At 47.1% G+C, this 71,074-nt stretch overlaps 1 protein-coding gene and 1 long non-coding RNA gene across 6 annotated transcripts; both read right to left on the bottom strand.

Moving 5' to 3' along the window:
- Nucleotides 1-9,856: 9,856 nt before the first annotated feature.
- On the bottom strand, nt 9,857-25,010 carry LOC139036018 (uncharacterized). Its single transcript, XR_011488701.1, has 3 exons — nt 24,923-25,010; nt 15,005-15,183; nt 9,857-14,556 (listed from the first exon to the last, which is right to left on the bottom strand). It is a non-coding gene; the product is annotated as an uncharacterized lncRNA (long non-coding RNA).
- A 2,992-nt stretch (nt 25,011-28,002) lies between these two features.
- Nucleotides 28,003-56,074, bottom strand: CXCL12 (C-X-C motif chemokine ligand 12). 5 transcript variants are annotated; one of them, XM_020898824.2, is made up of 4 exons: nt 55,931-56,073; nt 51,821-51,938; nt 49,654-49,740; nt 28,003-28,335 (listed from the first exon to the last, which is right to left on the bottom strand). In XM_020898824.2, the coding sequence occupies exons 1-4, from the start codon at nt 55,989-55,991 to the stop codon at nt 28,251-28,253; spliced, it is 351 nt and encodes a 116-aa protein (XP_020754483.1). In that variant the 5' UTR covers nt 55,992-56,073; the 3' UTR covers nt 28,003-28,250. The 5 variants fall into 5 exon arrangements, with proteins under 5 accessions (XP_020754483.1, XP_020754485.1, XP_020754482.1 ...); XM_020898826.2 differs by lacking the exon at nt 28,003-28,335 and adding an exon at nt 41,152-44,390 and having other exon boundaries at nt 55,931-56,071; XM_020898823.2 differs by lacking the exon at nt 28,003-28,335 and adding an exon at nt 44,397-47,032 and having other exon boundaries at nt 55,931-56,074.
- Between the last annotated feature and the right edge of the window lie 15,000 nt (nt 56,075-71,074).

Raw genomic sequence — 71,074 nt, 5'->3', positions numbered from 1 at the left:
ACTTAGCCCCTCTCACCACCCTCAGCTTCTCCAGGTATCCCTCAGCAATCTTTGCTTCTGGTGACTGCAGTCCTCTTCAGGAGAGCTGAAGACCTCTCCTTTGGACACTGATTCCTGGAATGATGGCCCCTAAAAAAAGGTGGAAATCTCTCTTCCTTTGCTGCTAATATCCATGTTCCCCAGACCACCACCTCAAAGGGAGTAGGTGTTTAGCTGATCCTTAAAGGTTTGAGAAGCTATGGGGATGTGAAATGCCAGTAGCATGTAATAAAAATAAATAAATAAAAGTAGCCTATGCCAGTCCTGTGTTTCAAAGTATTCAGTCCTCTGTACCTCTGAGGATTTGTCACTGAATATATCTCCTAAGTGGGCCATGTGGCTCTCCCCTCCTTTATTCTCCCCTCCTCTAAGATGTGTCCACTCTCCTCTGTGGTCTCCCCATCCTCCAACCTGCCTCCTGCATTCCCTCTGATTTCATAGACAGTGTCTTTTAACTGTCTCTTCCATTGTCTCTTTGCAAATAACATCACATTACAAGGTATTTTGCTAAACAAAAACCACCTACTCTATTGAAATTGCTGCACTAATTCAGGTTCAGAGGCCCACAGAATGAATTTGGAGTTTGTTTTGTTTGTTATGTGCTGCACACTCACAGATACAAAGCAATGATTTACTTTGGACTGGATCTGAGAATGTTCAGGGTGATAACACCATTCATGGGTCCCATCATACATCCTCGTGGTGCCTTCATCTCCAGTGCTGACACAAGGAACATTACTAGCTGAGTCCTGATGCCCCAAGAACAGCCAGTAAGAGGGTGTAAACCTTCATTCTCTGAGGTTGTTGGCTGTTACTGTGTCAAGACCCTCAGATATTTTGCTTTGGGTCATTGTTTTAAGAAGTCTCCTGGCTCTATTTTTTAAATGAGGCAGCTGTGAAGGTTGTGGCTGCAGTGACATGCCCCTGACAACTTCCAGACTGCCTCTTAAAATTTTATTTTTTTCACTTATAATTGGTTTATAATTTCATCATCAAATCACTTAGTAGCAAATCCTACATTTGGGTCTCATCATGGGTAATCACCCCAAAGAAAGGGTTTTATTTTCCAGGAAAGACTGAGGTCAAGAAAGCTTTCGGCAGACCCAAGGCTCTGTGAAGTCAACCCCTTAGACAGGCTGAGTAACGTTTAGTCCCCTAAGACAGCCTGGCTGGGAGGAACAAGGCACTTCTCAGCACCCTGAGTCAGGTGCCCTGCATGATCCTGTGGCAAAGAAGTGTTTCCACCTCCCATTCCTTCTGGCCGTGGCCCCACCACACACTGCAGAGGAAGCGGCGAGGTGAAGGGGTCACAGGCCCTTACGGACTGCCGTGAATGTTTCCTTCCTTCCTGCAGGCGTGCCAGGAAGCAGACCTCCACCCTTTCTTACTATTGCCTCATTGTCTTCTTATCCTCTCCTATGCCCCAAGGAGCACTGTTTGCTCTAGGTATCCTTCTTCTTCCTTGATGTCCTATTTCACTTTGTGGAGGTGTTGGTCACTTGCATTTTACACCCAAAACGTGATCCTGTGTTGAGGAATGGTTCTAGCTTGTTTGGTCACGAGACAGAGACTGGAGCTCTCTATGTTCTACCTGACCAGTCTTCATCGACATCATCACCCTCTGGTGTGCACATTACTCTTAAGGTTACCATATATTTTCACATCCATTCTATCATTGGATAGCTACATATTTGGTTAGAGAATAAAAGCAGAGGCAGTTTGCCCCATGTAAGGGTTTCATAAGTAAATCCTTACATTTACTGTCAATAGATGGGCATCAAGACCAGTCAGTGGGAGAAAGAATAATTTTCTCCACAAATAGTGCTGGGACCACCGAATGGCCTCACACAAAAGAACAAAGTTGGACCCTTATCTCATATGTTAGAGAAAAATTAACTGAAAATATATCAAAAATACAAATCTAAGAGCTGAAGTTATAAAATTCTTAGAAGGAAACCTAGGGTAAGTCTGAATAACTGAATTTGTCAATGAATTTTTATTTATATAAGTGTCTTTTTCATGAACATAGTACTTCTCTCCATTTATTTACATCTTTTATTTCTTTCATCTGTATTTAAAAATTTTCCACATACCAATCTCTTACATGGTTTTCTTAGATTCATACCTAGGTGTGGATATTTTTTGGTAGTGATTTTACTTATCTTTCGTCTGCTGTGAAGGTTTAATTTTCTTTTTCTTTTTAAAAAAATTGTATTTGGAGTATAGTTTATTTACAATGTTGTGTTAGTTTCAGGTGGACAGCGGAGTGAATCAGTCGTGTATGTGCATATATCCACTCTTTTTAAAGGTTTTTTTTTCATATTGGCCATTTCAAAGTATTGAGTAGAGTTCTCTGTGCTGTACAATAGGTCTTTATTAGTTAACTATTTTATATATATAGTAGTGTGTATAATTCCAGATATGATACCAAAAGTACATGCAAGACATTTTTTAAAAAAATGTTAAATAATGCTTTTTCAAAATTGAAACCTTGTGCATCAAGGGACACTTTAAAGAACCTGAAAAGACAGCCGATACAGGAGAAAATATCTGTAAATCTTAGATAAGGGTCTAGTATTCAGACAAATAACCCAATTAAAAAATGGGCAAAGTATTTAAATACACATTTCTCCAAAGAAGATAAACAAATTACCAATGAGTACATGAAAGGACGCTCAATATCATTAGGGAAATGCAAATCAAAATCATTTTATACCCACTAGGACGACCATAATAAAAAAGACAATAACAAGAGCTGACAAGGATGTGGAGAAATTGAAACTTTTATACACTGTTGGTAGAAGTATAAAATGGTGCAGTCACTTTGGAAAACAGTTTGGCAATCTCTGAAAAAGTTAAAAATAAAATATCATATGATCCAGGAATTCTACTCCTGAGTAGATGCCTGAGAAAATTTAAAACACATGTATACATAAAAACTTACCCTTGAATGATCATGGTGTTTACTAGCTAAGTCATGTGCGACTCTGGTGACCCCATGGACTGTACTCTGCCAGGCTCTCTGTCAGTGGGATTCTCCAGCTGAGAATACTGGAGTGGGTTGCCATTTCCTTCTCCAAAGGATCTTCCCAACCCAGGAATCAAACCCGGGTCTCACATTGCAGGCAGATTCTTTACCCACTGAGCTATAGCCAGAAAGTGCAACCAACCCAAGGGCCCATCGATTGATGAATGGATAAACAAAATACTTTTTAACAAAAGTTAAAAAAATGAAGTACTGAAACATGCTATACATAATGAACTCTGAAAACATGCTGAATGAAAGGTCAGACACAAAAGACAACATGTATATGATTCCTTTTAGATGAAATGTCCAGAACAGGCAAATCCATAGGGCCAGAAAATAGATTGTCCTTGCCAAGGGTAGTAGCAGTTGGGAATGGGGATGAGGAGTGACCACTAGTAGTATGGGTTTTCTTTTGAGGGTGATAAAATGTTCTGGAATTAGATGGTGGTGGTGTTTGCAGAACCTTGTGAATACACTAAAAATCATTCAATTGCATACTTTAAAAGGGTAATCTTAATTTTCCTTTTAATCATTTATTGCTCCTTTTAGGTCTAGTTCTAATTCCTCCTTAAATTTTGGAAAAAATGAAGTAAAAGAGTGAATGTCAATTGTGGATTTATCCAAAACCAGGTGCATCTTGGTGGGGTCATCATTCTTTTCAAAGCAGCCGCTCCTTTTAGGATGACAGTCTGGAGATATCTGACTGGCCATGTGCGGTGACTTTGCATGGCTGTAGGCATAATTTCAGGTGTGCACCCAGGTAATGGTTAGTCATCACCATTCTAGCTCCTGGCTGCTCCTGGGATTTCTACAAAATTCCTGTCATTTACATCAGCCCAAGTACATAAGTTCCACATACTGCCCTGGCCTCCTCCTTCTAAACAGTTGATTAAGATTTCCTCTCTGTAGTATCCTGGAAGGTAATATCACAGGAACCTCTGATGCTGGAGTTGGATAGAGGGTACGAGTGTGGAACAATAGGAATGAGAGAGAGCCTAGGCTTCTGGGTCCAGCCCACCTTTCCCATCAGCATGCTGTGATGCTAGGTAAGCCAATGAGTCCATCTGCCTGTAAATTCGGACTATTATTACTATTAACAATACCTACCTTGGAAGAATGGTCTGAGCTTTAAAAAAAAAAAAAAAAATGCAGAAAGAGCCCAGAACTGTTCCCAGAACAAAATCCTCATTAATGTTAATGAGATAAGATTTTAAAAGTGCTTTCTTCTCCAGATGCCCAAAATTCTTGTGAAAAGAGTATCCATGGAAGGATTCTGCCCAGTTGTTTGCTTTAAAAAAAATGTATTGAGGGAAAAACAAGACATCATTCCCATTTTTATGAACGACTTTTGTAAATAACATCGGCAATCCCATCAAACCAATCCCTTTCACATCCTCTGAAACTGCCTAGATTTTAGTACTAAATATTTACAGTATTTACTAAAATGCTTATTTTGCAGATCAAATACATGAGATCTAATTGAAAGTGTTTACAAAGCAATTCCCACATAATTTTAAAAGAATTTGAAATAGTTTACAGTATAAGCCCCTTTTACAATTCCAATTAATGTTACAAGGCTGGATTTTAACATGTCATTAATGTTTTTAAAAGTGCATGCAGTCCTCTTATACAATTAATACATATATAAAGCATTCATAATTACCATTTTAGTGAGCTGCAGTGTAAAAAAGGATTTTCCTGCAAGACAGTAAACTAGATCTAGTTTTCTCTGTGCTTTTAAGTAACTGTGTGATTTCAGGCAAGCCTTAATGTTCTGATCTTAACCATCATTGTAAATCTAGGTATATGAAAGAGTTCTGTGATGCCAATTAGGCTCCAAAATACTATAAAAATAAAAATCACCTGTACACATTATTTCAAGGATTTCAAGTTGCTGTACTCGCTATCTTCTTGTCTTGAGACTTATTATTTTTCATCTCTATGATATATACATACACATAAGTGTCCATGTATAATTTTGTGAAATAATTTGATCAGGAGTACAATTCCAGGGTACCCCGGTGCACAGATCTCTCGATTTCCTTTATCAAAAAGTCTTATTCTCCATTACTGGTTACATGACAGTGAGCAAACGATTTCGCCTTCCTGAGTCCATAATGCAAATAGTCTGTCTCCACCCTTCTGCATACCTCTGCTCCATTCCAGACTTTCTGTTTCTCTAAGACCAGGGAAACAAAGATTGTTCATTTTGATCTTTGTCATAGTTGAACAAGGCCAGCACAAGTCATGCTCATTTTTTGGTGAAGTAGAATTTCACTTTCCTCTTTTGTGGGGAGGGGCAATATTTTTCCCAGCAATTGGTGTGCTCATATATGGCTTTGCTTCTTCATCCCAATGACAGGACAGATCACACTGATGACTTTTTACTGTTAAGCCAGCCTTGCATATCTGGAATAAATCCCACTTAGTGGTGGTTTGTAACTTATTTTATGCATTGCTGGATTTGCTTTGCTAATGTTTTGTTGAGGGTTTTGTATCAAAATTCATGAGAGATGTGAATTTGTAGTTTCCTAATTATTTTGTACTCTCCTTGGTTTTGTTTTGAGGTAAGAAAATGAGTTCTATTTTCTGGAAGATGTTGTGTAAAACTGATGTTAGTTACTCTTTAAATGTTTGATAGAATTCTCCAGGGAATCTTTCTGAGTCTGGAGATTTCTTTGTTGGGAGCTTTTATGAATTCGATTTTTCCCACAAGTTATAGGACTGTTTGGGTTGTATATTTTTTCCTCATTAAGTTTTGCTAGCTTGTGGTTTTTGAGGACTAGACCCATTTCTTCTAAGTTGTTGAATTTATGATAATAAAATTGTTCAAAGTATTTCTCTCTTACCCTTTTAAAGGTTTCAAAGTCTGTAGTGACATCCTCTGTTTCATAACCAATGTTGATGACTTGTGTATTTTTTCCTCTGTTAGCCTTGTGAGAGGTTTAGCAATTTTTAATTTTTTGAAGAACCAGTTGTGATTATCTTTAATATATTTTCCTATTTTAAACTCTGTAAATTTCTGTTCTTCTTTATTTTCTTTTTTCTGTTTGTTTGAAGTTTATTTTGCTTCACCCTCCCCCCCACCAGTTATTTGAGGTAGGAGTATAAAATATTGATTTGAGAACTTTTCTCTTTTATAAGCAAAAATTTAGGACTATAAGCTTCTCTCTAAGCACTGCAATAACTCCACCTCACATAGTTAAATGTGTTATATTTTTGTTTTGATGTTCTATGTACTTTTTATATCTTTTGAGATTTTTCTTTGACCCATGAGTTACTTACAACTGTGCTAATTTCTAAGTTGGAGATTTTCTGTTGTCTTTTTTTTTTTATTGATTTCTAGTTGGATTTCCATGATAGTCAGAAAATATACTTTGTATGATTCCAATTCTTTTAAATTTATTGAAATTTGTTTATGACTCAGGATTCGGATTTGTCTTAGTGAATGTTCCATAGGTGCTTGAAAAGAATGTGTATTCTACTGTTATTGAGTACAGTACTTGTCAGTCAAATCTTGCTTGTTGATAGTTATTTTTCAGTAGTTCTAAGTCTTTGCTTATTTTCTGTCTTATAGTTCTATCAATTGCTGAGAATGAGGTGTTAAGGTCTCCAGCTGTAATTGTGGACTTGCCTATTCACCTTTCAGCTTTATCAGCCTTTGCTTCACTTATTTGATGCTCTGTTGTTTGGTGCGAACACATTTAAGGTCATTGTTGTCTTAGTGGTATATATATATTTTTTATCATTATGTAATGTCCCTTTTTGTTTGTATTTTTTCCTCTGCAGTCTACTTTATCTGATATTAATAGTAACCACTCCTGATTTTTTTTTAAAGTAATGTTTTCATGGTATATCTTTAGCCATCTTTTTACTTCAGCCTATCTAGGTCATTGTATTTGATGTTTGTTTGTCTTTGTATTTGTGTATGTCTTGTAGACAGTGTATCTTTGATTATATTGTTAAATCCACTCTGTCCATTTCTGACTTTTGACTGGCGTTTAGATCACTTTCACTTAAAGCAATTATTGTTACTATGGGCCTTTAGGCTGCCATTTTGTTGTTTTTTACTGTTTCCTTCTATTTCTCATTCCTTTGTTTCCCTCTTCTTGTCTTCCTTTGAGTCACTTGAACACTATTTTAGGATCCCATCTTGATTTACTTGCAGTGACTCTTTTTGACTTTGAGTAGCTGCCATCTAGATGTCATGAGCTTTTTCTGCGGGAAAAGCTTATTTCAGGCACTGCATGGGACTAAGGCAAAAGCCACAGCACCCGTGGCACAGGTCTCTTTGGGGTGGAGCACCCGTGACTGAGTGCAGGGCTTTTCTTCCCCTTCAGCTTGAGGGATCTTTGACAGAACTTGGTGTCTGCAACAATGGAGCCTCTGGATGACAATAATCACCAAGGTTGATCTTCCAGAGCTGAGAATAGATTTCTCAGATTTATGATGGGAGGGAGATGCCAGAGTGGGCAGAGAGACTTTCCCACAGCTTGCAGGATGGGTGCTCCAAATTTAATCCTATAAAGCTGTATTGGCCTCAGTTTGTACCCTGAGCCAATGAAAACTATTCCAGAAATGCCAATGCTATCTCTTCCTTCTCCAGAAATAGCATCTAACTGCAACCTTCCATGTAGTAACATTTGAAATCCAGATTGTCTGCCTTAGATGGTAGAGAAGAGAGGAAACGACTTCTGCCACCCTACACAGCCCACATGAGGTGAGAGTTCATGGTCACCGCCCGGTGGCAAGCATTTTCCCTCAAGATGCTCAGAGCACTCACATAACCTCATTAGTCCTTGAGTTAAAGATCAAAGTCTCTATCTCTCCTGTATTAGTGAGAAGATTAAAGAAGAACTGATACTTGCTGGAAGTCACATGCTAAGCCAGTAGTCAACTAAGAGTTAAACTCCTTCCTTGGATATATGAGATAATTGGCTACACCAGCTGATGTCTGCAATGCTAATTATTTCTGATGCTTAATTTATAAACCAAACTGAGAACTCTGCTTTCACAGAAAGCAGCAGGTAGTCAGATTCAGGGAGAACTGACTGGGTCATGGTTTATTCAGCATGCTACATAATAATGTGTAGGATGTATAATGATTAGAGTTCAACTCATCCCTAAGGTTTGGAGACTTTTGCTTAGACTTTCCTTGGATTTATACATTCATCATGCCCTGCATTCATTAAACAATCCCTGTCAGATGCCACTAGAGCCTCAGAATACTCTTGAGTAAAGGAGCTATAAAGGTGAAAGATGAGGCAGGCAGCCAGGTAACAAATTAGAGACATAAGGACATACACTATCAAAAACAGAGCTATAAAAAGCTGGGAGATAGAACAGAGAGATGAAGAAAACTTTGCAGATGTGGCTCCCCTTTATTCAGAAATGTGGCAGGCAGCCAAGAGGGCTGAAGCTATTCTAAGCAGTGTGTGTTCCAGATCGAAGGGACAGCAAGTGCAAAGACATCGACTTGAGATGTGCGTCCATGAAAGGCGAGGAATTCAGTGTGACTGGAGACCAGGAAGGCAAGTGTAGATTTATGGAAGACTAGACCAAGGGGCGGAGAAGGCAATGGCACCCCACTCCAGTACTCTTGTCTGGAAAATCCCATGGACAGAGGAGCCTGGTAGGCTGCAGTCCATGGGGTGGCTAAGAGTCGGACACAACTGAGCGACTTCACTTTCACTTCTCACTCTCATGCATTGGAGAAGGAAATGGCACCCCACTCCAGTATTCTTGCCTGGAGAATCCCAGGGATGGGGGAGCCTGGTGGGCTGCTGTCTATGGGGTCACACAGAGTCGGACACGACTGAAGCGACTTAGCAGCAGCAGCAGCAGACCAAGGGGAGAAGCTGAGGCCGGGTGGCGGGCGGCCTTAAGTCTCTGCTTCTTCCCAAGCAGTGCACTGGGTGGAAAGATCACAGGCAGGGAAGTCACAACTAGTTTTAAAACCAATCTTGCCTTGTTTATGGGATTCTTTGCCTCCCCTCCTCCCAGCCACCCAAAGAGTTGTCCAAGGTGTCTAAGGCATTAGACAAAGAACGGATTTACAAAGTCATAAAAATACCAATGCAATGTCATCTAATAGTTTGTGTGTGTGTGTCTGGATTTAAAATCAGCCAAGTGGGGCTTGAAGCCACTTTGCTCTGGTTATAGGATCTGGTGAAGCTTAAGAAATTGGCTGGGGACCAGGTTGTGCAGAGGAATTGTTTGCCAGCATCTGCTTCAAAGGTACCTGGAGGCCCTGTCTTCAGTGGTCAGATTTTCCCCCACTCCCTCACATCCCTCTTATCTTGGGAGTGTGTTCCCCACTGCACAGTTCCATATTAGCAGTGCTGACATACAGATCCAGGACAGGTTAATTGTGTCCAGTGATGGCACTTGCATTCACACACTCTTCCTAAACTCTTCCCTAGGAGACAAGCTCTGGGGATCATTATCAGTCAAGATTGATGCCTTTTCTCTTTTCCTTCTTCTTTTTTATTCCTTTGTAATTCCTCCAGAGAAGATGATTTATTGAGTACAGTAGCCAAAAGTGGAAAACATCTACTACTGTGTATATTAAAGCAAAACCAATGGACTTACCATTCCGTTTAGAAAGCTGTCTACACCTACGCTGCGTAACAGCTGTGTTGACAGTCCTGGGATGAATGAGGAAAACGTTAACAGAGATTTAAAATGTGTGACTAAGTGACTCAATTATTTGATGCTCCACTCTCAGAGGAGGGCTTCTTGGAAAACTTGGATTTTTCTAGAGCTGAATTCAGCAACAGTCAAGGGTGGTCACAGTTTTTCAGGTTTATTTAAGAATAGCCATTTGATGGACACACACTACTTTGTACACATCTCACACCTAAGAATACACATAACACATAGACACCATAAAATGTGTACATGCATCTTCCAAATTCAAAGGGCCATTACAAGTATTACCATTAGGCACCTCTCACTTGAGAAGAGTAGGTGGATCAACACTTTAACCCTTGTGACCACATATATGATAGGCTTTAGTGTGCATGCTCAGACATGTCCTATTCTTTGTGGCCCATCAGGTTCCTCTGTCCATGGAATTTTCCAGGCAAGAATTTTGGAGTGGTTGCCATTTCTTACTACAGGGGATCTTTCCAGCCCAGGGATCAAACTCATGTCCCTTTTGTCTCTGGCATTGACAGATGGATTCTTTATCATTACTGCCACCAGGGAAGCCCTATGATAGGCTAGGCACTCATATGACTAATCCTTTCAGCAACCCTCTGAGGCAGGCATTGTCATCTTTACTCACAGATAAGGAAAGAAAGGCTCAGTGAGGCTAAGTTATTGGCTCAGAGTCACATAGAAAGTGACTCTAAGTTTGATTTCAAGCCCATTCTCTACCACTTCAGCAAACCAGGCCATCCTCTACAGATGACTGAATCAAAGAAAAATATGAAGAAGCCTGACTTCCACAAAGAAGTAGAATAATTTCTTCTACCTCTAATAGCCATCACTCATAAATTAATCCCTCCATTCGCAAATATGAATAGTAGAGTCTACTGCATGCCAGACACTGCTCATCTTGAGAACCCTATCCCTGCCAGAACCAAACATACTGAGAAGCAACTTCAGACCTAGGATTTGCTTCATTTGCATTTCACATGCCAAGAAGCAGAGATAATTCCTCACATCTGGTCATCAAATGAATAAGAAGTTGGAGGTCTCTGGAAATGTCACCTCAACTGTTTCAACAGGGATATCCCTTCTCACTCCTGAGTAGGTGTATTAGTGCCCTAGGGCTATCATCACAAATTACCACAAATCAGGCAGCTTAATACACCAGAGATTTCTTTTCTCACAGTTCAGAAAGACAGAATCAAAGATCAAGGTGTCAGCAGAGCCATACTCCCTCCAAAGGGAAGAGCCTTGCTTTTCTGTCAGCTTCTATTGGTTGTAGTTGACCCTTGTGTCCCTCGATCCTTGGTGCCCTTTGGCTCGTGGCAGCATCTTCTCTGCCTCTGGCTTCACATGGCCTTCTTACCTACATGTCTTTCTGCGTGCCTGCTCCTATTCTTACAAGGGCACCAGTCAAATATGGGGCTCACCCTAATCCAGGATGCAAATATCTCATCTCTAAATAAGGCCATAGCCTGAGGTTCTGGGTGGACATAAATTTGGGACCAGGAGGAACACTGATAAACCCACTATAGTAGGAAAGAAAGCAGAGAAAACCTAGCTTGGCTTCTTCTCTACTCCCTTGCTACCAACATAGACATCGATCGCTTCCCCAAATTTGCAACTTGATGCCCCCTTTTCTGACCCTGTACCTCTTGACCTAAGAAAAATCTTTGCTAGGGAGTCTTTGGAATCACTTTATTGCCACATGAATCTAAGCCCTTGGGCAAGTAATCTTCCTTCAGACCTGGACACCCAGGACAATGGACCCAGTGCTCCAAGACTCTTAGCTGGGGAGAGTATAAACCAGCAGACAAGGTGAGATCTAGACTAGACTAGCATCAATAAATTGTCAACTCTATCACCAACTAATGAGGTTTTAGGAAAGTCATCTGTTTCCTCATCTGTGAAAGGGGAAATGTATAACTCACAGGGTAACTGAAAGGAATAGATTAGGCAATAGAATGTTACTAAATAGTAGCTTTTAATAGCAGCAGTAAAGAGAAAGAAGCATAAGACAAAAGACAAGGCTACAGTGAGTCTGCTACTTGGTTCACTGGGATGAGTACATCTGGTATGAAAGGAAGGCAGAACTCCCGCCCACGTTCAGATGTCTTCAGAAGTAGTAGGGCCTTCTACCTACTGAACCAGAAGGACTTATTTTGCCTGAAGCAAGAGCTTGATTGAGAGAGAAGTGGAATTGGGGAGAGAGATCTGAAGAGATCAAAATGTTTAACTCTATACTTGGGGCTTCTCTGGTGGCTCAGGGGTAAAGAATCCACCTGCAATGCAGGAGCTGCAGGAGACATGAGTTCAAAGATCCCCTGGAGGAGGAAATGGCAGCCCCCTTCAGTATTCTTGCCTGGAGAATCCCAGGGGCGGCAAAGAGGAGGACACAACTGAAGTGACTTAGTACATGCATGCTTGGCAGAGAACCACGAACACTGCTTCTTTGGAACTTAATGGGGATTTTGCTTCCAACTCCAGGTCTACTCATGTTGCTGCAAATGGCATGTATATCTATATCTATGTCTATATTTATATCTATATATGTATCCATTCATCTGTTAGTGGACTTTTAGTTTGTTTCCATGTCTTGGCTAGTGTAAATAGTGCTTCTATGAACACAGGGGTACATTATCATTTTAAATTATATAATACTTGTAATATAAATTTGTGAGTTTATAAATAGGATCTTTATAAACCTGCATATATGCCTAGGAATAGGATTACTGTGATCTGCCAATTCTTGACACATCAGGGGCCTCAAGTGAGACTCTTAAAACCAGATTCTTGAATAAATCCCAGGTTTTGAGAAATCAGCTTTTCTACAAGAGGTGAAAGGAACCATGAGAGGAAAAGACTTTCTAAGGGCAGAGATCTGTCCCAGCAAGTCAGGCAGGAGAAATTTGATGGGGTGGTGGGTGGCATGGTTGGATCACAGAGAGATTTCTCTCTTCGTTGGAGTCTGAAATTTGGGCAAGTGGATAGAGTGGAAAACAAGACCTGAAAGATAAGCCAGCCTTTTTTTGGAGGTCTGAGAAACTGGCACTTCTATCTGTTGAGAACACAAACCATAATCCTTTTCCGAGCCAAGTAGAAGAATCACTGGGACTTATTTTAATGTCAATGTTTATTGAGTTGCCCAGGCTACAAGGAAATAGGCACCCTTCTACTACCTTACAGAGCCACTTGAGCATAGGAAAGTGACATGCGCCTCTATGGGAAGATCCGCTAGTCCAACCTTGGGAAGACCTAGATGCCGACAAGGAGTTCACTGTCCGTAAGCCAGACTTCTGATGTGTGCACTTTTCCTCTCTCCTCTCTCACGTCCCGTATCTTTACTTCACCTTCCTTTATTTATTTGTATTTGTAATGACTCACAGGAGCAGATTGCCAAGTACCCGTGGAGTCTGACACTCCTGAAGTGTTTTCAAGCTCCAGAGAAGTGAGCAAGTCACAGGGACCCACCTACACCGTCCTCAGGGCAGCCTGGAGTATGCGTGCACAGGGCCCTAAAGCCACTCACTGCCTTTCTAGGAATGATACTAAAGAAACCCCCTGAGGACACACAATGGTTTGTGCAAGGTGTTGTTCATGGAAGCAGTATTTACAGGAAGAGATGGGTTAGATAAATTATGGCCCATCATATGATGAAATGATGAGCATGCTCTAAGATGCCTTTTTTTTTTTTAAGGAACTTGAATAATTTAGAGGAAAAAGGGACTTCCCTGGTTGTCCAGTGGTTAGGATTCCATGCTTCCAGTATAGGAGGCATGGGTTGCATTCCTAGTTAGGGAACTAAGACCTCACATGCTGTGATGTGGCAAACAAACAAAAAAAAAAGCCACAAAAAACTGTGGGAAATTTGTTTCTGTTGAAATAATAAGTGAAAATCAAATATACACATACATATATATAATTATATATAAATAATAAATTATATTTATTTATATATAAAACTTTATATAAATGATGATCCCAGATTTTTTAACTATATATGTAAATACGTGCATCTATAAAAGACCAGAAGAAGATACATTTAGATGCTAACATGTATTTATCCAAGTTGTAGGAATTTAGAGTTTTTATTTTCCCCTTTACACTTATCTGTACTTTCAAGGGCTCCTACAGTTGAATTCGTATTAATTCCATAACCAAACACAAAAGGTGTTATTTAAAAAGAAGACTAAAGTACTCTACATAACAGTTGTTTCTTGAATACTTATGTGCCTGGCTTGGTCTGTTCTCTGTGAAGAAATAGAGAAAGAGAAAGGGGGAGAAAAGGAAAACAAACAAAGCCTGATGTTTTTCAGAAATGGGGAAAAAGACGTTCTCTCACGCCCTGCACTGTGCAGGAGGATCACAGAATGGGCCGGAGAGAAAGACATGCCTCCTGTGGCAGAAGCTGAGCTCAGATGCTCGAAGCCGGGGAGCATTTCAAAGTGAGGGGCCCTTCTGATCTGCAGGGTCCTGGCAGGCACTCACCGGCTGGGAGGCTGGCTTCTGGTCCCAGGCTCAGCCCTGCTCCTGCATCTGGGTGTCAGGGAGCCTTTTCCTAATTCTCCAAGACCTCTCTCTCCCTTCCAGTCCCCACTAAAGGAGACACTGAGAGGCTCTCTCGCTGTCTCCAGCTGTGAGATTCTCCTGGATAACAGAGGCTTGCATCCGTCCTTGACACAGGCATGCCTTTCTCCCAGATCCAGCTGTCAAGTCCAGATGTCCCCACAGCCCGGTTTACAGTCCAGGTCCGGACGTCATGGAAGCAAGGAGGCCAAAGTTCAGGAAAGGTGGATTTGCTTTATTCTTCTTGCTCAGCTGTAAACAATGCTGTTCTGAATAATAAACCAGGAATAATTACTTTCAAACTCCCTTAGATCCCCAGCATCACCACCTGCTTGATTTCCCAGGGGTGTAAGGTGATTCCCCCTACTGCTCCAATCACTTCCACGTGCCCGCTGAGCAAGACCGCCTCCTTTCTGCACTTTTTTTCTTTTTTTCTTCTTCCTCTTGGTCTCTTTATGGATTCTTTTGCATAGACCACGTTCTGCGCCTCGTGCAGTGACGCATATTGGGACCCAAGTGTCTGTCCCTAATTTTTAGTGTGGTCCCACACTTTTAGTGTGGTCTCTAAAAGTGCAGTCAGCTGCAATCTCAGATTCCACAGGCTCCACCCCACCCTGAAGCCAGCATCAGGTTTCAAGCACAGGGTAAAGAAGCCACTCCCTCTGTCCCTTTCCTGGGCCTCTGGGTAACCTAGAAGAGGAGAGTCAGCACTGCCACCTGCTTTCCTGATGAAGCCTTGAGAAGGATCCACTGGACTGTCCCAGGGTGAAAGAGCTCTGAGATGTGCCAGGTCTTGTGCAGGAGCAGTCGAAGTTATTATTAGCTGGTAGATGATTGTGATTCACAGGATACAATTAAGGACGGACTGCCCATGAAATCCGTGGCCCTGACCACTGCTGTGGTTAAAAAAAATAAAATTAAACAGGCTACAGTGAGGCCACTGTGGCCATGGAGTAGAGGGACAATGCAGGGAGGAGAGGAGGGTGGACGGGGAGGGAAGGCCAAGGGGAAGGATGAAGGTGGCCCGTGCCCAGCAGCTCCCAGCCTGGCCCACACAGCGCCTACCGATGCTGCACAGGCCCAGGGTGATCCGTCCTGTAGGTGTGTGTGTGTGTGTGTGTGTGTGTGTGTGTGTGTGTAAACTCCCAGTTCGTGCATTTCTGTTTAAATTTCAGTTGAGAGTGGAGCCCAAACTTTAGGAGTGAAACTGTGGTTGTGAGAGGGCTGGTGGATGTGAATTTCAGGGGGTCATGCCTGCCCTATGTCCTCGAGGAGCTCACCTCCCTCCCGGTACCTCGGTCTGCTCATCTGCAGTAGACCAGCATTGGTGGGTTCTAGTTCAGAAATTGTCCTCAAGAGCAAGGGGTTGCTGGGAGGCAAGGTGGGCCCTGAGACATCCAATCGGTTTGGAGTTTTTGCCAATTTCTCTGCTGGGTAGCATGGGAGGTGAGCAGGCTCAGAGCCCCAGCAGAGAGACCCGGTGCAGCTGATGGAGCTGCTCAGAATCTGGCTGTTCAGTTTTACCTTCATCTCTTACTGACACGTGTCTTCACCGTGTTCCTCCTGACCTACAGCCCTCAGTTTCCCCAAAAGTAAACAGTAGCGGAAACCATAGGGTGTCACGTTCACTGCCCACCACCCTGGTAGGGTCCTCCCAGGGAGTTCACTGTATGGAATTTGAAGACAGGCCTCAGGAGTCATCTTTTCTATCAGACACTCCTTCTTCTTCTCCTCCTCCTAAAGAGATGCTGGGGAGGGTGGAGTGGTTCCAGTCCCAGCTCCACTCTGGGAGCCTCACCTTATTCCAGATGAGAGATGGTACAGCCATCACACACACATACACTGGGTGGAACCACAGCTGATGGATCACACAGGCAGGCACAGGCCCCTGGCCGGGCCGACACAATCACAGATGCAGACGGAAAGGGAGGTGGAGGTCAGCTCTCCAGCTGCTCTGGGCCCTGCCTGGAAGCTGAGTGTACTCAGAGGACACTTGCTAATGGAGAAAGTTCTCTGACCTTCATTCTTGACTTGAAATAGAAATCTTGTTGAAACAGGTGGGAAAAATGATAGCTTTAGGAAGGTTCAGACAGAGGAAGAGCAGAGATGTTACCTAAGATATTTCCAGGCCAGAATTTTCCAGGTGGTGCTAAATCCCACCCTGGTGTGGGGGGCTGGAGACCAGTTCCCCTGACTTTGCTTCTGTGGCCTCTGCTGAGACACCGGTCAGTGCTCAGGGCTGTGGGCTCAAGTCAGAATCCGGTGACTGTCGGAGACAAGGCTGATCACAGGGTGTTGAGGACCAGGCTCGGCTCCATGTGCTCATGAGTGGCTGAAAGTCTACTTGGCAGGATCTTTCTGGGCCTCAACAAGTCCTCAAAAACCAGTTGACCACTCACTGATTGCTGACTGGACCATTCAGCACTGGAGGGCTAATTCAGTGTATTAAATTTAAAACATTTAATATTTCAGATCTGCAAACTTGGCAGATTTACCAAAATACTTATTAAAGTCTCCAATAACTTATATTTGATGGATTATCAGGACTAAGAGAGCTGTTAGAGGAGTTGAGGCTCTGGGGCCTTCATATTCCATATTCCATATTCTCCGACTATCCCCATCTCCTTCCTCTCATTCAGGCAGTCAAGGCAGGGGCGGGGGGCGGTGGGGGGGTGGGGGCGGGGTGGTCTGTGTGCTGACTACCTTTGCTTGTCCTCCATCAGAGAATTCCTCTTGGTCCTGGTGCCCTCCAGGACTCTGAGAGCAGCACAAATGAAACGTCCCTTAAAACATTCATGAGCTGATAAAATCATCACATCCAGCAAGATTGCCAAATTCTCAATAAAGAATCAAAAGGAACAAGTTGTTGGCAAATCTGTTTGATAGAGTCACTGAATTAGTCATTTGACCAAATAATTTGTGACTTAATTGACTTTCATTGAATTGGAAGGAAGGCTGGGGGCAGCCCAGAGGAAGAGACAATGAAATCTGTACCACTCAGTGGGGAACATAAGAGAGAGGGAGGCACCAAGAATGGATGCTATTGGGGAGTGGGGGGGTGGTGGGGATGGGGAAGGAAGGAGTGAGAAGCGTTGGTTCTGCAGCACCTCTCTGAGGGTTCATGGCCTTGACTATGATCAAATAGTAAAGAACCATCTTCCCATCTTTTTTCTCATTTTATCCTTACACAGACATGTGAAACAGGCAAGTCTTTTAATTTCATTTGCAGATGAATAGAGGCCTAGAGCTGTGGATTTCCAAGATTAAAGTTAAGACTTTCTAAAACTTAGAGCTCAAATCCAATGCTTTAGCATTTAAGATCCACCTTCTTGTCCGTCTTACCAATGAGCTCTCAGCAAAGGATAGACAGACCCAGAGAATGGACCACTACATTCTCAGTGCTTTGCACACTATGGCCGCACAGCAAGTATATCTTTGATAAACGAATAAAGAAGATGACAACAAGAAAATGATAATTAAAATATCTAATATATATTGAGTTTGCTAGAATTACTTAATTTTGAACTGTGTGTGGTAGGTCATATTATTAAGCCCATTCTGCAACAGCGTGGTGGAGCCAACAGACATTGTAATGAAGCATGAAGAAGAAAACGCTGGACCAAGCAATGCTTTCCCTCAGGCAACCTGCAGAGAGTAGCTTGACTGTGTAACAGGAAACCGCGTCTGTAACCCAACCCCTGGGTCCTCAGTTTATATCCAAATTCCTGGGCCATGTGATTCAAACATGTAAAGAAATTCTTAATAGCCCAGCAAGGCCTTTTGTCCTTAGAGGGGATGCTGTGAAGAAGGGCTCAGTCTCACCGATTTCCAAGTAGTTTTGCCTGCCCCAGTGCCTCTCCCATCTCTTCTGCCCCATCCTCCCCTCCTCTTGCACTTGTCCGATTGTGCATGATCTCTTTCACAGAGACATGTGTCTCACGGAGACATGTGTCTGCTCTCTCGTTTCGGACTGCCCAACACACGACAACCAGGGTCCTCTGCTTTAAGACGATCTCAGCTCACAGCACTCTCTGAGGGATCCCCCAACACCTGGGAGCAGAGGGTCTCTAGCTAGAACCTGCTTTTGAGGCTGCTGGTCCCCCTCCCCAGGGTTTCTCATTTATTAAGTCTGGGGTGGGACTGAGAACTTGCATTTCTCAAGTCTTGCCCATGCTTCTGATTCAGAGATCACGCTTTGAGAAACACGGCTTTAAATAAAAGCCAAAGCTTTCAACCCAGTGTTTAAGCTGTTTTCATCATCAGGTGGCATTTCTCGTATCCTGCATCCTCCTCCATGAAATGTCTTACGTTCATTCAGCTGTTAATAGTTAGAGCTGCCATATGTGCTCCTGCCTGCGCATATCTGCTCAGTCTGTGTCTCAGCCAGGAAAGTCTATGGCCCTCCACCTTCCCCACCCTCCCCCAGCTTCTCTGCACATTGGTATCTTACACAGATCTTTCCCCTCTGCTCCAAGCCACCTGCTTCAGGAAGCCTTTCCTTACCTCTGTGAGCAGAACACTTCATTCCTTCTTTGCTCTTAGAATAATTTATCAGTTCCTTTCCTCTAGTGCTTATCAGTTTCTGGTCCTATACATCTGTGTTTTGTGTGCCCTGCTGAAACATGGGCCACACAAAGATAGCAGGCAAGAAAGACAACGCGGAAAGGCAAGGCCTTTGTGCTGTGGTCAGTAGTCACAGTGGAGCCTAACCAGCAGACCATCTAGCCTGGGTGCCCGATATTCAGAGAAGGCACCTCCAGATGACCCCAGTTCAGCCCTCAGCTGTAAGCATCACTCCTGGCCATTCAATTTTTTTTCTAGCTGAGGCCCTCAAATACATGGAGCAGAGATAAATCACCCCTTTCTTTCCTGTTCAAACTCATGATCCACAGACTCTCTGGGCACAGTCAAATGGTGGTGAAGTGGCTTTATGTCACTGTGTTTGGCTTGGTTTGATAGACAGCAATATTGGGTTGGCCAAAACATTCGTTCATGTTTTTCCATAACATTTTACAGAAAAACCCAATCTAACATTTTTGCCAACTGAATGCATAACTGAACTACTGACATCTTTAGCAGAAATATTCCTACATAACCATCTCATGTTGCTGAGGGAGATTTTTGCTGGCCTGGCTGAAAACCTATAACTCCCCAAACAGTGCTCATTGTACAAAATCCTAAGATTTCTCACCTCTTCCTGTCTCATCTTTCTTTATTTTCCTTCCCCAGAAATACAGCCTTCTCTGAACCAACCTAGGAAGTCTCAGTTTTAAAGTGTTAACTCCCCAGTCCCCCTCATTTCATCTTCTCATGTTCCACTGAACCCTCAACAAACCAGGTCTTATAGGATAGATCCATTTAAAGCTTAAGAAGGAATCCAATTATGTATAGGCTCTGGAATTTATATTTGATAAATTACTTAGCTGAGGATACGTTGGAGGCTTAATCTATTAATAAAAAGAAAAAACATAATTACTAGAGTTAGTGAGTGATTCTTTCCATTTACAAGGGCTCTCTTGTGAATTTCACAGTTTGCCTTGAGCTGGCTGCCAGCCACCTGTAATGAAGGACACTGGGAACATACACAAATTATAAGATTGCTTTGGAGGGAAATGCATTTTTTTAGGAAGGGAAGAGAAAGGAACAGGCTGTTTGTTTCCTGGTCTCCACCACCCAGACTGGTGTGAAGAGCCATGAATACTTGTGTGGAGGGGAGGGAACAAGGGGATGGAAAATCTGACTCTCCATATCTCGACTTCAGGAAGACTCTAGGCCATCCCTTCTCTTTTAATTTTTTCTGAGAAAGAATGTTTGGAAAAGTGTCATTATAACCCTTTGCTGTTGTTTAGTAGCTCAGTCATGTCAGACTCTTTACAACCCTTGAACTGCAGCACGCCAGGCTTCCCTGTCCTTCACCATCTCCCTGAGTTTGCTTAAACTCATGTCCATTGAATTGATGATGCCATGCAACTATCTCATTTTCTGTTGCACCCTTCACCTCCTGCCCTCAGTCTTTCCCAGCATCAGGGTCTTGTCCAATGAGTTGGCTCTTTGCATCAGGTAGCCAAATTATTGGAGCTTCAGCTTCAACATTAGTCCTTCTAATGAATATTCAGGACTGATTCCTTTAGGATGGACTGGTTGGATCTCCCTGCAGTCCAAGGGACTCTCAAGAGTCTTCTCCAACACCACAGTTCAAAAGCATCAATTCTTCGGCACTCAGCCTTCATTATGGTCCAAATCTCACATCTGTATATGACCACTGGAAAAACCATAGCTTTGACTATATGGACCTTTATCAGCAAAGTTATATCTCTGCTTTTTAATATGCTGTCTAGATTTGTCATCACTTTTCTTCCAAGGAGCAAGCATCTTTTAATTTCATGACCGCAGTCACCACCCTCAGTGATTTTGAAGCCCAAGAAAATAAAGTCTGCCATCTTGGTGTATCTCTAACAAATGAAAATGGGGTTGCAGTGGGCACCATGGGGCATCCTTTCCACACTGAGTGTAAATGAGCTACAGGCCAGCTGAAAGAGCCGAGAATGACTGTCAAATGGATTAGACAAAGGAGAACTCCTGAGTGTACCTTTTCCCCTGGAGGGGAGGGAAGCATCATAGTCCTGCTTTCCAGTCCAAACTCAATTCTGGTGCCATTTTTTAAAAGGCACCTAGAAATGTGTACAGCATGGAAGAAATCCATGGTAATTGCCAAGGAATTATAAGACAGGTCCTAAAGTCAGTGATGCCCTCCAACCATGGCACACTCTTCATGACTCAATAGACATGAGTTTGATTTGGACACAACTTAGTGACTAAACCACAACAATAAAAGAAAAGAAGGATTCAAAATGCAGTTAGTCCTCAACAAGACCTGTTTCCCAGGTCTCTCTCATCACCTGCAGACTAGGGGAAGAAGGGCAAGCTGCCAGAAGGGCATTTAAGACGTTGGTCCATGGTAGAAGCTCTGATCAAGACTTTGTATATAGCTTGGAGGAATTTCAGGTGCCTTGGATGAGAGAACCAAGACCCAAAGTTAACTTACCAACCCAGAGATATGTATACAACTTAGCAGAATGAAAGTTCAAAAGGAGAATCTTTGGTTTTGAGCATGCCTCCCAGACCCTACTGCAGAGAAGACCGGTGAGAACTTGAAAGCCATTTGACATACAGCAATCATGCCTCTTAGGGCTGCGTTGAAGGTTACTAAGACCTTGGGGCGTGTAGTTCAGCTGCAGCCCTCAGAATGCATGCATGTTTTTCCTCTGCACGGTTCAGGGACCAGCCCTTTCACCCCATATTTTGCTGAAAGGGCAGAGACCCAGGGGCAGAGAACAGGGCAGCCCTGGGTGCATGAGCTGGTAAGAGTGTCTCCAGGTAGAGTGCCAACCACACATGCAGCTGGGAGTTGAAGCCTCCCAGATCTAGCTTCTCAACCCAAACTGCCACCTCTCGTTTCTTAGTTAAACTAGCATAGCTTCAGGTCCTAAATTTTCTTGCATTTAAGTTTCTGTACTTTCCTCCAAGGTGGGGCTTAGGAGCATTAGACTGACACAGATTCCTCTGGATTTCCTGCAGATTATTAAGTTGTCTCTAGGGCTCTTTTTCCTGAGGGGGTGGCGGCACTCTCAAAGGTTAAAAACTTACATGTCCAATACTTTTAAATTTTTATCAATTTGTTCTAACAGATTTCATACCAACTACTTATCTCATCTAAAAACTTTTTTTTTTTTTTAAACAGTGTCACCTGGAACTTGACTAAACACAGGATGTATGTTTGAATTTTAATAAACTGGCGAAAGAGAGAACTTGGATTTCAGGAATTAAAGGAAATGATAGGAATCAGCCAGTGAACTCTTAATTAGTGTATTGCATGTTGAAACTCACAGTTATTTTTAATGACCTGGAGTAATGAATCCAAAGTCTAAAAACCCGCAAATTACTTAACTGGCAATAAAGTAAGAGTGGGTATTTGAAGAGCAATTATGTATTTCTACTCTTGAATCATGAAGGCTTTGGACATACTGACCTCCCTGGGTGCAGGCTGGTGAGATAGAGTTCTCCAGAGACAATATCTTTTTAAGGAATGCTCATAGTGAGCTCTGAGGAACAACTTCCTTCTTAGTCCGGATGCTGGGGAGAAGACAGCAGGGATAGTTGGGAGATATCCTGCAGTTTGACCACTAGAGGGTGGGCATTCCTTCGGCCCCCCGGGGCCTGGGAGAGGCACCATGGTGCTGCCAGGACATCTTCGGGAGGTTGGGGTCGCGAAAGGGGGCTAGATACTGGGTACACAGGAAAGTCACATGGAAATACCTCCAAAAGGAGATATCTTGTATTTATATGATCTTGGCCCTCAACAAGGGATAGGGTTTGAATATGTTGAAAAATGACCCTTCAGGCCAGGGAAACAGCAAAGGTAGACATGTTGGGGAGGAGCTCACAGGAGCCAAACTGGAAGATCTCCAGGGGACGGCATCCTGGAAGGGGGCAAGGCACAGACTGGAAAATTCCTGGAATGTCCGAGGGAAGGACTTACTATTATGTTCTCCAGTTTTGAGGAGCAGTGTTTAAGTAAGAGACCGAGAGAGCAATGCAGTGATCAACTGTGAAGTCACCGCACGCTTCCTGCTTCACCCTGGTGAGCTGTACCACCTCTAAGCTCAATTTTCCTCTGACTTACTTGCTATTAAATTTTTTAAGTTTAGATAAAGTAGATGTACAATATTTTCAATATTTTATTGGTTTCAGGTGTACTACACAATAATTTGACATTTGCATACATTATGAATTGACCCCCAACATAAGTCTAGTTATCATCTGTCCCCATAAGAAGTTACAATATCAAAAAAAATAAGTTACAATATCATTGACCTTATTTCTTATGCTATGTATTACATCCCAGTGATGTATTTGTTATATGATTGAAGGTTTGTACCTCTTAATCCCCTTCCCCTATTTTATCACCGCCTCCCCTCTGACAACCATGCCTTGGCCCTCTGTATCTATGAATCTGTTCTTGTTTTTTCCCATTTGTTAGTTTTGTTTTTCAGATTCCACGTATAAGCGAAATCCTGTGGATTTCTTTGTCTTTCTCTATTTGATATATTTCATTTAGCTTAATATCTCCTAGGTCCATCCATGTTGCCACAAATGGCAATATTTCATTTCTCATGAGTGAATAATAATGCAAGGTGTGTGTATGTATATACTACATCTTCTGTATCCATTTGCCTATTGATGGACAGTTAGGTTGCTTCCATATCTTGGCTATTGTAAGTAATGCTACAAAGAACCCTGGAGTTCATATATCTTTTCAAATTAGTGCCTTTGTTTTCTTTGGGTAAATACATAGAAGCAAAATTGTTGGATCATACGGCAGTTCTATTTTTAGTATTTTGAGGAATCTCTGTACTGTTTTCCATGGCTGTACCAATGGCAAGCCCGCTAGTATTGCACAAGGGTTTCAGTTTTCCTCTTGTACGTAGGGATGGGGGAGAGACAGCTGCACCTGCCTAACATGGTGACTTTGATGAGACTGTTCGCCCATGCATGTGAGATGTTTAGCACAGAGCTAGGCACACAGTAGGACATGTGCATACATGTCAAATATTAAAGCTTCACTTGAGAAAGATTTAGCCAGCAAAATGTATTGGAGTGGAAAAGTTGAAGAGGGGGACGAATAAAGATGCTACATGGCACAGTTCAAAGAAGAAGACTTGAATGGGGGTAGCAGAGGAGGAACAGGGAGGGTGGCGGGGGTGGGGCTCACTGGGCTTCACCATGGAGTGATTTCCATTTAGGTGGGTGGTGATGCCTTTTATCAATTCATTCACACCATGAACAGCCACTTATCTCCAATTGCATTGAAGAACCTAGCAATGTGTGGGGAGGTGGAGGAATACTTCAGAATTACAAAATTGCTCCTCCAAAGCAATTCTATTTCTTATTTTAGATGTATTCTGTCTCTGTACATTACCTGATGCTCAGAGGCCAGATTTCGGTGAGTTTGAGGTAAATCCACAGGGCACCAGGCTGGAGATGATAATAAATAAGTTGAGACTGACTTTTGGAAGTGAAATGATGACAGAATGGAGATTTGGGAGCGATTTACCTGGAACAGTTGGGCCAGAGGAGACCTGTGATGGAGACAGTGTAGGAAGCAGGGAAAAGAGGGCTGGAGAGACCCGTCAAGGATGGTGCTAAACTGCATTATCTCTTCCCCACAGATAGCACACACTAAAAACCGAATTTCTGAAGAGACCTGTTTCTCGAAGAACAGTGCTTCTGACTCGATGTTTGCAAGCAAGTCATCCACAGAAGTTCTAAACTATGAAATTTCATACATTGATCCCTTCAAAATACCTCTAGCTTTTAAAGGTTCCATTTTGTTTAGCTGATTTTACTTTAGAGAAATTATATGATCACTCAGTTCTTCCCTTGCTTCTTCCTCTGTGTCTCACCCTCCCCTTCATTTCTCTCCTTATTTTCTTCCCCCTTTCACCCTTTTTCTCATGTATTGCTTGTCCCTCCCTCCCCTCTCCTCTTTTCAGTCGTTCTCTCTCCAAGCCCCCTGCCCGCCCCCATCCCTCCCATAGGGATTGAGTCAGGACGGAGGAAAGCATCTACACTTACCATTCGTTTTCCTGCACCGGGGCTGTGACTTCAAACTGATAGAGAAACTGTTTGGGAGAAAGAGACCTCCGAGGACTTGAGGACTCGACACTTATCAAAGCACATCAGCATCTGGGCAGCGGCAGCGACTTCCTGTTTATACAGCTCTCCTCCTCCAGGGAGGCTCAGCTGAGCCTGGCCAGCTGTGGCCTGGGCAAGCCGCCTAGCGCAGAAGCCCAGCATCCCACCAGTTGGTGTCGGGCCCAGGAGCACTGGAAACCCAAGGTGTCCACACCTGCAGCCTGGTGCCCCGCACACTTGAACGTTCTCGGTTTCTCAACACCCTCCGTCTCCTCCCGTATCCTCAGCCTCTCTCTATCAGGTGCATGGTGGGGAGGGTGAACTCTTCACGAACCAGGCTAGGGCATCTCCTGCCTCCATTTCCCTGTAGTACAGCCCATCCACAGCTGGCAAGGCTGCATGGGCTTCTCCTGGGCCCTCTGGCCTGGAGCCAGGATCAGGCTCTAAACCGGAAGGCACCTGGGAAATCATTATCCATCCTCACATATTTATTAAATCCCTACTATGTCTCTGCAAGAAGGAAATGGCAACCCACTCCAGTATTCTTGCCTGGAAAATCCCATGGACTGAGGAGCCTTGTAGGCTATAGTCCATGGGGTCACAAAGAGTTGGATATGACTGAGCGACTTCACTTTCACTTTTTCACTTTTTCATGGTCTCTGCAGTGTTCTAGGGCCCTGGTGACAGATGGAAATAGATAAGGCTCTCTGCTTTTATGGGGCTTCCCAGGTGGTTCAGTGGTACAGAATTCACCTGCTAATGCAGGTGACATGGGTTTGATCCCTGGATTAGGAAGATCCCCTGGAGGAGGAAATGGCAACCTGCTTCTGTGTTCTTGCCTGGGAGATCCCATGGACAGAGAAGCCCGGCAGGCTATAGTCCATGGGGTCACAGAAGAATCAGACATAATGTAGTGATTGAGCACAAGCCCAAGCTCTGCCTTTACACACTTACTTTCACAGAAAGATGATGAGGGAGAAAATGTCAAATGATAAGTGGGGTGGGGTGCAGAGGCAAGACTGAGGAGGAGAGGATGGTCTGCTTGGGAGATCAGAGAGGCCCAGAGATGGAGGAATTTCTTTAAGTATGGGAAGCGGGGACAGTGTGGAAAGATATAAGGACCAGGCAAGGGGACCCTCTGTGCAAACATCCTGGTCCTGAAAATGGAGCAAGGGGGGCTTGGTCGAGGGACAGGAAGAGGTGGGGAGAATGGATCACAGGAAACAGGTGACAGGGTGTTTTCTGATGAACAATGGATGGTAACCAAAAGCTGAGCTTCTTGGGCCTGTGGGTTCTAGGGAGATGCTTGAATTTTATTATAACAGCACAGAAAAAAAAAAAAAAAAAAAAGTATTTTACTCCTGGAGAAGGATGTGAATAATTTACATTTTAAAGATCAATTTGGCAGCTGCGAGTCTTTGGGTACCCAGTGGAGGGTCTGGTCTCATAGGGAACCCACTGGTAGACACATGTTCTATAACTGGAGCTGGTAACTGCATACTGGACACCAGGAACTAAGGCCCAAGCCACAAGGATGCTACACCTGTGATCTCCATGATTCTCTTGCAGACCTGGGCTATAGATGAACAGAGGGAGAGTGGCCAGGGAGGGACTACAGTAAGAGTGTGGCACAGTCCATGGAGACCAACGGTCCTTCCCATGCCACCCTGAAAGCCTCCGTTGCTAGCCTTTTCTCCCAGTCCATGAAGCTGGACAAGGAACTGGCTTTGCTCCTTCAGACCTGGAGACATATAGCTTTAGAGTGACTCTCCTACCTTCACATAAGATGGCCCCCTGATGAACAGCATCAAACGCTTTGTGCTTTTTATGCAAAGGTGTGGATGGGCCCTCTGGCTGTGGCAGAGTGGTTGGATGGTCAGGAAGGATGGGGTGCCTTTAGAGGGGAATTGTTCCATGCCTCTTGCAGGCACTGTATTTAAATCCTATTTAGGAAAAGATTCTTACTGAATAGCAAACATTTAAGATGGTGGCCCCAACACTGTAGTGAGTCAATTGCAAAGCCCTCAGTGATGGACAGCAAGATGCTTGTCCCAGCTGACCACCCAAGCTGGTGGCCAGAGTCCTAGGAAACTGGTTGGAGGGAAGTTTTCTTCCTCAGGCACCAGGTGGTAACACATCTGTGCATGAAGTGACCTTCTAATGTTTGCAGACCTTCTGCCAACTAGGAGGAGGCTTGCTACCCCAAAGCAGAGCCAATTGGGCCACAGGTAATTTGGAACCCACAACTTAGAAAGGACAGACTAGGGGTTGAAGACCTTGAAGGAGCTCAGGCCAGACTGGGACCAAAATTACCTTGTTTCTATACATGTCTTATAGAAAACTAGAAGCAGGTAGGTCATTGTCCACCTTACTGTACTCACGATTGCTAAGTTATGAATACATTTATAATAATTATATGAGAGTTATCTGTGTGTTTTGAGGACTCACTGGGTGTTTATTGTGCTAAATGTTGAAAATATATTATCTCAGTTACCCCCACAGAGAACTGACAAGTTTCTGCCAATGACAAGGTTGTTTTTCAGAGAGGTTAAGTGACTTCTCTGAGATCACACAGACCTGGACTAGAGTCCAGGTCTGCCTAAACCCAAAGAGATCTGTAGCCTCTGAACTTCATGCAGACCATGAAATTAGTATAGAATGAAGTTATAATACTCTGTTTCCAGAGTGTGAATTGAGTCATTACTGGCAAATCCTTTTGCACCATCATAATCTGCTAAATTAAAATCGCTTGCATAGATGCAGGGACCTGGGTCAGCTCTGTGACCCCTTGGGGATGGAAACCTGGGCCCAGAGTGAGCCAGGTCAGGGAGCAGTTCCCTGCCCCTGCAGCATGCTGAATGCTGCCTTTCCTGATTATTCTCTTGGCTGTTCACTTTCACTATAGGAGTAACACAGGCTTGTTATAAGAAATGCAAACATCATGGGAAAAAATAATCTGAAAATATGAAAGTAAATGTAGCAGTCAGGGTCCCAGCAGAGAAAGAGACGGCACACTCCAGTTAGCATCAGCTCAGAAGAGTTTATTAAAGGAACTAGTTACAAAAGTGCAGGCAGGACACAGAGTCACCTCTCAGGAGAGGGGGGAGGGAGGGAGCAGTCAGTCACCAGATACAAAGTCAGGGAGTGACCCTGGACAGAGGGTCAGAGTTCCAAACTTCCATTAGCAGAAGCAGGAACGGGGCAGGGGCAGGGGGTGTGCGTGGAATGACTTGGCTCAAAGTTCCAGGGAATAAACATCCCGTCGTCCTCAGCTCCCGCTGGTGATGCCGACAGTAGTGCTGGCCAGGTTGGTTCCCAGGGCAGAGGTCAGGCCCGAGAGAGTGGGACTGGGTCTGGAAGGTGACAGAAGATATTCCAAACAGTTCCCCCAAAATCCCATCCTATAAGGTAACCTCTATTGGCAATGGAGTCTGTGAAGACCATTTTAGAAACAGTCCTCAAGACAATCACTGAACCTGGATTGTTCCTCCCGCATCTTGCTTAGTCCTTAAGCTCTGCAGGGCACTGGGTGAGTGAGGAGCAGTCTGCCTTATGCACTCCGAGAATCCTACTAACAGAGTGCGAGCCACAGAAATTAATGAGGAGTAAGAGAAGCAGCCACACGGAGGCTGGGTCCATGGTGACAGGCTGACATGTGGAGGAGGAGGATGTACAGGGCTTAAGGCAGCAAATGGGCAGGGCACCTGCTTCAGTGAGACTCCTGGACTGGCTCTGCCTCCGCCTCCTGACACCACTCCCATCTCCATGTGCACTGACATCTTCCTGTGCATCCTGGAAGCAGGTGTAACGAGCCTGGGGATCCCAGGGGCTGCGGGATTCTATTAGAGAGTCTGATTTAGCTTTCAAACAATCCCTGCAGCTTTGTCTTTTCTCCAAGGCTAAGTATCCCAAGTCCAGAGTCCGGGCTCACTGTTGTCTTGTGTCCTGGGCCTGCAGCATCACAGCTTCTGGAACCTGTTAGAGATGCACCTGTTTAGGTGCCACCCAGGCCTGCTGAGTCAGAAGCTCTGCGCTGCAGCCAAGAAACGTGTCCTAAGAAGCCCTCTGCTCACCTCTCAAGCTCGAGCACCTCTGGTCTGCAGCAGCGATTTCCCCACTGTGAGGGTCCCCACAGAGCAAAACATACTGCCACGGGGACCCCACCCCCAGTCTCTGATTTTGTTGGCCACAGTCTGGGAACCCAGACTGAGCCCCTCGCCTAGACATTCCCCCGTGAGGCCTCTGTTGTCTCTAGACTTCCCAGCTCTTTGCATTCCTATATTACTTTTACTAAATCCTCCTCTTGGATTCGCCTTTTCACTGTCTCTATTTTTTTTTTTTCCATCTAATCACTGAAAATGAGTTAGGGTGATAATCTTCTTTCCAAACATTTACTGAGACCAAAAAAAAAAAAAAAGAGTGCCTCAACAAGATAGATTATTGTGAGCAAAGCCTCTGTCTGGGGATTTTGCACAAGTATGTTAAAAATAGTATGTTCCATTTTTCCTAATGCTTCAATCTACAGCCTTGGGGACTTACTGTGTTCCATATGAAACCTGCCAAATGAATTTTTTTAAATAAAATGAATACTATGGCTTATGTTAATATAGTAACATGCATTGCAAATGTAACCACATGAAAGTGTTTAGAGAAATATTAACTTGGCACATTATTCAAATTATGTCAAATTGACCAAAGCAAAGCCCTCAGGGCATGTGAGCAACAGCAAAAAAAAAAAAAAGTACTGCTTTGTAAATAGTTAACAGGTGACAGACAGTTTTGCTGCCTTCCTTCTTGGGAGAGTAGATCAGGCTTTGGCCAAAGAGCAGATAAACAAACATGGACTTGGCTGCATGATTGGAGATGTCTAAAACTTCCAGAGAGACAAGAATGAAGAATAGCAGCTCCCCTCAGAGGGTGTCCTAGCAGGGACAGCTGGGGGGTGGTGTGGAGGAGAAAGTCTGGTGGAGCTGGCAAGCAGAGGGAGGACAGACCCCAGAAACAGATACAGATAGGTGAACATGGGAGTGAAGATGTGCGGAGATCTGTGAGCTGTGAGGAAAACTGGGTGGAGCAGAAATAGTTCTCAGGGAGGCCTCTTGGTGGAGGGGTCAGTGCAGTTCAGTTAGGACCCTCAGTCATGCCCGACTATTGTTGACCCCATGAACTGCAGTACGCCAGACCTCCCTATACATCACCAACTCCCAGAGCTTGCTCCAACTCATGTCCATCGAGTTGATGATGCTATCCAACCATCTCATCCTTTGTTGTCCTTTTCTCCTCCTGCCTGCTGTCTTTCCCAGCAGGAGGGTCTTTTCCAATGAGTCAGTTCTTTGCATCAGGTGGCTGAAGTATTGGAGCTTCAGCTTTAGCATCAGTCCTTCCAATGAATATTCAGGATTGATTTCCTTTAGGATGGACTGGTTGGATCTCCTTGCAGTCCAAGGGACTCTCAAGAGTCTTCTCCAACACCATAGTGCAAAAGCATCAATTCTTCGGCACTCAGCTTTCTTTACAGTCCAACTCTCACATCCATACATGACCACTGGAAAAACCATAGCCTTGACCAGACAGACCTTTGTTGGCAAAGTAATGTCTCTGCTTTTTAATATGCTGTCTAGTTTGATCATAACTTTCCTTCCAAGGAGCAACTGTCTTTTAGTGTCATGGCTGCAGTCACCGTCTGCAGTGATTTGGAGCCCAAGAAAATAAAGTCTTTCACTGTTTCCATTATTGTTTCCCCATCTATTTGCCATGAAGTGATGGGACCAAACGCCATGATCTTAGTGTGGAGTTGGGTTTTTTTTAACTAATTAATTTATTTTAATTGGGGGCTGATTATTTTACAATATTGTTGTGGTTTTTGCCATACATTGACATGAATCAGTCATAGGTGCACATGTGTCCCCCCCATCCTGAACCCCTCTCCCTCTTCCCTTCCCATCTCATCTCTCTAGGTTGTCCCAGTGTACCAGCTTTGAGTGCCCTGTTTCATGGATTAAACTTGTACTGGTCATCTATTTCACATATGATAAAATACAAGTTTCAATGCTATCCTCTCAAATCATCCCACCCTTGCCTTCCCCTATAGAATCCAAAAGTCTGTTCCTGACATCTGTGTCTCTTTTGTTGCCTTGCATATAAAGTCACCGTTACCATCTTTCTAAATTCCATATATATGCATTAATATACTGTATTGGTGTTTTTCTTTCTGATTTACTTCTCTCTGCATAATAGGCTTCAATTTCATCTACCTCATTAGAACTGACTCAAATGTGTTCTTTTTAATGGCTGAGTAATATTCCATTGTGAATATGTACCACAGCTTTCTTAACCATTCGTCTGCTGATGGGCATCTAGGTTGCTTCTATGTCCTAGCTATTATAAACAGTGCTGCGATGAACATTGGGGTACATGTGTCTCTTTCAATTCTGGTTTCCTCAGTGTGTATGCCTAGCAGTGGGATTGCTGGGTTGTATGGCAGTTCTATTTCCAGTTTTTTAAGGAATCTCCACACTGTTCTCCATAGTGGCTGTACTAGTTTGCATTCCCACCAACAGTGTAAGAGGGTTCCCTTAGCTCCACACCCTCTCCAGCATTTATTGCTCGTAGACTTTTTGATGGCAGCCATTCTGACTGGCATGAGATGGTACCTCATTGTGGTTTTGATTTGCATTTCTCTGATAATGAGTGATGTTGAGCATCTTTTCATGTGTTTGTTAGTCATCTGTATCACTTCTTTGGAGAAATGTCTGTTTAGTTCTTTGGCCCATTTTTTGACTGGGTTTTTTATGTTTCTGGTATTGAGCTGCATGAGCTGCTTGTATATTTTAAGATTAATTCTTTTGTCAGTTGTTTTGTTTGCTATTATTTTCTCCCACTCTGAAGGCTGTCTTTTCACCTTGCTTATAGTTTCCTTTGCTGTGCAAAAGCTTTTAAATTTAATTAGGTCTCATTTATTTACTTTTGCTTTTATTTCCATTACTCTGGGTCATTAGAGGATCACTAGAGGATCTTGCTATGATTTATGTCAGAGAGTGTTCTGCCTATGTTTTCCTCTAGGAGTTTTATAGTTTACGGTCTTACATTTAGATCTTTAACCCATTTTGAGTTTATTTTTGTGTATGGTGTTAGAAAGTGTTACAGTTTCATTCTTTTACAGGTGGTTGACCAGTTTTCCCAGCATGAATGTGGAGTTTTTAAGTCAGCTTTTTCTCTCACCTTTATCAAGAGGCTCTTTAGTTCCTCTTTACTTTCTGCCTTAAGGGTGATGTTGTCTACCTATCTGAGGTTATTGATATTTCTTCCTGGAAATTTTGATTCCAGCTTGTGCTTCATCCAGCCTGGCATTTGCATGATGTACTCCGCATATGAATTAAATAAACAGGGTGACAATATAGAGCCTTGACGTACTCCTTTCCCAATTTGGAACCAGTACGTTGTTCCATGTCCAATTCTAACTGTTGCTTCTTGACCTGCATACAGATTTCTCAGGAGGCAGGTCAGGTGGTCTGGTATTCCTATCTCTTTAAGAATTTTCCACAGTTTGTTGTGATCCACCCAGTCAAAGGCTTTAGTATAGTCAATGAAGCAGAAGTAGATGTTTTTCTAGAATTCTCTTGCTTTTTCTATGATCCAATGGATGTTGGCAATTTTACTGAGCACATCAGTTCAGTTCAGTTCAGTTCAGTTCAGTCACTCAGTCATGTCCAACTCTTTGCAACCCCATGAATCGCAGCATGCCAGGCCTCCCTGTCCATCAGCAACTACCGGAGCTTACTCAAACCCACGTCCATTGAGTCGGTGATGCCATCCAACCATCTCATCCTCTGTCGTCCCCTTCTCCTCCTGCCCCCAATCCCTCCCAGCATCAGGGTCTTTTCCAATAAGCACATAGAGAACCCCAAAGCAAGGTGAAGCTGATCTTTCTGCTCTAGCATCTAACATTTTCCTATCTTTGAGCTACTTTTCATTCTTCTGTGAGGAAAGACAGTTGAATCCAAGACCCAAAAATGTTCAAGACCATTGCAAAGGTTATCCTCACATTGTTTAAAACTAAATGTTTTTAATATTACTTTATAAATCATGTTTTTCTTCCATCCATTTCAATTTTTGTTTGTTTTTTCTCTTCAGATTCATCTTAAATGGCTGCATATCTTTTCTTACTATGGATGACCTCCTTGGCCTACGTCCAGGGAGTCAGGAAGGCTCTTTGTTTCTCTTTCTGGATGGGAAATACAAAGTTCTGAGAACCTGCCTTCCCTTGTCCTAAGCATTAGGGACATACCCAAAGAGTCACAGATCAGGCCAGATCTCCCAAAGTCTGGTCCTGACTCATCCAGGTTGGATTTGGCTGGGTCCCTGAGATATGATTTCTCATAAGTGTCTTTAGTTCCTGCCACAATTCCAAGCCCAAACCTGCCAAAGATGCCTTTTTCTGTCTTGTTTTGTTTCAGTTTGATGCTGAATTGTGTGATCATGTGAGAAAAAAACAGTGGGATAGGTGCATTTCACTGCTGGAAACTTTACACCTCGTTCCACTTCGATCTGATTCTTATAAAAAAGCCCACAGTGTGTGTTGGGAGAAGAGAAGATTCAAGTCATTTTCAAGTTGACATGGACATCCTGCTAAGCAACCCCTGAGTGGGGACCAGGTTGTGCGGTGGGGGGTTTAGGTTGAGGGAACCAGGCAGAGGGCTCTATCTGTCTTATTTTATTTGGGAAACTTATTTTAAAAGTTAAAAAAAAAAATCTTCTGTGCAGGAGGACATCTGTCTGCACTTAAAGTGATCTACCTGTCTTTGTTACACTGGCATGAGGTGGTGCCGGGGCCCCCTGGCAGGACAGCTGGTGAAATGAAATTGCTAAGGCTGGAACAAATGGGGTGAAGGATGAACACTGGAAATTTGAACCCCCAAGAACACATATTTCAAACTGTGGAGATCTGTGGTTTGTGATCTCTCAGCAAAATTAAGAAATGGTGAAATCCAGATGAAAAAGTTTTCAGTTCACAGATAAAGGAGCAAATATGATTTTCAAACCACACCCTCATCAGCAGCCTTATAATCAGATGTGCCCCGTGTGTGCTGAGACATCACAGGGAGCTCCTAGGTCCAGCCCAGACCACGATTGTCCCAACCCTTCCGGAGGTGCAAGTCAGGGAGCTGCAGCCAGTGGCAATTACATAACCTCAGGTGTTTTTGTTTAAATATTCTGTTCAACAAATAGTTAAAATTTCCCACAATGAGTGAGTGGTGGCCCCAAGATGGAGATTGAGGAGTTGAAAATTTCCATGAAATTAGACAGTTGCTGGTGACTCTTGGTGATGAACTCGGGGGAACAGGGGCCAAAGCCCCTGTGATTAGGAAATCTTGGAGGAGAGCTGAGCTAGGAGCTAGGAGCTGGGGTCCCTGAGGATGGGTCTGAGACTGCAGACAGAGAGCAGCATGGAGATGAGGAAGGGAGAAAGGAAGCAATGGGCTGAGCCCAGGGTGGGTGGGCTGTGGGTCTGTGTACCCTAAGGCCAAAGACAGAGCCTGAACATATGAATCTAGAACAACTCCTGAACCAGGGCTGCATGAGAACGTCCTGCCCTGGGTACTTCAAACAACCCAGCAGGAGCACACTGGAGACAGGACTGAGGAAAAAGCTGAAGTAGCGGGGCTTCAACCCTTTATCCCAGCCTGGTGTTCTGCAAAGGACCAACCTCAACACAGACAGCCGAGAGACAAATATCACTAAGAGTGCCTGGAACTTCACTAAAACACAGGTTTAATTACAAATGGAGGACACAGGAGACATCTCTGAAAAATGAAAGAGCCTCATGATGGTGGTTTTGAGGGGCAAAACTAGGCAAGTGAAACCCTACTCAGCGCTGCACTCTCTGGAACCTGACGTATCGAGCTGCAGAACCCCAACATGAGCCTGCCCACCCCTACCATGCAGAGATGGGACAGATCTGGTCCTCCTCTGCTATTGATCCTGAGTATCCCTTCCTCCTGGGTATGTCAGGTCAAATGAGGTCCCTGATGTAGAGCAGCCAGCCCTGAGTCTGGCACCTAATCAGCATATGGATAACATTAGCTAGCATCCATTTTGTCCTCATTATTGATATTCTTTTTATTCTTTATCAGTCTCTGTCCTGGTTTTTGGAGGACGAAATGGCAACGCACTCCAGTATTTTTGCCTGGAGAATCACATGGACGGAGGAGCCTGGAGGGTTATAGTCCATGGGGTCACCAAGAGCCGGACACAACTGAGCGACTAAACAACGATAGTCCTGGCTCCCTCCATGCTGACTGCTCAGGGCAAGGTCTAACTCTTCATTTTTCCAACACAAGAATGCAAGTCATTGACCCACGCTCCTGAGCCCATGGCTGCACATGGCTGGGTGGGGGCATCTCAGTGCAGGAGACACTTCTGCATACCTCACGCATGCAGGCCCCCTGAGAGTCACAGCGCCCAGCCCAGTGGGTGGTGAAGGGGTGTCTAGTGACTTTTAGGCTCAAAGTGACTCCCTCCTGTCACCACAGCCCCTCCCCATCCCAACACCTCCCTTCCATCCCTCCATGGCTGATGGTTACTTCTGAGACACACAGGATGAAGGACTAACTGGTGACACAGATGTGCAGTAAAACATGTAGAGACTCAAGGTTCTGCTACTTTTACACACACGGCTTAGGAAACTGCTGAACTTGACTTTTCTCAAATACAAAAGAGGAGCATCATCTCCCTTGCAGTAACCGTCTGTTAGTGTGTACTGTGTGTTGGGCACGAGGAAGGATGCAATAGGTCTGTACCCTTCCCTGCACTAAGGCGCCAGCCCTGCCCACCTCCAGGGCCATCCAGGGCAGTCCCTTCTCCCTACTCTGTGAGTTCCAGATGAGGAACCACTGATGAGGAGATTGGGGCTCGGGGCAGTACACAGGCTTCCCTAGGTCCCCAGTGTGGTCTGTGGCAGGTGGGCATTCACTACGGTTCCAGGGATTCTTCAAAATTCTGTGCATTTTGATTTCTCCTCTTCCTAGGCTAGCTGCCCTGTCTTGAACCTGGCCTCTGGGGAGAAAGAGGAGACCAACGCTGCGCCAGGGAGCCACATGCCCCAAAAAGCAGCTCTGCTTTGGGTGAACAGAGATGAAGGCCAAGGGAGGACATGGGACAGGGACCTGAGTCTTGTTCAGCTTTTCTGAAAAGAGAGGAGGAGACAGAGGAGGAAAGGGCTGGGAGAAGCAGGGATAAGCTTAGCGGAGTTCACAAACTCATTCATGCTTTGATAATTTATCATTCAAGCTAGGACATTTTGAGAGAGAAAGGATACTGTTAGTGATTTTGTTGGGACAACAGGCAGACACTGGGACTGTTTGGGCATATCCAGGTGTACTGTGACTCCATTTTTAAGAACTTTGAAAGGGCATCTTTATAGCATCACTGATGTCCTTGATTGCCCCGGGGATATTCCCTTTGATTTCCCTCTTTGGGAATCTTCGAGTTCAGGCTCTCCTTTCTGGGCCCCAGACCCCAGCTTCTTGCTCCTTGTGTCTTTCCGAGTGCAGACCAGGCTTTCGGAGGTCAGTTGGGGGCTCCATGAGCTCCACCCTTTTGGAACTGGACTCCCCGGAAAGGTTTAATGACAGGATCTAGCTCCTGTCCTCCCTCTACTTGAGAACATGGGCTGGGAAAGTACCTGTGGGTTAGAACTGATTTGGTTATAAAAGCCTACAGCTCTTTAAGAAAGGAAAAAGAGTAGTCATTTGATGCACACTGTTATTGTTAATGTATCCTGATTTTAGAAACATAAGATTTTTTTTTTTTAATTCTTTAAATCAAAGAAGTCTCCTGTTATCCTCTAACTTCTTTCTTTGTACTCAGGGAGGGTGAGACCCATTAACCACTGGGTTTTATGTACACAGGACCAGTAAGTATACTTGTGACCATCTACAAGAAAAATTGCATTTGACATTGTGAAACACACACAAACACACATACATGCAAACTGTTCTTCCCTTGAGTAAGTGTGATGTATGATTGCCTGTGTTTTTCAATTTGTCTTTTTTTTCTATTTGATGCTATTTCATTTTTAAAAATTGCTGTTTCTGATAGGCTGTACTGACATTACAGCCAGAGTTTGCCCAGCATTTCTTCCAAATGGTTTCTCATTTGAAATCTGAAAATACCCCAGGGTCATGCAGGGCAGAACTGGATCTGAAGCCCAGCAGCCTCTGCCCACCGCCTCTTGCCTGGGGCTCCTCTCTGCAGATGGCAAGGACGACTTGTCTGGAGTCAAACAGCCCAGGATCAGATCAGGCCTCCCCGAGTCCCAACTCTGAGACACAAAGGCTCCATGCCCGTGCTGGACCCTGGTGCCTTGTCCATCAAGCGTGAGAGGGCTGGTCTCTCGAGGGACTGTTGAGAGGACAAGAAGATTGTGTCTAGAAAGTATTGTCAGGGCCCTTGTAGGCGCAGGCTGCCCTGCAAACAGCAGGATGGAAAGAGCCTGAACAAGGTGCTTGTTTGTTCTCGCTGGGAACTCTGTCCTGCCCACGTAAGGAAACACGCGGTGAATGCATTAGCCTCCAGTTCCCCCTTGGCCTTCTGAGCAGGTGAACTATCAGTGGAAGAACTGGAAAGAGCTGGTCTCTTGCAGGCCTTGTTCCCAGGTGCTAAGGCCCCAGCATGGCTCTGGAGGTTCCCACAGCAGCTGGAAGGACGGTCACCTCCCCCAAAGCTCAGGAATGCCCAGAATGGTTGTCTCCTCACGGCCCTACAAGCCCCCATGACCCAGGCTGATGTTCCCACATTCAGGAAAATGCCTAAGAGGAGGCCAGGACAAGGTGAGATCCCCATGGCTGCATCTGGGGCCTTCTAGACAGACCAAGCCCGGTCCCTCCTTCTCCTGGGGGACTTCCACAGCTGCAGTGCAGGGCTTGGCTGGGCTCAGGGGGCTGAACACTGGATGCCAACCTTCCCGAGCCCTCGGCCACTGGCCTCACCTCCTCCTCAGAGGGTCGGCCATCCCGCCTAGATCTGGGAGCCAGCATCTGTCTTGAGGCCAAGCCAGCAGCATCCAGCTGCTGCCAGGAAAGGCATTGGGACCCTTATAGGTGAGTCAGGGGATCCCAGCGGTCATGGAGCTCAGACCTCCTCCAGTCTGTCACTCACTTGTGTCCATCTGCAGAAGGACACAGCCTCATTTCCCTGGAGCTGATCCCTGATTGTCCTTTTCTGCTCGGTATTTCTGGAATCACACTCTTCTAAGGGCCTGGCTGTATCCTAAGGTGTGGCCAGCCATCCACTGCCTATGATGAAGCACCAGCTGCAGAGATCCCATCCCCGGGGACCCACGCTGACAGTGACACATGGAAGGCCTGCTGGTCCCTACAATGGGGAGGATGGAGACCTCTGAGGAGAGGGGTGAATTGTGAGCCTGGACTCACAGGGAATGAACCACTATAGTTGGTCATGTGGTGGAGATTCCGGGGGAAGGAAGACTCTAGAGAAGAGACAGTGTGTGTGAGCACTCACATACAGACATTAGAGTGAGATAAATTTGGGTCCAAATCACGACTTACCAGTGAGGCCTCGGGTGCACAAATGAATGCACAGTCTTGTGAGCATTGTTGTCTTTATTTTAGAGATGAGCAAAGAAAGGGTCCAATGTGTTAGCATCTTGTTGATTTATCAGGCAGTCATTCTAAACGTTTTTCTTGAGTACCTTCTACGCACCAGCCACAAAGAATAAATAGTGAGTGAAAGAGGCCAGGCCCCTCTCTTCCTGTGTGGTGATATTAATCCTCTCCTTCGGGGATGCGGTCAGCAAGCAAGTGAACAGGGAAGGTGGTGGGAAGAAGCAGGATAAGGTGGCTGAGGCGCATGCAGGTGAGGGGCTGCTATACAGGGTCGGGGGTCTGCAAAGCCATTTCTGACAAGGTGATGGCAATCAGAGATGGAAGGAAAGGAGGGGTAAACCATTTGACTTCTAGGCAGAGGCCACTGAGTGTTAAAGTCCTCTACAGGGACTTTTCAAAGGCAAAAAGGCCAGTGTGGCTAGAGTATAGACGGGTGAGTTCAGAGAGGTGACAGGGGCTGCAGGTATAAACCTCTGGCCACTGGAGGAGCTGGGTAAGGGTGTCATGGCAGGGCATGATGACCAGCCACTTTTGCTGCTGTGAGAGCAAGCAGCAGGACATGACGGTGAGCCAGCTAGGGGCCTGGTGTACTGGGTTCAGATAGATGACTGTGGCTTGGATCAAAATGGGAGCATGAGGGGTGTTTGGGTTTTGGATGTATTTTGAAGGTAACTAATTGGGTTTGTTGATGGTTTAGCTGAGGGCTGTGAAATCATACAATAAATCAAAGATAACTAAAAGATTTTGGCCTGAGCCATGGGAAGACACGGAGTTGTTATTTGCATAAATGAGGATGGCAGGTAGGGGGAAAGTGGGAATTGGGAATTTTGTTTTGCATATGGTGCATTTCAGAGGAGGAGGTGGGAGTCTGGGAGAGAGATCCCTGGATTCCTTAGCCCTGGGCAGAATAAATTTCCATTTCTAACTCACAGCAGGATACATGGGCTCACAATGGCAGTCCTTGGGGGTCAGTAGATTGTCCCCTCCCTGAGAGAGTAGAGAAATAATCTACCTCTCTCAAGTCTTAGCTTTACCAGCACTGCTTTTAGGGAATCCTTGATGGTGCTCTAAGTTTCCCTGATCCCTGGATGCATTCTGACCTACACTTATCATGCTTTATGAAAATGTTCACTTCATTGCAAGTCATTCCCCGCCCCCACCCCTGACTGTAGGTTCTGTGAAGTCAGGGGACAAGCCGGCTTGCTCCCCACAGTATTCATACCACCTATTAATGACCCTGACATGGCAGTTGTTGGCTGGCTAAATGAGGGCCATCAGTTGTGTAAAACATGGTAGGCCATGGACTTTTTTTTTTTTAATGCAACATCATTCTGAAGAGTCACTATCCTTCTGCGGAATGAACCCAGGGGTTAGGCTGTGGGTCCCTCCCTGGTGGTGGAGCATTCCGGACCAGCACTGCACAGGCCCCACGCACCTACAACACCGAGCGAAAAGGCTTTTCCCCATCAGTTGGCTAAGAGGGAGAAACTCAACTTTTAAGATCACTTTCAGCTCCAGCTGGCATCCAAGCTTTGGCCAGAGTCCAAGCAGAGGCAGGCAGGGTCTCATCCCAACTCTGTAGACCCCAGGGAGCACCAGGGTGAGAGAGGGAGCAGGATGGCTTTCATGCACACTAGACCAGTTTGATGCATGCAAATGTGGGTGATGCTAAGCTCCAGAGTTGTGTGGGGAGCCTCAGACTCAGGCAAGGGTCTCAAATCACAGAGTGAGCAGAGAGAAGACCAGGATTCAAGAACTGGCCTGTCCCAGGACCCCATGGTGCCACTTGACATGGCCTCAAATCCTTCCTATTTCCTCCAGCCCATCTGCAGCTTGGTAACCATATCACAGTCACTCTATAAATGACCGGGATGTACTGAGCACAGGAGTGACACAGTCACATGTGGGCCCACGGGCAGGAGAGTCTGGAGGACAGAACACTCTGGACTTAGGTATTCGGGGGCCTTTGTGCTGACTTCTCCTTTCCTGCATGGTTGAGAGAAGGTGGTGGAAAGTGTGGAAGGCTGACCAACCTCTGTGTGGACAGAACACAGTATCTGTCGGGCTCGGTCCCTGTTCTGTGTCCAGGCCAGTGCTGGCTGAATCAGCATCTGGCATCTATCAGAGGCCCTGAAGCAGGACAGAAAATAAGAAAGTTCAGGGTGTTTGGCCCTGCCATCTGGGACAAAGTCTCTGTTGCCTTCTACTAAGCCTGAGAAGTAGAGTGGAGGGTTCCCTCCCCATCGCTGATTTGCACTCAAGCCCTTACAGAAAGCTATCCCTTTGGGAGTAGAGGGCTAACTGGCCTTAGAGAAGGGCTTCTAGCAAAACCAAGGGCATTCAGGGAAGAGGGTGTGCCTCTCCCCCTGCTAAGGATGCTCGACTAAAGGATGAAAGTCTGCCCCCCAATTCTTGCCTACGATGAGTGTTATTACTATGGCTTGTTTTCCACCAACTGTCGCAGCAGTGTGTGTTGGGTTTGAGGAAGAAAAACCAGGTCTGGAGAGCTCCACATGGTAACACTAATTTCAAACCGTTGGCTGCTACATTTGAGTACATGTCTTTATTAGGAAAATTATAAGTGCATATACATCTTTTCATTGATATGATTTCAAAGTAGAAATTGTTGTTTCTCAAAAGGAGTTGTTACTTGTTTAAAAAAAAAAAAGCACACTGCATACAGGAAGCTGCCTTCTCCGGGACCATTTTCACATTTTGTGGGAGATGCCATTTAAACAATACAAAATACAGTATTTATCACATTTAACACTGAACCCATCACTGCTCAGAGACTGAGAGTCCAGCGAGGTTGCAGGATTACAATCTATGGGATTTTTCACCTTGGCAATGTCAGCGGTCTCCTTAGGGGACATGAAGGTTTTTCTAAGGGATATTTCCAAGGGATGGGAAATTTCCCAGAGAAGATGCATAGAGGGATCAGGACCCCACAATTCTCATCCAGCTCCAAAAGGGTGTACCACCTGGGAAAGGTGATAAACTCCCAGTGAGAGATCTCATAGTGATTACACCAAGCAGCAGTCAGAAAAGGAAGGTCAGACTGGATCCAGTGACAAGGCTTAAGTTCTCTGGACTTCACACAGGGGGGACTACAACCTTTTGTTACTCAGGGCCTCTCCTCAAAGCTGGCCCTCCTTTCTCTGGAGGACTGGCAGATAAGCAGAGGGCCCCTCCTGAGCCTCGCTGGGGTCTTAGCACCTGGCCAGAGTGGGGCAAAAAACAGTGCAAACAACACAAGGCACAGATTCAGATACCAACACGCAGCACATCTGTGAGCTCAGTCCCCCCAGTCTTCCCTGCCTGGGTCCTGATGCAAAGGCTGGTGGTGGAGGACCACCCTGGAGGTTACACGGAGCACAAGGGAAGGTCAGAGAGGGGCAGCACTGGACCAGGAGGAACAGCTGGGTACTCCCTAATCAAAGTGATGCACAGGATTTGTATTTTGAAAGCAAAAGGGGATCAAGAGAGTCTTTTCCTGTGCAAATGGACTATTTAAATGCGTATTTGCTTTAGCTGGGCAGTCTCCACTTAGGAGCACTGCAAGGAGAGGAACTGTCACACAAATCATTTTCCAGGCAGTTTCTCCTCTTATCTATTTTCCCCCCAATAGGGGAGAAACAAAAACCATTCTTTATTTAACTGCAGTCAAGATTTATTTAGGGTGTATTAATTTTCTAAGAGAAAGAGATTTAATGGTTCTGGTTCATGGGTTCCAGGGGAAGATGCTTCTAAATTTTCCATGAGATTTTAAAAATATCTTGAATTACTTAGAAAATGACTCTCCCACTGACAATTCGATCATTTCATGTATAATTCAGGAGCCCTGTAGTGACAGGTTAATTTCAGAAGAGGGTTTTGAAAGCAGTTCTGTATACCTTGTAACTAATAAAGGCCCCTCCATACTCTTTTTTTTTTTTATAAAGTATAACAAAGCTGGTTTGACGACGTGAATTTTTGTTTGGTTGATGGATTGGCCATATACCGTGAAGATCTAATTTAAAGGAATATTTATGGAAATGCCTAGCACATGTTACTGATAACTCAAAGATTATTAAATCTGAGAACACCTACAATTCAAGGTTATTTTACAACTATGTACTTTCTGCATGTTATTTACAGTTCCTGTCAATTGATACATTTCCTGGTTTTGTCCTTCTTTTTTTTTTCTACTTTCTTAAACTTAAAAAACTTTACTGGGAACTTTAACCAGAGAGGAAAAGTATTAGTGAGACCAGATGAAAAGCAAAACAAGCAAAAACCTTTCAAGTGCCTACCTTTTCAGAAAATGAGATTTTTAAACTGTTTAATGCAACCATACAAACTGCTCTCAGTAAAGGGAAATGCCCTAAATGTCAGGATTTGTAAGCTACTTTCCTAACCAGTCCATCGTTTTCTAACAGGAATGCCCTGCTGGACATCCTGTAAGCACAAAATGACCCTGGCAGCAGAGAAGGTCCAGGGGCCACTGTGCAAGGTAAAAGATGACAGAATCATCAAATGGAAAAGGTGAGTTTAGATTTTAATTGGGAAGGAATCTTCATGTTCAGCTTTGATTATTCTATGGGTAGTGCTTTCAAAACCAAAAAAAGTTGAAAAAAAGTTTTTTTGTTATTCCCCAAACAGTGCTGACACCACAGTGAGAAAATTCTCTGTAGTTCTGAGATATCAACAATTCTAGAAGCCTTGAGTCAAGGTCTACTTCCTCGGAGGTCCATACTGCTGCAAATTGAGTTCCCTTGGGCTCTGTTGATACCACCAGGGGTTCGTGATCATGGGGAAATCAAGGTTTCACCCAAACGATCACAGCCCTAATCAGAAACCTGGTCAAAGGCCCCAAGGGGCACCTCCTCACTCTCAGCCTTTGCATACGAGGAACTGACAGCGCATGCACCAAGGACATTGGCTTTGAACAAAAACACAGGATTGGACACTGGACAGTATTTCAAACAAGACATAGATGTGCACAGTGATTTCAGGACCAGGTAACACAAGACATTTTGGGTTGCTTCTTGGTGCCCAGTTTAAAGTAAAGCTTTGGTCTTGAGAGAGTCCTTTTCCGGGGTCACGGAGACAGTCTTGGATATACATGACGATGGATGAGAGAGAGAATGATGAGAAGGACGTGATGGGATGTAGAGGAGAGCTCGGGATGAAGGGTGCATCTCACCCTACCCACCCTGGTCTCACACTCCTGCCTGCTCAGCTCAGGGAAGCCCTGCGGTGCTCACCAAAAAGGCCCACCCCTGCTCTCACCCCAGAGAAGGGTGAGCCTCCTGCCTGGCCCCCTAGAACCTATCTCCTTCACCACTCACACAGGGCAGCCTTCACTAATCTGCCCAGGCTGGTTGGTGCGGACCCCTCCTGGAGGCTCTCCACCCTGGACATGGTGATGTGGGCAAGTCTCCCTCCTTCTGGGGTTCTGGGGTTCCAGCCTGCACAGCTCAGGAACCTCTGGCCAGATAAGGGGTTCCGTGGGAAAGATACAACAAAGCAGGTAATAGAATGGTCTTAATCTAAGTTCCTATCTGTTACCAGTGACATTGGATAGTCAAACTAAATGAGAAATAAACACCATATAATCTGCTACATAATCAAATGGTGAAGGCAAACTGTGCAAGACAAGGCCCTTGGAAATGCACTCAGCCCTGCCTGGGTGCAAGGGGGTGGCTATAAGCCCTTCCTAACACTGGTTTCAGACCTGGGCTCCTACTGTAAGGTTTCCTCAGGCGTCTGACCCAACCTGCGCCTCTCACATCTTGAACCTCCTGTTAACAAGAACAGAGGGAGACACCATTAAGGCGGGTTCCCGCAGTGGCGGGGCAGCACACTTGAGACGCCGAAACCCTTTCCAGCCGGGGACCGCCCCAACTCTTGATTTCCAAATCGCTGTGGTGCTTCTCCCTTCCGAGACCCTGAGCGAGGAGACTGAAGTGAGAGAGACAGATGGAAGAGGCGAGGGACGGATGGAAGGAGGGAAGCGGAGAGGGCAGGAGGGCAGAGCAAGCACAGTGCGGAAGGACGAACGAGGGCATGGCACAGCGGTCACACGACAGGACGAGGCGGGATGCCTTAGCCTAGCATAGGCATCAGCCCGGGTCACACAGCGCCCCGCCCCAGGACCTCTGGGCTGGCGTGGCGCGTTGGTCCTGGAGCGCGGAGCTCCAGCCGCCGGCCAGCGCTGGGACTGCGCATGCGCACCTGGTGGCAGACGCCTGAGCGCCGCCTAGTTAAGTTTCAACCCACAAAGGAATGGAGGTCCGGCTCTTCGGCTCTTCCACGGCGACCCTGTCTTCAGTGGGGGCGACCCTGTCTTCAGTGGGGCTGGGGCTGTGCCCGCTGGTCAGATACAGTGTGGCCCCAGGGCCAGTGGGGTAATCGAAGGACAGACAGAGGCTTGCCTATGTGTCTTAATGGGGAGAGGGAGGGCAACTCTCTGAGTCCCCACAGCTTGCGCTGACCCCGGGCTAGGTGGCTGGTGCTATCTTCCCGAGCACTGCAGAAAGCAGTTTGCCACCTCAGGGAAGCAACAGCTTGACCCACAGTTGCTACAGGCCAAACAGCTCTCCCAGAACAGACCTGTCACCCTCTTTGGCACAAAGATATCCTGTTCCTGAGGTGTGAAGAAGGGAGCATGGAGGCACGTGTCTGGCCTGCTTTTTCAGGCACTTTTGTAACAGTAGTGCTACCCTGGCCTCCACAGAAAGGACTGCAACCCTAGACAGTCCAGCAACCATCCAGAGGCCTTCAGAGGCACCGAGGGCAGGACGAGGTAGATGGGCAACCCACACACTCGGAAGCAGGCCTACTATTACCCCCCGCCCCGGCAAGAGGGGTACAGACTGGGGGAGTTAGCCAGATACAAGGGATGCAGTGGGAAGTAAAAAGCCCTTGGCCACAGTGCCCTAGGAGGTACACTCCTCCAATGGGGAAAAGTAATGACTGTAATTCCTATGCCGTAAAACAAGAGGACACAGTGCTCTGTGACCCAGGTGACAGGTAAGGACTCTGAGTTTCTTCGCTTGAAATCCATGTGCTCCATCCTTCAACCATGTCATCTTTCTGGATCTGTGTACTGAAATTATGATCAGGGGTCTGGGGAGCAGGGTGCATGTGTGTCCATGTGTGATGGGGGATAGGGAAAATAGTATATATATTCACGGTTTCCCTTTTCAAAGTATCACTGAAATCAGTCTTTCTCTCCCCTGGGATCCCCCCTCCTCCCAGTCCAAATTAGAGACTTGAGAAGAAATCTCAGCCATAAATCTGTGTGTGTGTATGTGTTGGATTGGGGGCTGGTGAATGAGGACTGAGACAGCTGTGTCCCGGAACCTAATCACTCAAGGTCACGCAGAAGCGGGGGAGGGGACATGGTAGGAGTCCCCAGAGCTACAGGCGCTTCACACAACTCCTCTGCATCAGGGACTCCGGACCCGTTGAAAGAATCTACAAAGCGAATTAATTGCCCTGCAAAGAGGCTCCCTGAGAAGCATTTCCACAGCTGCTCTCTGGAAATGCAGAGCTGCCAGCCATTTTCCCCACATAGTCTGAAGAAACCCACCTGAGCTTGGAGGTAAAGCCACTCACACAGTCCCAGGCCCAGGGGGAAAGTCCTGCCTCACATGGCAGAGCGGTGGAGGACCAGGCAACAGGCACTTGGGACAAGGTTTCAGTTATCACCTGCAAATGTCACGACCACAGCCAGCTCTACTCCGCAAAGGCAGGGATGCCCCAGGCAGGGGGGCGAACGAGAGGGTATAAGGTACATGCCTCTCGCTGGCTGTCTTGAGACGCCCCTGCTGGACTAGCAGACTGCTCTGTGCAGAGTTCAGGTGGCCACATGCTGCCCTCAGACAGGAATGCCAATTGTAAGAGTGTGGAGCTGTGTCAGCTCTGAGTGATCCTGATCCTGACCATGGGCCTTCCGAGAGAGGGAGTGGAGGGCTAGGTGGGAGGCTCATCAGCCCAGGGTGATGCTGGAGAGAGATGCCAGGTCACTCTAGATGGAGCCCTGAGCCATTCTAGAGTCCGCTGTTCTAGATGGAGTCCTGAGCACATGGGCTCTGCATCACAGACCCCAACCCCCATCTCTGCAGAACTACTTTCTTCTTAACTTAGCATACCAGGAAGGACCCTGAAAAGCACATAAATACAGGAGCCAGTGTGGCCACAGAGGCGGCAAAGCACTGCTCCCCCATGGAAGTCTGAGAGCCTGCCCCGGGAGGCAGGGGGGCTCTGCCCTGGAGGAGGCTGAGAGCAAATTTACAAAGCGCCGGGAGCAGAGTGCACTGCGGTCCATCTCGAAGTGGCAGATAACTAGTTTTTCCTTTTCTGAGCAGCCTTTCTCTTCTTCTGTCGCTTCTTTTTTCCTATCTTTTCTTTTTTCCCCACTTTTTCTTCTCTGCTCCCCCTTAGATAAAATTAGTAGAACCATTAATAGTGTTGAAATAAACAACAGTACATGTCAGTCTATGCAATATTTAAAACTGGCCCGTGTATTTGTTTAACCCTGTCTTTAGTCTCAGGCCTGGAGGCTCCTGGGCAAAGTACTGTCTGTCAGTATTTCATTAAAATAAATCAGACATTTCCCCCAATTCCAAAAAAATTACAAGGGCTTCCAGAACACCGATACTTGTGAACTGGTTATAGCCATGGTCCATTGGCCAGCTTGACCCTGGTTCCCACTATTGCCTGAGGCTTCCAACAGGGACCAGGACTTGATACCTGTAAGGGTGGGAAGGCAGGCCCAGGGCCAGACTGTGTCACCCTAACCTGCTCTCCTAGAGCTTCTTTACATCTCAATGCAGAGCTGAACTCCCTGCTTTATCTTAAACATCTCTGCATTTCAAATAGAATAAAGGAGGCTGGAAGACCAAGGTTTGGATGACCATCCAGGAGAAAAAGAAGGCAGCCCGACCCCACCTTCTTTCTGGATGCCGGTAGACACCCCTGGAAATGACTGGGGTTGTTCTGGAGAGCAAGGGAGAGAGCTGGTTAGCAGGATTTTATTAGAGCAACTTTATTAGAGCAATTGGCTCTTGACTGTCACATTAAAATGATTCAAGCTGAATGGTATTTAATGATTTATGGGGTAAGGCCACCTGTTCTTGAGAAAGCTTGATATTAACCATGGGCTGGAATTATGGGATTTTTACATGGGAAAATGTGAAAGCTGGGTATTATGAGGGTTGAGTCTCTGGAGATTACATGGGGATGTTAGGAGAACCAGGGTGGAGGAGGAAGGCGAAGAGGAATTAGTGAGTCAAATATTCTTCAAAAAACTAGCACCACTGATTCCACTGTTTAAAAAAAAAACAACAACAACGCAAAAGCTTGAGTTGCAGATCTAACCTGCTCCTGAGCAAGGCCCATGTACTGTCACTTGAAATGTGAACTCAGCAGAAGGGATGCAAGGCACCTGACCAGCAGGCCAGTTTATGTTTATAAATACCAGAAATGTGTGTGAGCCCCATGTCTGACAATTAGTGGATTTTAGCTCAGGTAAATAAATTCCCACATACAGTAGGAGGTTTATACCATGAAACAACGAGCATTTTATTGCTAGTACATATAATGTCACATTTGATACAGTTTTAGTACAAGTGAAAAAATACACTGTGGGTAACATTAAAAAGCTGCAATCACACTTATATATCATATATATTTCTTTACAAATTGCCAGTAGTTTGCGATAATAGAGAAATGTAACCTACTGACATTCATATGGCTCCACTTCAAATATAGGAATTGTTTGACTATAAATATATTTTGAAATACATTTGTCTACTAAAGAAAAACGTTTAAAAAATTGTGCACGAAAATATATATAAAAAATGCCTTGCAAAAAGTTACAAATACCACCAGGCCCATCTGTGGATCCCATTTATGCATGGGAATTTCATCTTGCCAACATTTCTGATTGGAACCTGAAACTGTGCTGTGGCTTCAGGAGGAGGGGTTAGTGGTCAGAGGCTCATTTATTCATCTATTTTTTTCACTTCTGATTTCAGAAACCTCAGAATTTGTAGAGCCTCCATGGCCTCCATAGGCTTCAGAGGCAATCGCAGAAACCAAATTCCTCAAAGCAAACCCTCAGATTGAAAACTGCATTTGATTTTGCAAAGACTGTCTTTCATGGGAAGGCGGAGACATGATCTCAAACCCCCAGCAGAGGGCCAGCCCCATTCTGGAGAAGGCCAGAGAAGGATCTCACAGAGGGCCTGCGGAAGAGGTGTGGGCAAAGGGAGGAGGGGGGCCGCAGAGCTGGAGCCCCTGCGGTCACCCTCCTCCAGCTGGGTGCGTACAGAAATGAGAAGCAGAAGCAAGATGAAAGCATGCTCTGGGAAGCAGGGAGAGGCTGGGAATGATCCAGAGAGGGTCTCTGAGCACAGTCCCCAGTGATGGCAGTTCTACATGGAGCTCTCCTCTAATCACTGAGCTTGAACCAGGAGGTGTAAGGTAGTGGCCACTGCCGAGCACCAGCCAGCATCTGAGTTGTCATTCTAGTAGTGGTTCCTGCTGCCGGAGCTGCCCAGTCTTCCTCCCAGCCTCAGCGTCTGGAGGAAGAATGCTTTTCTCAGCTCCCTGCTTGGCCATCACCTGACTGTGCTCAGACTCCCCAGGGGAGAAAAGGAGAATCTCCAAAACAAACCAAATACAGAGCTTGAAGTAATTATCAATTTAAAAAAGGATAATGAGTGATGGTGACTGTGATGATCATGAGGTAACTGACTGGTGGGAAATGCTGATGGAATGATATAATTTCTTAGAATAACCCCAGTTATAAAACAGCTAATGTGACGAGTATGGATGAATACACGCTGCAATATTGTACCATGTGCTATAAATGGAGTTGTCTACATACTGGGCAAACCTCACGTCCATCCCCAGGTCAATGCACTGCCCCCCAGGCATACCTGGTCCTCACCATTCAGCCCTTCTTCCCCCCATACCTTTGCCCTTTCATCTCATTCAGGTTTAGCTTTCCTCAGGTGGATCTAGTGGAAAGTCCTTTTTGGTTGTTGTGCTTACTTGTTTAAAGCTTTGTCCAGGTATTCCTGAATCCACTTCAGTTTCGGGTCAATGCACACTTGCCTATTGTTGTTCTTCAGCCTTGCCCTGTCAAAACAGAAAAGGCGACAGTGTGCAGCTGAACGGAAGGGGGCACGGCTGTGACCTGGGCCACTGCTCATCTGATACCCAGGTTTGGACCCGACTGGAGCCTCCCAGCTGGCTCAGGCTTGGAAGGAACCCTAGATGTGCTAGGGAGACGAAGCTAGCCATGTTGCAGGTTTCACCCCAGATATACTGGGAAGAGAAGGAAATTCTTCAAGGAGTCCAGAGAGAATTCACACACAGAACATCTGAGCTGGCTTTTGAAGGATAAGTAGGAGTGGGCAAGTAAAGGGGGAAAGAAAAGTAGGAGCAAATACCCCAGGAGGTTGACAGTGCAGAGAGGATGTGGAGGAATTGGAGAGACAGGACACTGAAGAAGCCTGCGGCCAGGTGTAAGGAGCAAAGAAGTGGGGCTTTATCTGCAATTTTGTTTGTGATGGGAACCCGTGGGGACTTTGAACTGGAGGGTGGCAGAAGCCAATTTTTATTTTGATGGATCATCTTGACAGTACATGGAAGACAGACTTAAGAGTAAGCCTGAGGGCCTGGAGACCTACAGAGAAGTATCAGCAATAGTTTGGGGGATGGGAGAGGTGAGAGTGCAGTGCGGGGAGGGACAGTGTACGGGTGGGAGGGATGGGGAAGGGGGTGAGGGAGAGGAAGTGTAGGTAGTTTGCCAGAAAATGGTTTCCAGAGAGTATTTACAAGTTCACTGAATGTTCATGATCTCATTTGTTCTCTGAAAGTTTGGTCTGCACCCTATCACCTCCATTCATAACCTCCCTCCCTAAAGACTTCTGGAGGAGAGCCTGGACTTATCTCTGGATCCCTCTCCATAAATCCCTGGTATCAGGTAATGTCAAGTAGCCTGAGGACACTACCACCCCCCAGCCACTTGGCATCTATGAGGACACCTGAGGCCAGCACAGTGGCTTGGCAACACTCACAGGAGTCTTCACATAGCCTGCCTGTTGAGCCAATGAGCTGTGCAGAGGGCCAGTCTCAGAGCAAGGTGAACTGAGGTCCAGTTCTGGGGTCTGCTGTTTTTTAATGTTGTGTTTGTGCAAACAGACCTGAGGACTCTATTTGGCTTCTTCCAACTCGAGATGCAGTTCCAGGCAAGAAATCTCCACTGCAAAGTGGCCCATCCTCACTGAATTCAATATCTGATTAAATACTTCTCAATGAGAGAGTATTTTATTACAAGCAAAGAAAAAAATCCATCTTCTAGTGCCCTAAATGACAAATACATTCAAGGCAGGAAAGGCTAGGAAAAAAAGACAAAGAAAAATCAAACCTAAAACCAGTTGCTGTTGGGTGGAAAGTCGTCAGGTAGCTTTTGTTCCACCTGTTGTGTCCCCCACTAAGCTCACTGCAAGTGAGCACGGGGACACGTGGGCACTGGAGATCTGAGCAATTGACAACCACGTGTGGCTTTCTTTCTGCACCCGGCCCAGCCTCCTGCACTCCAGGAGAGATCTTTGTCTTCTGCATATGTGATTTTGGTGTGTCTCGTTTCCCACATGAATGAAATCAAATGTTAGCAGCTGCCATCAACACCAGCAAAACAAAAACCTTGTGTGCTGGGTTTCAGAAAATGTAGTTAAGTGAACTGGTGATTTTGAGTTTCACCAAACAGTTTAATGATGGCTTCAGCTGCATTTGGGTCTTGTGATTTTGTGCTGTGTAATAAAGGATTAAATGAGGGCACCAAAGCCCTGAAATTGGTAGAACTATTACTAGCAAGGGGCTGGTTAATTTACTGTATTTCAGCAGAAAGAAAGTTTGGTGAAGTTCATGTTCCTCCAGTCTAAGGGGGCATCTGAATGTGCTCCCATCTCTTACACTAAAGGGAGGGAGCTTGGAAAGAGGAGGTAAGGACCTGTGGGAGCATGGTACCCAGGCTTTAGGGCACCAGGGCTAAGAGCAGCTTTTGAAACCCCTTCCTGGTGGTAATGTCAGCTGCTGCTAGTCATGCCAGGTTCGAGGTTAGACACTCGGCATGTGTCATTTCCCTAGCTTTAACATGTCTACGGGTGAGGTGTCACTATGCCCATTTCTGGAGGATGACATTGAGACTTACACAATCTGAAGGGCGCAGTTTGGAGTGTTGAGGATCTTGAGGTGCTTGACGTTGGCTTTGGCGACATGGCTTTCAAAGAATCGGCAAGGGCATCTGTAGCTCAGGCTGACCGGTTTCGCTGGAGAGGGAAATGAGAACAAGGCAGCTTGTTATTTTCCTGCTGGGCCTTGGGGATACAAGGGTGTCTGAGTCTGCAGCAGAGGGATCAGGTGGTGGTTTGCTGGGGAGCGATGGGAGGAGTCATGGGTGCCTCGTGGCAGAGACCTTCACCTTGGCCGGCACAGGGAACTCTGAGTGGGCTTGGGCTCAGCTTCGACAAGGCAAAAGGCCAGAAGGACCTGAGGAAGCTAGACCCTAGGGGGTTAGGGAAGCTAATATAAGAAGCCTCCTGCTAGGGTGTCTCAAAAAAGGGCAAGAATTACAGGAGAGGACTGTTTCAGTCCAAGGCACTGAGGTTCCCAGTTATTCTTTGCAAAATCAACTCCTCCAGGGCCTATTGACAAAGACTTCCCCATTCAAGGAAAAACAAGAGGGAAGAAAGAGCTCCAGGCTTGCTCTCTCCTCCTCCTCCCCCGAGAAGCCACTGCAGCATCCCTGGGAATGCTGCCCTCCCCCACCTGCGGTCTTCTCTCCCCTCACGTTTACCTTAAGCTCAGGCAAACCACAAAAGAATCCCAACTGGCTTCCTCCCTGGGAATCCCCAGAGGGCAGGCAAGGGTCCACCTTCTCCCCTGCACTTGCAGGGCTGAGGCACAAGGATGCTCCAACCTCCTGGGTTGTATTCCATCTTTGTTTGCCAATCCACCAATTTGCAAAATGCCATAATTGACACTCATTAGTGTAAATTAGCAAAGGGCTCCTGCAGAACCCACAGTTCACCCTGTAAGTCTAGAATTGCCAGCCCAGGAGCGGGGCGGCTGGGGGGTGGGGGTGGGGGTGCGGGAGGAGTGGATCCTAGGATTTGTGTGTGTGTGTCTGTGTGTGCATTTTCTGCAGATTTTATCCAAGCCCTTAATACCCCCAAATTATTTGAATTTGTGAATCCTTTCATCAGGGATTAAATGTATGTCTGAGAATATTTAGTACAGAGATTTTTTTTTTTTTAAGTTTGCCTGTTTACAGAGCTCCCAGAAGCCTCCTGGTGGTTCTAAAGTTCCATGTTTTGGGGCAAGAGAGCTGGGGGAGCTTATGAGCAAGGGATTTTTTTTTTTTCTTCTAAAGGCCGAATTTAGTTGAGAGAGGGCATGGCCACCAAGTCAAGGGGGAAGCAGACCACCTGGCCCCTCCCAAGATCAAACTCGACTTTCCTGAAAACCAGGAAGAAGAAAGCCTGGTTTCCAGGCACTAGGTGACTGTGGCGGTAGGGAGCCCGGAGCAGCCTGGGCTGACTCCAGAAAGGTGCTGCTGGGGCAGGGCTTTTAGCAACTGCACCAGCTCTCTGCACAAGTCTGCCACGCTCTGTAACCAGAGCACCTGGGAAAGTGGCCCGGAGCTGGGGGCTGGGCTCCCTGAGTGAAGGAAGAGTCAAAGTCCCCCTATTGAGTGTCCTGCGACCAGGTCCCAACTGAGCAGAACCAGACTGTGGGTCCCAGTGGTGAGGCAGGATTGGTCCCAATCCCAGCGCGTCAAGCTGGAGGGTGCACAGCGTGACAGCTGCTGGGGCGATGCTGTGGATGCTGGGGGCTGCTCCTCGCCTCTGTCCCCCAGACGCGGCTTGGACTCCATTAACCAAGCAGTGAGATCAGGCCAGACATCAGAGCCCATTCTAAGCTCAAAACACAAGCTTTCTCTTTTTCTCCTCTCCCCTCTCCAACCCCCTGGGATTATCCATTTCCTTCAAAGGCAATTTTTCATTCTTGCTCCCAGGACCCAGTTGCTTGCCTATCAAGTGGAGAATTTCAACAGGTTTTTTAAAGTGACAGAGCCCCAAGCGTTCTTACCAAGAGAGCTAGGTGCTGTGTCCACCTGGTGACCTTCCTGCCAGCTTTTTACCAATATTACTAACTTTTCCACTGTTTTGCATATGTACAGGCAAGAGGCCCGACTGGCCCAGATGTTACCCAGGATTGGGGTGAACTTGGCTTCTGGTGAAGTTGGCATCTGGTGAACTGGGCTCTGTTCTGCAGCAGTCCTTCCACACTAATGCAGAGACAAGAGCCCCTGAATTAGTTCCCAACCAGGCCTGGGACTGGGACCCAGCCTGGCTTTAATCCCTAGAAGCCCAGGGCATTCAGGGACCCAGCTTTGTGGTTGAGGTCAACCAATGGAAGGAGGATAGAAGCCAGTCAGAGCCTGAACATGGGGACTCAGTGTGAGCACCCAGCCTCTCGGTGGTCACAAAGCACCTCCTGACCTATGCATGCAAGGAAAGCATGACCATCCTGACCTGGCCACTCAGCTGCCAAGAGGGCAACTCAGATGGGCAAGCAACCAACACTTCCCAGAGTTAGGAGGAACCTGTGAACAAGGACGCCACTCCTTCTGTGTTCCCCAGGGTCAGCTGAGCCCAGGACTCCAAGACCTGGGTCCCTGCATTCCAGTCATTTCTGCAGTTCCCCAGGGGAGGTGGCAGCCAGAGGAAGCACCATTTCCTCCTCCAACAGCTGGATGGTAACACCTCCACTTTCGCCCAACCACTCAACTGTTAACATGCTCAAACCAGAGCGTTCCCCATGACCTGGGGCCAGGGCTGTGTAAAGAAAAGGCTAGGTTACTTTTTCACCTTACAGAAAAAACAAAAAAACAAAAACAAAAAAAAACCCAATCTAAATTCCCTTTGGGGGTAGTCCCACTGTAGCTTTGACCAGCAACTTGCTACACTTTTAAGGAACACTTCCCAGGTGGTCATTCACTAGCCATGGAGAATGCAGCCTGTGGTCTTCTGTGGGAACCCAGCTGACTGCTCCAAGGTCTGAGCCCCCAAACAGACCTCAGCTGCTGGGAGCTCAGTGTCCTTCAACCCTCTGCAGGATTGGTTAGAAACTTCACAGCCAAGAACTCTCAGCAGGGCCTGACCAGGCTGACATGGTTTGGTTTTGTGTGTTCAGAGGCAACGGTTTATTTTGGTTTGCAGCAGTGGTGTCCTGTAACAGGACAGTGAGTTTTCTCTTAAGCCTCAAAAGGAAAAAAACGCTCTCTCCCTCTCACAGTGAAATGGGACACCACCTTTCCCCGTGGCCTAAGGCCTTGGAGATTGAATTTTGCAGCAGCACTCAGCTCACTTCGAAGTAGAGAGCTCAGTCGGCTGGTGACAAAGGCGCCTGTCTGCAGGTGTGCTTGGGGGGCTGGGTAGGAGCATGCATGACCCGGATGGCGCCTGGGTCTCTCTTGGGTGACCCCAGGAAGAGACAGGGAAGGCACTGGCTGGATGCGCGTCCAGCTTCGCCGCGTGGCTGCGGACCGCACTACGGGTGCGGAAGCGCAGCCAGGCGTTTGGCTCAAACCCGACAGCTGCTCGGAACGAGACGCCCGCGGAGCCCCACTTAGGTGGGTGCAGAGAGAGGGTAGGTCTCGCGTGAATGGGACGCCTCGCAGCTGACCGGATCGCATCGCCAACACAAACAAAGTCGCGGTGCCAGACAGGCTTTGCAAAAGCGCTCTCCACAACACGAACCGCAGATCGCAGGTCCGGTGCGATGCGCTGCGGGGCCTCGGAGCCCATTCGCCTCTGGAAACTCAACTGCGCTCGGGAAGGCACTAATCTGGGAGGTGGGTGGTCAAAGGCCAGGGACCCACGGTTCCCGGTTCAGCTCCACATCTCTGCGCCACCCTAGCCGACTCCGAAAGCGCCCAGGGCGCGCTCGCACCCAACTATCCTGAGCGATCTCGCTCTGCAGCCCGCCCGAGGTCCGGCGGCTGATCCCGGGTCCCGGAACCCGAGCCCTGTCGCGGAGTGCGAAGCCTCAGAGCTGGAGGCGCCAGGCAGGGGACTTCGAACACCGCACGCAGAGGGAGTGAGCCCCGCGAAGTGGGCTGCCTCAACCCCCGGGGTGCAAAGCGGCGCGGGTTGGGCTCGCTCGGGACGGCTCGGGCTGGGGCAGAAGAGCCGGGGCCCGGCACCGAGCCCGGAGCCCAGCGCCTGCCCACGCCTCGGTCGCTGGGCGCACTCACCGTCGCTGAGGCACAGCGCAGTCAGCACGAGGGCCAGCACGACGAAGACCTTGGCATCCATGGCACTAGCCGGCGGCGGGCGGACGGAGGCCGGACACAGAGGGGATGAGGCGGCGGAGAGTGAAAGTGCGGCAGCAAGAGGCGCGCGCCCGGCACTTTAGAGGCGAGAGCCGGGCGGGGCGGGCGCGCGGCGAGGGGCGGGCCTGGAGCTGAATCCGGGCTGTGGCAGGGGGCTTGGACCGGAGTCCCCTCCCAGCCGGCCGCTCCCCCGTCCCCTCCTTTCTCACCCCTGCCTCAGCGCTGGATGCTCCCGGGACTGCGGCGAGCTCCAGCTTTTGACCTCTCAGTTGCACTGGGCCCTGCTTTGGAAATGTGACCTGCACCGAGGAAGCCGGGGCCCAGGGAGGGGTGAGGACAGGGCTGGTAACTGTTCCCATTATGCAGATGGAGAGATTGAGTCCCAGAGGCTAGAAATGAATGAGAACCAAGGGAAAACAAACAGGTCGGTCCTAGAGGTAAGGGCCAGCTAGGCCAGTGGCAGCCTGAGTGAGCTAATAGCGTCCTATTTTGGGAGTGTAGGACCTGGAAGTGACCACCGGCCTCGGCTTGCTGCACTGCGGCTGGGTAAACTGGAACCAAGGACACCAAACTGCTCTTTGCATCAGAGTGTCTCTGATTCCAAGCCAAAGCTATCACTTATGTATTAGCCAAGTCTCACATTTCTCAAGTATGAGGTTGAATCTTTAAAATAGAATACCGTGCCGTCAAAAGGAAATAATTCCAGTTCACCCCGGAGGCCTTTAGTAGCCATGCATTTATTCAGCGCTTTGCACCTGCTCTTCAACTGAGAAATGGGTTACTTCCCACCCTGCGAAGGGGAACTATGGGAATTGACTTGAGACCACCGCGAAGTGCTCAGCATTCAGTCTGACACATAGTCAGTACTCAAGAAATGTAAGCTAACCGTTTACACTTCAGTATTTTCTCCCTCGTCCCATCGGATGTCCTTACTACCCGAAACAGAGAGAACTCTCCTCTCCTCCCCACACCCAGGACGGTGCTCCTGGAGATGGTCTTTTTGGTTTAGAGACTATACCAATAGGGTCGTCCCTCGGCGGTGTCCAGCCCTCCCAGCAGGCTGCTGCGCCCCAACCTGGACACATGAGAATGTACCGAAGTGGACAGGGGTGCAAGCAGACGGTCTGGAAGGCGCGGGGGTGAGAAGAGTGCCCTTTTGATCCTCTCTAGTGATCACAAGTCTCTCCGGCCACCTCCCTCTGTTCTTTCCCTCGTAACCTGACAGTGGAGTGGATTCTGTCCCCGCGTCCATCCAAGGGGCGCTTGCTCGGTGGGGACAAGTCTCTGGAGTCTCTGGCCTTGGGGGAGTGGGCGGGGCCTGCCGGGTCTGGGCTCAATTGCTCAAACGGGGGGCCAAGGGAAGGGACAATCAGCAAGAAACAGCGAGAGCTCCGGGATTCCAGTCGTGGGGATGGGTGTCTTTTATTTTGTTTTTCCAAACTACTGTCGCGCCCAATTTGATGCCTTGTGAATCCGTGTTCATTCATTCATTCACTCACTCCCGGCCGAGCTCACTTCTGGGTACTGGGCGTTGAGCCGGGAATCTCACTGATTTGATCTCTGCCCTTAAAGAATTACCAATCCAATGGGTAATACAGTCCTCGGGCATCCCCCGGCCGGCCATCGCCTCCTCTCGGGAAAGCTGGAGCGGATAATCTCCAAATTCCCGAGCCCTAGCCGACTGCGAACAAGCTAGAGCGCAGCGGACGAGCTCGGGCGCCCTCTGGTGACGAAGTCTCTCATTTCCCCTTCTACCCCTCCCCCATGCCCCTGGGGTCCAAGGGGACCAAGTCTCAGCCAGCCCCAGATCCCTGAGCAGACTGGTAAAGCTGCAAGGTTTAGTCTTAATCGGGCGGCGGGGACTTAGGGGGCACATCGTGGAGCCTAGAGCCCAGCGAGAGATGCTAGGGTGGAGTTTTACCTGCAAGACCGGCCAAAGCCAATGCTAAAACCTCTTGCTTGTTTCCTTTTAGTCACAAAATCAATAGCTGCTCCCAGAGTTTAAGGGAGTCACTGGTAGGGATCCGAGTGGACTGGTGGGAAACCAGGGCCTTCTGCCTGGCCGCTTTCCGCTATCCCAGAACAGACATCATTGACCCTTTACTTCCTCTATTAATTCATTACAGTTTTTCCTGGGCACCTGTTACGTTCCAGACACGAATAAGTGTTTGAAATGTGTTAGTAAAGGAGGTACAAACAAGCAAACAAATGAAACAAACCCTTGTCCTCCTAGAGTTTACATCCTGGGAGGTGGAGGAAAGAAAATGCGCACTGCAGGTAAGTAATTAAGCTCATTATCTATAGAAAATCATCAGTTCAGTTTAGTTCAGTCGCTCAGTCGTGTCCGACTCTTTGGGACCCCATGAATTGAAGCATGCCAGGCCTCCCTGTCCATCACCAACTCCCGCAGTCCATCCAAACCCATGTCCATCAAGTCGGTGATGCCATCCAGCCATCTCATCCTCTGTAGTCCCCTTCTCTTCCTGCCCCCAATCCTTCCCAGCATTAGGGTCTTTCCCAGTGAGTCAACTCTTTGCATGAGGTAGCCAAAGTATTGGAGTTTCAGCTTCAAACATCAGCCTTCCAATGAACACCCAGGACTGATCTCCTTTAGGATGGACTGGTTGGATCTTCTTGCAGTCCAAGGGACTTCTCCAACACCACAGTTCAAAAGCATCAATTCTTCTGCACTCAGCTTTCTTCACCATCCAACTCTTACATCCATACATGACTACTGGAAAATCATCAAGTGGTAGAAAATCTTTAAGTGAAAAAATGGACCAGAAGAAAGGGGAGTGAGTTAATTTTAAGTAGGGAAGCCAAGGATCTGTAAAATCCTGTAATCCACAGTTTATAAGTTGGCAAGCTATTTAAATTTAAAACTCGGTGCAAGTCAACACTCCGGGGACCAGGGACATCAGACTGTCTACCCTTTTAACCTGGGCTCTGTGCTCTGTCCCAGGGACCCCTCCCAAATTCAAGGCAGCAGGGCACACCACCCTTTCTCTGTCCTTTGCTTATGACACTATCCCTGCATAAAAGGCTCCACTTTCTTTCTCTGCCGAGAAACTCGGTTTCCTATCAAGGCCCAAAGCAATGCCACCTTCCCTGTGAGATCTCATGCACACTCAGCACTCAGAGCTGCAGCTCCTCAAGGGCACCTCCATCAAGAGGAGTTCAAGGTTAGAAAGAGGCAGGGGTCTGGCTGTTGAGTTAACAGACACATGTATCTCCAAGGCTATAGACTCTAGACCCGTGGTGGGTCTAGAGCCTCTCTGTGGCTCTCTGCCCAGCCTGGGCTGTTCATACCTTCAGAATTCAGTGGCGGGGTTTTTGGAGGAGGACCTTAGCACAGGGTTAAAGGTTGGCACCCAATCATTGTTTCCCAGTGTGAAACCATCAAGGTGACTTTAGGTGGTACTCTGAAAACATTATTTTAAAAACCATGGATTTATGTATTTATTTTTTTAAAGTGATAAGAAAAAAGTATAACTAGCACCTTAAAGCAGGCATTTAAGATATTGCTCGACATTTCATTTTAAAATATATGATTTAAGTTTTTAAAAATAAATAGATTTAAACTAACAAAGTGTTCAATGGTATAGGTGGTTGGGGAAAGAGCAAAACATCAGCGATACAAAAAGATCTGAAGTTTGAAAATAAATAAAGAACATTTTAAAATTACTTGATACTCCCACCCTTTTTAAAAAACATACTGTTTGGTCTTAAAGTGGTAAAACCAAATCATACAAGGGAGATGTGGCATCTTTACTCTTGCCATCCAGACAAGGCCAGAAGGTGCTCACCCAGGAGTGCTCACTCAGGTTGGCAATCTATGAGATCCCTGGAGACCCATAGCCCTCCCGCTTCAGTCATGAGTCTCCCTTCTCACATCTCCGAGTGTGGGCCTGAGGGGCTCAGCCAGGGGACAACTGCATGGGCTGCACCCCACCCCCGCCCCACTCTTCCATCACTGACATCTAGCATTGGGGTTCACCAGGATGTGTCCCACTCTGCGAACCAACAGGCCAGGGAAAAATGACAAAGCTTCAGAGCCTGCTGTCATCTGTGGAATGGGTCTATTAGCCCTCCCGTTGGCTTTGGGATTTACTAGGTGTGGAAGAAAGCACTTGGCACAGAGAAGGCCCTTGGAAGATATTTACACAGGACTTCAGTTTGGTTCTCTGCATTTGTCACATTTGATTCTTACAAAGACGACACCTACAGAAGAAACCCTAATACCTCAGTTTTGTAGACAGAAGGCTAAAGTTCAGAGCAGTTCAAGGCCTTGGCCAACCTGGCAGAGCTGGACAAAGACAAAGGCACAACTCTCTGGACCTGTGTCTCTGGGTTCTGGAACATCAGCGCATGTGGGGATAGAGGGCACTTTCATGACAGGTGTCTAGAGAAATCTCTTATAGTCCTATACCCAAATCCCACACTCAGAATCTGTCAGGCTGACTCTGTTTTCCTTGACTGGATCCTAAATTGGCCTCAGGAGCCAGTTCCAGGAGCCCCAGTCCATCCCGGAGGGAAGGACCCAGGGAGGCTGAGGCAGGGCTCCTGTATGGGGGGGTGGCCCATTCAGTGCTGGGTCCTGGCGGGCTTTGGGATCCACATGCGAGCAGGGCTCACCCTAGGTGAAGGTGCGCCTCCTGTGGGTCAGGTCTCCTGTGGGAGGCGCTGGACCCAGAATCTCCCTCCATGAACACTGCTAGAGCAGGGGTGGTATTTTCTGGGACATCTGCATGCCCCCAGCCCACACACGCCAAAACAACTCTGCCTGCACCCATTGCCCAAATCAGTGGAGTCAAGTCCAGATTTGCTCTGCTGATCCTAATGCTTCCCCTCTTCCTGTGTCCAGGGGTAGCCTCTGGGCAGACAGGCTCAGCATCTGGAGCTCCATGAAGTTTCTGGGCCTGGAGTGTACCCCAACCTCTACCATAAACCCCTGGATGATAGGAAGCGTGAGCCCTGGGAGAAAAACAGTGCTTACACAGGAGGTCCTCAGTGTTGTTACCTTTATCCTCACATCTCCCTGTGAGGTTCAGTGTTAACCTCCATTCCCAAGATTCCGGAGCTAAGGTCACATAGCTACTCTTTGGCAAAGCCAGGATTCAAATCAACTCTGCCTGGCTCTGGAGGGGCTGTTCTTGGTGAAGGATAGAAGTGTGGGTTTGTCACATAAAATATAGGACACCCCATTAAATTTTGAATTTCAGATAAATGTCTCTTTTTGTTTAGTATAAATATGTTCCAAATATTGCATGGGATATACTTACACTAAAAAGAATTGTTCCTTGTTCATCTGAAATTCAAGTTTAACTAGGTGTGCAGGATTTTTATTTGTCTACACTTGAGAGTCTACACTCTTCTCAGTACCATGAAGTCCCTCTTTGGTGGGCTCCCTGCCTGGGAATTGAGGACATGTGGGCAGAGGGTGGGAAGAGTATTGGGAAGGCAAGTTCTGAAATCATCCACTTTCTCAGTGAAGGGATTTCTTGAATTTTATTACAACAGAGTTTTATTATGCTGGAAAGTGGTGCATTAAAGCAATATGGGAATGATCTTTTCTGTTTTCCTTTCGGTTGTGAATAGTTTAATGAGTTGCTAACCCCAAATCTGACCTTCCAGAAATCGTCCTGCTCATGCCTCAGGCCTCTTCTCTCCAGCATCCCCAGTCCTCCTCTTCCTCTGGTCTGTATGTGATGTATGGTCTGAAGATGTATGTGAAGCCCAGTTACCGACACCCTTTCTGTGTTTCAGGTGGCCTGAGCTGTGTATGGGGGAGGAGGAGGAACCATCATCCCAGGAATGAGCATCACATGGGCAGTATCCTATCTAGAGGGATTTGAAGATGAAGAAAGAGGTCAAGAGCTGCTACGGTTCACGGAGGAGGAGCTGGGCCTACTGCCCACACAGCTGGTCCCCTAGTCAGAGAAGCCAGGATCCCAACCCACCCTGTTCAGAGAAAGGACTTGAACATCTTTCTCCACCTTACATCCTCGTGGCCAGAGTCTGAAGTCTTTCTTCACAGATGTGCTGGACAAGACCGCACATGGAGGCTGCCCAGAGAGCCTTTCAAGGCTGAGTGCAAAGGCAGGCTGCACTGGCAGCCAGGTCCAGGGGATATAAGTGGGAGATTGACTTGGGTGGGGAGACTTGCCAGCACCTCTAAGGTATGTAACACCCACCCCACTGCTCAGAAACAGACTGAGGAGATTAAACAAATGGATTGTTAAAAGATTTTTGTTGTTGTTTGGGGATAATTTATCAATTAAACTTTGTAAATTAGGGATGGCGGTGTTGTTTTTAGACAAGCCAGATCCAAGATCTTGACTGGGAATTTGGGTCTCATCCATGACACCTCACTGGCTTCCAGCTTCTAGCAGCCTTTCTCTTCTTAGGTTCCAGGAATGAAGTTCCTATGTTTGCAGCCAAGTTGACTGATCCCTGGTGCGCCCCTTGTCTCTGTGGAGTACCCAAGTTTTGCCTCATAGCCCTAGGCTTGCCACCAAGAGGTGCTACACTTCCTCCATAAATCTGCAATCCAACCTTCCATCCATCCATCCATTCCTCCATACACCCACTCATCCGCTCATCTGTTCATCATCCACCCATTTGTCCCCTCATCCATCTATCCATCCATCCGTCCATTCATCTACTCAACCAGCCACCCACCCACCAATCCATCCTTCTGGCTCTTCCCTTCAACCACTCACCAATTCTCTCCAGGTACTACTCTAGCCCTGAGATGCCTTTTGCACCAGGAAAAGAAAGATGCACCTCCTGCTTTCTGGACCATGGGGGAAGATGAATCAAGCATCAAAGGCCGGAAACCCAGAGGTCACCCAGAAAGACCTCACCTTGATACAGATCAAAACCTTTGCTTTCTCCTTACCAAAGGGGTAACCTCTGTGAAAGGCAGGGAGGGCTTCCTGGCTTCCCACCCAGTCAGGAGCTAAGGAGGGACAACATCTGAGTACTCTTCACCCTTGCTGCCCATCTCATGATTTTCTTCCATAAATTACAAAAAAAAAAAAAAAAAAAAAAACAGAGCAAAGCAAAGGAAAAAATAGCTAAGAAACAAACCTTTATTTCTCTGTTTACTCCTTTGCATTTAATGAGCAGTTGTTAACATGACTGAAACCATCTGATGATTTTTGCCAAATGGAAAAATCTCCCTACAGGGGCAATAAAACAAATATTCAGGATAGAGAGAGGCAGTCATAAAAGGCATTACCCGGTTGTAAACAGAGGCGGGTGGTGGTGATGTATTACCCCTGCTTCGGCAGCTTTCAACAAAGTTCAGAGATTCCAGGAGGGGCTCTGACCCGAGGCAATATTTACTTCTGTGGCTTCTTCCGCAGGTCAGTGCGGGTATAATTCTATCTACCAGTTGACTGCAGTTGAGGTTTTGAGCAGGAAGCTCCAACCCTGAGCACTCATAACTCAGTAGGATTCACTCACCCCCGCCCAGAACACGCCAAGAAAAGCCCATTGTACTGTCCTGGCCAGGTGGGGTGAGGGTCTCTGCTCACCCTGGGTGGATGTGCAGAGCTGGATGGCTTTAGTTTGTACCTGGTCCAATAGAACCACTTGTCTGCCAAACCGAAAGCTGTTATTTTGTCCCAGTGTGCTCAGAAGGCCCATGCTTTTCTGATGTTCCATCATGCAGACATGGCAGTCTTAGCTGTATAACAACCTCATGGTTTGGTAGAAAGAGCCCGCTAGACTTCGCGCAGATCTTAAAGTCTGAAGTCAAAGCAAAACTTAAACTTATAAGAACAGGAGTCCTACCGTAGGGTCCAAGCACCAAGCTGCCTTGTGAGGCTGCACTTAGCCTGTAGGTCTTGTGTGGCAACAGCTGCAGTATAACTGAGAGTCAGACAGATCCTGGCAATTCCAGAGATGGGTCACACGGCCCTCTGACAGCAGCATGGAAGGGTAAGTAAGCATGCTTGTCCCGGACTTTGGGTGTAACCACTAATGCCCAGAGAGTAAAGGGGCTTCCCACCCCCTGCCGAGCTGGCAGTGCAGACCAGACTCTGCCCAGAGTTCCTGTGATGGCCCCTGTGTTCCCATCATGCTCCAGTCTGGGTGTGGAGGTGCCCGCCTTTGGTCACTTTGGACTTAGAAGATCAGCTTCCCCCAACCCAAAGCCCCTTTCGGGGAGCACTGACTGGTGTGCAGTAGGGTCTGAAGCCTCACAGTTAGGCTCTACCCTACAGCCAAGAGGATGCAGCTTAACAAATCTAACCATAGCTGACCTCGAAGACCAGAATGAAGTCTGGTCTGTGTCTGATGCCTGCCATGGGGTCTCCAGAGTCTCAGAGGCCCAGGCTGGCTGGGAGCCCCAGTGTGTGCCATGGGCTCCCCTGTTTCATACCCCACTGACTCCTTCCCAGGGGACTCAAGGAGTCCCGAAGAGGCGCCCCCTCACCCCTGCTCTAGCAGATCTGAAATCCTCACAGCTAAGGTCATGCCCAGGAACCAGCTTCTTAGGACAGAGGAGTCGTTACTGGGGCTGGAAGAGGGGATGGGATCTGCTCTTCCCTTCCACTGGAGCTGGCAGCTGAGAGAGTGGCGCTCTTCCATTCTGTATGTGCAGGGAGTGCCAGAATGTAATCTTATTTACATCTTCCCAGTTTACGTCTCTTGTTTTATGAGGCAGTTCTCACATCCATTTATCTCTCCCACCAAACTAGGGGTTCTCATCCCTATTTTGCTACCAAAGGATGAATCCAGGATTTAAAGACTTGAGGGAGGTTGCTCAGGAGATGCAGGGTCCTGGGGGGTGCCATGCCCTCAGCTGCAGAACTTTTAAGGATGATTGGGAAGTGCTATTGGGCAGAAGCAGCTCATGCAGGGGTGAAGGTGCACCTGCTTCAGCAGATGTGACCTTAGCAAGATGTTGGGAAAACAATTCATTGCCCATAGTCACTACCGCCACTGCAGTTCTAACAAGAGGCTTCTCAGGCAGGTGTCTGCACACGACTGCTCCCTGGGTCAGACCTGATAGCAAGAAAAACAGGTTTTAAGCTCCCATCCCTCATCCCTGCCCCCTTGCTGCTTTCATCCTGGTCCCTAAACATGCTCTTAAGTGGGAGCTTATTTTCTGCAAGCTCCAGCCCCTGGAATTTGGGCAATCATGGTTTCTGGGAGAATCAGCCAGCTGCAGCCTAGGAACTGATAGGAGATGGGAGTGAAGATAAATTGATCTGTTTACCCAGGGCCAGCTCCCCACCAGCATTGGGGAAGGGGAGGGGAAGTGGAAGGAGACGGAAGGTGGGAAAAGAGAGCTGTACTGAGGTCCCAAGAGAGAGGGCACTTCCCAGGAATGGCATCTTGGTGGGAGGAAGAGGGTGCCCATGTGGACCTGTCAGTCATCCTCTCTGGAGCAAGCCTCTAGTTCTGGGATCCCAGGAAGTGCAGTGAGCGCAGGGCCAGGCTGGGGTGGGCTGCCACCCACCTGTCCAACCTCCACCCTGAACAAGAGCAGGAATTTTCCAGCCAGGCCACCGAGTTGAGACCCACCTTTTCCCTCCTCTCATTCAGGTGTGTCGAGCCCAGGTGTGTCCTTGCCCCCGAGTCCTTCTGGGGCCAGGAGGTAGCCGGGGCTGAGAACAGCTGGATCAGTTCTGAAAATGACGCTAGACCAAGACAGGGGAAAAAAAAAACCCAAAAAACTTGTTTATTTAGGCGGAAATGCTTTGTGTGTGCAAAATTTGACCTCCATTTCCCCTCTCCAGGTTGCCAGATGGTAGATGTGTTAGTTTGCAGATAAGATAAAGGCAGAAACTGGACTGGATGGAGAATTACCTGTCAGGCTTCTCTGTGGCCCGTTGCCCACTTTAGGCTCCCCTTAGTCTGTGCCCAATGAGGAGGGGCACCAGTAGGTGGCATGACCCAGTGTGTCCCAGGAAAGATCCTTAACCTCCCTAACCTGGCCCCGTCCACCTTCCCAGCCCCACCTGCAATGTCTAGTGTAGGACCCTGTGAACTGCTCAGCCAAGGCTAAGTTCAACTCAGATCAGAGCGGAGGAGGGAAGAGATGCACTCAACACTTCAGGCAGGCAGCTGGAGTCTCCACCCAACACCCAGGCACCTTGGACAGAACCCATTTGGCTCAGGTAGCTGCCGATTGGGATGCTTTGCAGCTTAGCATGGGTGTGAGCCCCACACTTTCCGCCTCTGGCAGGTCGGCTCAGGGAGGGTGAGTTAATGGTGAGAAGCCTAGCCAGCAGCCACGAAGGCGCTGTGTTCCTGCCCAATAAGCCCCCTGCCTCCTGGGATCCATTTGGGGAAAGAATCTGGAAAGGCACCTCTACTCCTGTCCCTGGGCGCTCAACAGCCTCCTGTCCTGTCTCCCCACTCTCTGCATGACCCTGAGTTGCTTTCCCCGAGTGACCAAGAAACCGAGTCGTCTCAGCAATGCCTCACCTCCAAGCCCCATTGTCACACCTGGGCGCGGGACTCACCCTCCTGGGCACCTAGCACTGCCCGCAGATATTCCTGGCTTCTGGCCTGCCCTGCAGTGATGAGGGTGACTCCTCCCCTGGCATCCCCTGGATTCTTCTTCCTCCCTCCCTTTCATAGGCAGAGACTGGAGGGCCTGGTGGAGGCCGATTCCCAAGGGTGTGGCTTTCAGGCAGAAGCTGAGTGAGCACCCCAAACTCGCCGGAACCCCTCTGCTGCCTGGAAGGGGAATCCTTGGGGCTCACCAGGTGCCTCCACGTTGTTGCTCTTCCCTCACTGCAGACGAGGAAACAGGCTCAGGGAGTTGGTCTCAAGTAAATGGGAAAGAAGGGATCTGAACTCACACTCAACCACAAACCCCAGATTCTCCCTTCCTGTTTGCTGCACATACCCTCTTGGGGCAGGAGGAAGGGGGTAGCTCATCAAGATGGGCCTGGAGTCTTGAGCTACAACGAGGAGGGGTGAGGGCAGAGGAGAAGCACATTGTGGGGGAAATTTTAAAAGTTGGATGAAGGAGGGGGTTTTTGAGCTAAGTGCTGAAGATTAAAAGATCTAAAAACTAAAGATGAGACAGGTGGAAGGAGAGGGTTAGGGACGCAAAAGAGGGTGAGGATGCTGGGGGCATGCAGAGGGCACCAGGGAGCATGATGAGGGGAGAGCGGTATCAGGTGTGGAGAGCATTATCACAGGGCTAAACATGGAGGGCAGGTTGTGACCAGGTCACAAAGACCTCGAGTGCCTAACCAAGTTTTCCCACCTTTTCCAGCCCGTGGGCACAAATGGGCTTCATCTGCAGGAAAAGTCACTCTCCCACCTTTCACTGGAGCCCCTGCCCTCACAAAGCCCCTGCACCCAGAGCCTATGATTGCAGCCAGTTATCTCATGTCCAGCCCACACAGCTATGTGAGAACATGCTGACATTGGCCCTACTGCTGGGACTGACCTAAAGCCACGGTGGGTCCACTGAGTGAGCCTACCAGCTCCAGCTGCTGAGGTGAAGGCAATGCGCCTCTCTGGGCCAGCTGCAGCAGCCCCTGTTTGCCCACTGCACCACACTCCACCCCACAGAGCTCCCATGTGCCCACAGTCCATCCTAAGCCATCTCAGACCTCCTCAGGGGGCTTGACCAGGAGCCAGAATGCTCTCCTGTCCTGCCACCTACAGCTTCACATTGCTGTTTTTCTCTCCAGACACCTTCTCAGCCATCTGAGTCCAGGCCATCCATCCCTGACACCCAGGATGACCTGAACCCCATGAGTAGCCTCATCAAACCAAGGCTGGGATTCCTGCAGAGCTCTGGAGGATAAAGGGAGTCCCCAAAAACATTTGAGCCCAGAACTAATAGGATCAGAGTCAATGTCTTTATCTGTGTACCATGTTAATACACAGGGAATTTATTCTGGAGTGCTCCCAGGGTTGATAACCTGTGGAAGGGGAGGGAAGGAAACAGGATTGAGCAGAGGAAGACATTAAGTGGCGGCGTAGCTTTAAAAGGATTCACAGGTGGCTTGATAGTAAAGAATCTACCTGCCAGTGCAGAAGATGCAGGAGACGTGGGTTCAAACCCTGGGTCAGGAAGATCCCCTGGAGGAGGAAATAGCAACCCACTCCAGTATTCTTGCCTGGAGAAACCCATGGACAGAGGAGCCTGGCAGGTTACAGTCCATGGTGTCACAAAGAGACAGACAGGTCTAAGCATGCATCCAAGAACATAGCCTTAAAAAGGTTCCAGTTAAGAGCCCTAGCTGAAAAAACTGTCCCTCATGCTCCCACCCTGGTGTTGCTGGTGCTGTGGCCCAAGGAAGGATATGTCTGGGGCTGAATCTGCTCCCCTCAGCAGAGGACAGTTTCTGATGGGGTGGCCTTCAACCGATGGCACTCCCAGCATTTGGAAGAAACAAGTGCTTCAGGTCAGAAACGGGATGTGGTGGCCCATCACACATCACAGCCTCTACTACAGTCCACTCCTTGCCTTGCCAAGCCCTGTATTTCAGGGAGAGTTGTCTGTTAGAAGAGGACCTGACTGGTTAAGGTGCTGGACTTAGACAATGATAAGAACCCACACATGCAGGAGGCTCTTGGGTGTGGGTGGTCTGTTTGGACAAGCCAGGTGGACAAGTCCTCTGAAATCTCAGGGTGCATGATTGGAGTTTCATGGGTCACCTTTCAGAGTAGCGGTTTGGCTTGGTTTCAGATGAAGTGTAATTTTAAGAAATTTTATAATGGAAATAGCAGGGACATAAAAATTCCACCAGCTTGTAAGAACAGAATGTCTACAAACCTTCTGCAAGTGTTCTTGTATCAGCCAATTTTTACAGTCACAAGTGACCAAAACCCAATTGAGTAAACTCAGAGTGGGGAGGGGGAATTTACTATTTCTCATAAATAGGCAGAGGAAAGGAAGGGTGGACCTGCCTCTGGGGAGATTAAATCTCAGGTTCTCTCCCCCTTTGCATATTTAAAGTGGAAAATGAGCATTTGCTCCAGAGAAGTGGATGAAGTCCCCCTCCAGTCTTTCATGTCTGGGCTTGGTCCTGAGGCTTGGGGTGGGGGTTGGGATGGGGGGGCTCAGTGGGCCCCTGAGCAGGGAGAGGTAAGAGCAGGGCGGAGGAGGCCTGGGAGTGCTCCCCAGAGAGCCCGGGCGGCCTAGCCCCAGTGGTTCAGCCAGGGGTGCCGTAGATCTGGGGCTTGTGGCTGCTGTCCGATCCTGGTGGAGGCTCCTTGCATCTTAACTCCCCTCCACTCCCTTTCCTCCCCAGCTGCTGGGGTACAGATGAGGCCAGGCCCAGAATGGGGAACTAGCAGGAGCTAGAGGCAGGGGGTTGGCAGGGCTTGGAATTCCACTACTCTTAGAGCTGGCTTTTTCCTTCTTTATTTCTTACTGCAGGATTTTTTTTCAAAGTCTAGTAGAATACTCAGGACGTGTGGTCTGAGGCAATAATAACCAATCCTCGGAGTCCTATGGCCTGGCAAGATCCCGAGTGGGTGAGGAGCGACATTGCAGGGACTCACAGGGGTGCTTTGAGGGGTTTGGTCTGCACAGGACCCTTAATCCTGAGCTCAGAGGAGAGAGTGCCAGACAAGGAGAGCATGGAGGACACCAGCCACCAGGCGGCCCAAGAGCTGGGCCTGGGGATCACTAGCATCCAGACAGATGTGAAAGCAAGTGCACGAGTTGACCATTCTCTTCTGGTTACTACTCTCTGTTCATATCTGTGCAATACCTGCAGTTCAGGAAGCATAGTAGTGAGAGAAGTGAGGAGGTGAACTTAGTTCTAGTGAGTATCTACTAAATGCTATCCTGCTCCTGGGAAATAGACATATGTCAGATTTTTAGTTGACACAGGAATTCTACAAACAGGCAATCTTACTGCCATTTGTTAACCTAGGAAAAATACAGATATAGGAGACATAAATAACTTGCCCAACCCTAGAACGGGTGAGTGGCCAGGACTAAAATCTGGGTTGTCTGACTGAAGCCTGGGAGGGCCACACTGCCTGTCTGTATGAAGCAACACTGTCCTGAGTTCTAGGGAAAGTCACTTTCACAATGCGGAGCACTTTCAGCAGTTTCACAGTGCTGAGCCTCTATGCTAGCACCCGCACTTGCAAATAGGGTTGACCAAAGCCTTTGACTGCAAAGAATAAGTTTATGTGAAAGTGCTTTGTAAACTGTGAAGTGGTGTGCACATTGCACCTCAAGATGTCACAATTCTTACTCTCTCATCTGGTCACAACACAGCTCCATCAAGTTTACAAGGGTACGTCTGTTTATTTGCTTTTTATTGATTTACAAATGCCTCAAAGGGTAACAGGAACACTGATTTCCTCATTCCATTAACATAGTCCTCAGCCTGTTGTTTTCTGCAGTTAGGGGCTGAATGTGAAGCTCAGAAGGTGTGCTAGAGCTCAAAACCACTGGGGTCTTCAGTCTCTGCTTTCCCAATCTTGGGACCCTGATACCCAGTAGATGCAAAGCACCGAGGACCCTTCTGCGAGGCTGTTCCAGGAAGCACTTGATAAATGGACTGAGAGATTGATGGGAAGAGAGATTAGGTGACCTGCCTTAAGTCAGTAAGCCTGGGGATCTGACCCCAAGTCTCCTGATGGCCCGTGTGGGCAGATTTGACCAGGAGAGCTGTCAAAATAGAGGGAGTTGAGCCCCCAAACAGTTATTATTATTATTATTTTTAATTAATCCTGGTGGGCCTAGCAATGGAAGGACCTGAGTTCCTTGTTATAAAGATCTCAGCAAGCCCACTCCTTCTTCCCATTGATCTGCAAACACCAAGAGCTCAGAGGCATCATAGGTGCCTGAAGTTCCTCTTCCTCAATGTGGCCTGGGGAGCTCTTTTCCTTCAAGGAAGGCAGAGCCCAGGCATGCTTCAAGGTAGATATTTCTATTTGTTTCTTCCCCCAAGAAAAGCACAACGAAAGGCGCCAATGCATTCCACACCCTCTTCTCAAGGCCTATTAATAAGGAGCCTGGGGCCAGATCATAAACATGGCAAACTCTGTAACCACCAAAGCCAGCAGAGAGAGGGCTGCATTAAAAGGGGGAATTTCAGCAAAATGCTGCACAGGTCC

Source organism: Odocoileus virginianus, chromosome 7 (assembly GCF_023699985.2).
Source record: "Odocoileus virginianus isolate 20LAN1187 ecotype Illinois chromosome 7, Ovbor_1.2, whole genome shotgun sequence".
Lineage (NCBI taxonomy): Eukaryota > Metazoa > Chordata > Mammalia > Artiodactyla > Cervidae > Odocoileus > Odocoileus virginianus.
The sequence above is the reverse complement of the archived record's forward strand: the minus strand, read 5'-3'. Positions and strand labels throughout refer to the sequence as shown.

Bases quoted from the DNA above. Each gene is read 5' to 3' on its own strand.
- CXCL12 (XM_020898823.2), bottom strand. From the start codon at position 55,991: ATGGATGCCAAGGTCTTCGTCGTGCTGGCCCTCGTGCTGACTGCGCTG. The intron at 49,741-51,820 runs GTAAGTCTCAAT...CTGTTTTGACAG, and splicing joins AACTGCGCCCTTCAGATTGT to GGCAAGGCTGAAGAACAACA. The intron at 47,033-49,653 runs GTAAGCACAACA...ATTTTATCTAAG, and splicing joins CTGGACAAAGCTTTAAACAA to GGGGAGCAGAGAAGAAAAAG.